We start from the raw sequence: 70,661 nt of genomic DNA on the forward strand, positions 1-70,661 counted from the left end.
ATATATACCAATATAAAATCATTATATTGCATACCTGAAATTAATATGTCAATTATGTCTCAAATTTTGAAATGCCTACAGGCTGCATATTTAAAAATTGAAAAAGGTGTACAATGCAAACTCTATCAAACCAAATGCAATCTAGTGTGGCTATACTAATATTAGACAAAGTATGTTTCAGAACAAGGAATATTGACACAGATAATGAAGAGCAAGTCATAATGATAAGGGAGTTGATTCTTCAAAAGGACTTAATCTTTAAGAGTGTGCATCTAACAAGAGAACTTCAAAATACATGAAGCAAAACCTAGAGAACAAGAAGAGAGAACAAAAAGGAGAAATAGACAAATCCTTACGCATGGTTGGATGTGGCTCTTAAACATTTGTCTCTTAAAACTTGACGGCCCAAATCAGTAAGGACATGGACCAGCTTGACTTAACTGATGCTTATCGAATACCCAGCCAACAACAGTATCACACACTGTGTTCCAGCGCATATGCAACATTCATCAAATATCACAAGGTACACAGCTAACCCATAACTTGTTCCCAGGAAGGAGCCTGGATCCCTAAGTCATTGTATGGAGAGAGAAATACCATCCATAGACCAGGAACATCCACATCAGACAAACATGTGAATGAAAAAGAAATTTTAAGTGGGTTAAGCCACAGAGCTCTTGAGGTTTACTTTTCAAAGCAAATAGTGATATTGTAACTACTAGAAATAGAATGTATATTCAGAACTACAGCTAAAACATGGGGTATAGGATCAGAACTAGGAGGGAAAAGACGCTGGCCAAGAAATATGAGAACGGACTGAGGAAAGGAGGGTGTGGTGGACCGGTTTAAGATCTTTGCCAGAGAACATCAGTGCCTGGATGATGAAATATCCCAGCCAAAAAAAGACTGAGGGACCCTCTGCTAGGCACTTTCCAAGGCTCAGAATTTACTGGGCACGTGGCTGGTGCTCCTGGAAATTGCCACCCCAGGCTGTGGTGCTGTTGAAAAGTTCAGAGTGGAATCATTGGCGCTGGGATCTCTAGATTGGAGGGATACCCAAGGCACTTTAGAGTCCTGATTGTTGTGTACATGGCGCAGATAAGATTCAAGGTGGACCTACCCCTCTGTGGACCCAAGGACTGTGACTCCATTCATTCCTCTTCCTGCTCAGGAAAGCATATTAAAAGGCAAGAGATTGAGGATGGTGTTGTTACAAGTGTAACCTTGAATTTTAATTTTTTCCTATTAAAAGATGCATTATAAGTTTATATAATGTAAATTACTCACAAATCAATAAGAACAAACTATTTGGGACACCTCTCAAAACTGGAAACATTTTATTAATATGATGCTGCCACTGAAGCATGCAGGTCTTACCCAATCCTCTACTGACCTTCTACACCTTTCCTGACCAATCAACCTGCCTCTGCTTGAACACCTCCAGTAATTCACTCCACACCAGGCATTCACTTTTACCAGTGAGCAGTTGGCCCAGGGGCTCCCTCCTGCCTCCAGCGGAGTGGCCTAGTGATTAGAGGGCTTTGAGAGTGTGCTCAGATTCCAGTTTCAGCCCTGCCACTTATTATAGGGTAAACCAGGCAAGTTACCACCCTTGCTGAACCTCAGTTCCCTCATCCATAAAGACAGATAATTGTGTCAAAACCCTAGGATTGTTGTGGCTAAGTGGCTCATGGCTTGAGTAAACACGTGAAGAAATAGATCCTAAACAAAGAGAGCCAGGACAAAGATGATGTCAGAAGTGGTAGGAGCCTTGAGAACGATCCAATCCATCCTTCCTCTCATGGACGGGGAGATGGAGGTCCAAAAATGAAATGGATCATGTCTGCAAGGCCAGTGCCCCAAAGTTGTGTAGAAGGCAGCAGAAAGAAGAAATGTGTGTGGTGAGGATGCAGGGGTGCAGGTATGCCTGTGCACGAGGTGCCAGCTGTTTACAGCAGCACAGGGGCAGGTGTCCATGGATCCCTTTACACATGAGGGCCTTGAAGTGAACATCACATGTCAGGCACTAGCCAGCTAGGTCCAGGGCTGCTCCTGAGACCCCATTCACCAGCCTGGCCCAGGAAGACCCAGGCCAGGAGGTGTTTCTGGACCTACGGCAGCTTCTCCCCAGATCTCCACATGCTTGTGGTCCCAGGTGACCAAGTTACCACACAGACGTGCTTGCCATAATACCTCAGTTGTGCGATTTTGGGGATATTCCCCAGCCAGGGATTGAACCAATGTCCCCTGCATTGGCAGGCAGATTCTTAACCACTGGACTGCCAGGAAAGTCCCTCAGCAAAATTTTAATTTAACTTCATTCCAAAAAAATTATTACGGTATAAAATAGGAAGACAAATTAACATGGATTAAAACTTTTACACTAACATATTTTAGGGGATCACATTCAACAAAAACATTGATCTGCTATGGTTTAATAACAAATTAAAAATACATAGCATAATTTTAAAAGGATAATAAATTTAAGTTAAATATTTCATGTGCAAAATAAATCTGCATTCACAAAACTAGTACACTTTGCATTTTGCACTATTTCATTGTTCTGTTTAGCTTTTGAGATTACTCTTGCCCACAGTTACCTTTTTAACTTTTAACTTTAAATTATATTTTAGATTCAAAGTAAGTTGCACAGGTAATAGAGAAAGGTCTGGTGTACCCTCCATCTTGTTCTCCTCAGTGACATCTTAGGTTAACTAACCATAGTTCATCAGAATTAAAAGCAGGAAGTTGATGTTGGTACACGTGTGTTGTTCTTTGTCATTTTACCACCTGTCTAGTAATCATCAGCCCATTCAGGATACATAACTGTCACACGTTACACTTGGCTCTCTGTTTCATTGTCGTAAGTTTTAAAAAAATTATTATTATTATTTATTTATTAGGCTGGGCCAGGTCTTAATCACAGCAAGCAAACTCTTAGCTGTGGCATGTGGGATCTAAGTTCCCTGAGCAGGGATTGAAGCCAGACCCCCTGCGTTGGGAGCTCAGAGTCTTAGCCACTGAACAACCAGGGAAGTCCCTGTTGTAAGGTTTAAACACTAGTAAAAAATAAAACTGCCAGTGCTCTGGCAGAAAGCAGATTTGGAGCCTGAGGTCTGTCTTTGTCTTCGCAGTTACCCTGCTTTCAGGATGGACACGGACTTTACCATTGATCTCAGGAGTGTGTGATCCTATTGGGACTCACCAATGGTCCCCAAACCTCACAAAGTCAAGATGTATGTCAGGCTCTACTGCCTAACTTCTAGTTATCTAAGTAACTTCCACGCAGACCACAGTTTTCATGAAAAGGTAAATAATAGTGTGTGCTAGCCTAAAGCTTCCACATGTTATAAAAACAATGATAACAGCAGCAGTTGTTTAGAACTTAAACCAGCATAAGATGTGGGTAAGGGAGGAGAGTTTCATGACTGGCATTGTTTAAAATAGCAGATACATGGTGATAATAAAAAAAAAAAAGGAGACCAACTTTTAGACAGCTTTGTTATTGCTCTTAAATTCTCTGTAGATAATGTATCACTTATGGTCTTGTCTGCTGCAGACCCTGCTTTGGCCTCACCCTTGGGATGCAGCTGCTCAGGCTCTTCCTTTGGGTTTTGTAGCACCATTGACCCAGGCTGAAGTTGATATTTCAGTCTGGACCTTTTACTTGGGATGGATGTTAAGCATTTAAATGGGAGGTTCCAGAATAGGGCTGTTGCTTACAGCTGTGCAGTATGTTCTCTGCACACAGGTACCCAACTCAAGGGTAAGCAAGAGGCTCAAACCCAGCCTGCGCTTGACTGCTGCAGCCATGCCTACCTTAAGGAAGGGGTGTCTTTATGTAATTTGTACAAAGGTGCTATATGGGCAGTGTTGTGGGGTGAACTCTGCTCCCCAAAGAGATATGCTGTAGTCCTAACTCCCAGGACCTGTGAATGTCACTTTATTTGGAAATAGGGTCTCTGTAGATGTGGTCAGTTATGATGAATGAAGGTAACTCTAAAGCAATGACAGGAAGGCTTCTAAGGAGGGAGATGAAGACACAGACGTACAGAGGAAAAGGCTGTTCAACTACAGAGGCTGAGACTGGAGTGATGCAGCCAGAAGCCAGGGGTCATCGGCAGCCACAAGAAGTTGGAAGAGAAGAGGAAGGGTCCTCCCTGGAGCCTGCAGAGGAAGTACGGCCCTACCGACATTTTGATTTCAGATTTCCAACCTCCAGCACTCAAAAAACAGATTTCTGCTGTTTAAGTCAGCAAGTTTGTGATGCTTTCTTATGACAGCCAAAGGAAACTCATACAGGCAGTGATGGCTTTGTTCTAGAATCCTCTTTTAACTATTTTAAAGTATCAGAACTTATCCCCTTCTCCCTAGAAAACATAAAGTTCTCCCCACCGTGGTGAAGGTGGGGTTGGTGAATGTTGTTGTCAAGGACATTAAAGGCCTTTGGCAGAGATTTAAAAAATACACACATGATACATAAATAAACAAATACTTGTTTCTTTGGGGGCGGGGTTGGGGGGGACCTGTTTTCTCCTGCCACCAGGGCAGGCCCGAGAAAAGAGACAGATGGGAGCTAAGTTGTTGCTCCGGGAGAAGCCAGCAGAGGGCGTGAGGCCTTCTAGAAGGAGAGCGCAGCCCTGGAGCATCTTCTGCAGCTCTCTCTTCTTTTCCTCGGAACCTCCACGTGCCAACTTCGCTCTCCTGGGGCCATCCCTGGTCTCTCACACCCTCTGGGAATCCACTCACCCTCATTGTCTCAGGGATGGGGAACCGTCCAAAGTCCCCAACAGAAAAGCTGAGGCTGGAGGGAAGGAGCAAGGACTCAACTGAGTCATCAGTCCTGTTGGGGTATCTGCATCTTCTCTCTCCTCACCCATCCTGAGAAGGTGCCCGGCTTCATACCAAGTTCTGAAACCTAAGGCTGGACCTGTGCAAGGGAGTCGGGGGCTGGGGGACACTTGACAGAACCCTTGACAAGCACTTGACAGTCCCTTGGCAGCCAGGGACTCCAGGAAGCAAAAGAGGAGTCCCACAGCCTGGGCTTCCGTCCCCTGCTCTCAGCTCTGGACCGCGACTTGAGCTTCTGCAAGAAGATGCCTAGGTGGACTGGATTGTTGGGGATGGGAGAAAATCATGCCAGCATATTTTTTTTCAAGAACTTAAAGTTTATTTTTATTTTATTCCTTATTAATCTGGGAAATTCTCATTTTTTCTTTTTTAAAATTTATTTATTTTTAATTGAGGGACAATTGCTTTATAGTATTGCATTGGTTTCTACCAAACATTAACATGAATTAGTCATAGGTTTACCCATGTCCCCTCCCACTTGAACATCCCTGCCACCTCCCTCCCTATCCTGCCCCTCTAGGTTGTTATTGAGCCCCGGTTTGAGTTCCCTGAGTCATACAGCAAATTCCCATTGCATGCCAGCATCTTTACCTAGAACCACCCAGCTGCGTCTTTGCACTCAGGCCTCCAAGACTGCCCTGAAATGTACACATGCGGTGCCAGCATCTTCTGCCGGGACCTCTGCACTGTTCCTGTTCCTCTCCATCTCTTATTCTGGGTATTGATACATTTGAGTTTCATCCCTACCACCTGGCCACTAGTTTTCTGCACCCAGGACTGGGCAACAATAGACTCCCTAGCATAGGATTCACATTTGACTGTGCTTTTACTAGCTCCCTTGGGCATATTCTGTAATGCCTCTAGACTTAGATTTCTGGTCAGAAAGATGGGGACAACACTGCCTTATGCCAAAGGGCTTAGGTGTATGGTAGAAGATACTCATTCAAACGGTAATCACTAGTAAGGATTTTCTAAGCACTTAAAAGTATCTTATTGTTCCAATTTTGTGAGCATTTATTCTATTCCTGGCCTTCTGCTAAGCACCTTGAAAGTATTATCTCATTTCACTCTCACACTAATCCCAGAACATGGGGTTACTACTGTCCCCCATGGAGAGATGAGAAAGATAAAGCTCAGAGAGGTTTCAATGTTTGTCTTCCAAACTGGTGAAGGGTGGAGCCAGAACTGTCAGGGAGACATGACTGGTCAAGACACACATGAATTGGTTGTCACAGTGTTGGGCAGGAGGGTGCTTGGAGACCTCTTTCACCCCTGTGACCCTACCTCACTAAGGGAGAGACAGACTGGGGATGCCACAGAGCAGGGGGGCAGCCTGGAGGCAGGACCCCCACTCTGAGCTTTAGCTGCCTGGAGTGCTCGTCTCAGCCCTGCTGTGTGTGTGGTAGGATTGTCCTAGCTCTGGTAGGGTTGTCAAGGAAAGCGACCAGCATCACCTCCAAACTGGACGACTTAATCACCAATTTGAAACTCTCCAGAATTCCCTCTTCCCCTCTGTTCCTCACAAGCAGTCCCCACATGGAGCCACTCTGTGGACCAATGAGTGATGGACTCACAGCAGGAGCGGACACAGACCTTGGCCTTGCCAGCCTCCCAGGAGAGGAGGCTTTCATTACAGCCTGTTGCGACCATACGTGTCCTTCCAATCCCACCACCAGCCATGTGGCTTGGAGTGAGCCCCTCCCCTCCTCAGCTTTGCATGAAGCAAGTGGGAGCTTCTGTTCATTAAGCACCTGCTATGGACCAGGTGCTGAGAAAGCCTGTGATGAGGAAGTTGGTCTGATTTTTATTTTATGATGGGAAGCTGAATCTCTCAGGGATGAAGTGATGTATTGACATAGCCTTCTCACTGGGCTTCCCAGGTGACGCTAGTGGTAAAGAACATGCCTGCCAGTGCAGGGGACAGAAGACACGTGGATTCAATCCCTGGATCAGGCAGATCCCCTGGAGGAGGGCATGCAACCCACTCCAGTATTCTTGCCTGGAGAAGCCCATGGACAGAGGACCCTGGCGAGCTACAGTCCATCGAGCTGCAGAGTCGGACACGACTGAAACAACTTAGCATGCAAGCCTCCTCACCGGTGACACAGGGCACAGTTCACTGAACTGCACAACATTTATGAGGGATTCTGGCCTGCGAGATGGAAGGGGCCCCAGAGGAAACGGAGTGGCCGGGCTGGGGGCAAGCAGCAGCCTGGAGAGGTCCTGGCCCTGTCGCCTTATCCTTCCTCAGGTGGGCTGAGTGAATAGACTCCATGAGCAGACCCAGGGCTGGGCGAGGACTTCAAGGAGGGCAATGGACACTGGGATGGGGGTGAGCAGTCCTTGGGGTTGGAGGCCCTCCCAGCTCTTCCACCCTACCAGATGTTGGAGGTCTACCCCAATGACAAAGGCCTTAGGAAGGACAGTCCAGCATGACTCTGATTTGATGGAATGTCTAACTGGAACAAAGCCTCTGCCCAACTCAAGGGGGTTCTGGCATCAGGAGCTCCAGGGCCTCGCTGAGAGGGCAGCAGGGCCTGGAAATCAGGTTTGGCTTCTTGTCTCCAAGCCCTGGAGAGGGCCCGCTTGGCTACCAGCACAGTAAACTTCCAAGAACAACCACTCTTCACCGCAGCCCTGCCTCACCCACTCTTCACCCCAGCCCAGCCGCACGTCCCTCACCACCACACCCCCACCATGACCAGCACCAACCTCGGGGCTCCTGTGGCCACTGCCCATCTGGCTGCAGTTCACTTTGTTGCCTGTAGGGGAACCATGCAGATGTTGAGTTGAGCCCTGACTGTAAGACTGTCTGTTTGACACATAGCTCAGGAGTCACTGTCTCCACTTGCTGTGCACATGCCAAGGGATCGTGTTCAGTCACGATAGATGTGGGTGAAACTCTGCGGGAGGCTGGTGCTTCCTGCTCGAAGGCTCAGGGCTCTTTCTGCGGCAAGCTCATCCGGCATCCAGACAACTGCATGGCCGTGGAGCAGTCAGAACCTTCCTGATACTTTGTTCATTCATTCACATTCACTGACTGGGCGAGGCCTCCTGCTGGGTACTGCAGTTGACAGTCACTTCCTCCTGCCAGGAAAGCTAAGGGTCCTGTCTAGGGGACAAGAGAAGCAAGTGACCGAGAAAATCTGGAGCTACAGGTGTCAGTGCAGGGGCAGCACCTCTCAGACTGGGGTCAGAAAGTCCCTACAGGAATGGCCATCAGCAGCATCTAAAAGGGCTCACTATGCAGGCTTCCTTAACCCCATTTGTCAGTTCTATTTAACAAACACTCACCTAGCATGTGCTGCATGGTTCAGAGCTTTGTGAATGTGCACATAGTGGGTCCTCACAATGTTATTGTCCTTTCTTGGTGAAAGAAATTGAAGCACAAAGAAGGCTGGTGCCCCAGGTTACTGAGTGAAATTCGAATCCGAATCTATGCTGCCCTGCTCATACCGCCTCCACGATCATGTCATTTCCTCATGAATCACCCGTGCTACTGTTTATCTGATTTTTTTCCCCCTTTAAATGGCATTGCTCTAACTAACTCAATGTATTTAGAATTTACCTAGATGTGGCTCAGATGGTAAAATATATGCCTGCAATGCAGGAGACACCAGTTCGACCCCAGGGTTGGGAAGATAGCCTGGAGTAGGAAATGGCAACCTACTCCAGTATTCTTGCTTGGAAAATCCTATGGACAGAGGAGTCTGGTGGGCTATGGTCCATAGGGTTGCAAAGAGTCAGATACGACTAAGCGACACTTTCACTTCCACAGATCCTAAAAATAAAAACAACCACTCAGCATCACTTAGGAAAAATAAAAGTAGTTAACTATAATGATAAATTCAATTACAACACCCCTCTGTCCCTGCATGCCCCAGCGCTGCTACCTGCCCGGTGCTGTACAGCTGAGTCTGGACTCGTCTGCTGAAGGAAGAGCGGCCAGTCTGCGAGCACAGTGCACCCATACCAGCAGCGAGGGGAGATGTGGGACTTAACAAAACCAGGAAGATGAAGAAATAACTGAAAAGGGAGAAACTTCCCCAGTATGTGATACAGTGTAATCAGCACACAGTCTGTGTAAGTTCCCTGCTAGAAATTAGCCAGCTCTGCCACTCTCTCACTGGAGAAGGCAATGGCACCCTACTCCAGTACTCTTGCCTGGAAAATCCCATGGATGGAGGAGCCTGGTGGCCTTCCGTCTATGGGGTCGCACAGAGTCGGACACGACTGAAGCGGCTTAGCAGCAGCAGCAGCAGCCACTCTCTCACATACAGCCCTGATTTCCTCTAACTTAATAAACTGTGGAAAATTCTGAAAGAGATGGGAATACTAGATCACCTGACCTGCCTCTTGAGAAACCTATATGCAGGTGAGGAAGCAACAGTTAGAACTGGACATGGAACAACAGACTGGTTCCAAATAGGAAAAGGAGTACATCAAGGCTGTATATTGTCACCCTGCTTAGTTAACTTCTATGCAGAGTACATCATGAGAAAAGCTGGGCTGGAGGAAGCACAAGCTGGAATCAAGATGGCCAGGAGAAATATCAATAACCTCAGATATGCAGATGACACCACCCTTATGGCAGAAAGTGAAGAACTAAAGAGCCTCTTGATGAAAGTGAAAGAGGAAAGTGAATAAGTTCTTTTAAAGCACAACATTCAGAAAACTAAGATCGTGGCATCCAGTCCCATCACTTCATGGCAAATAGATGGGGAAACAGTGGAAACAGTGTCAGACTTTATTTTTCTGGGCTCCAAAATCACTGCAGATGGTGATGGCAGCCATGAAATTAAAAGACGCTTACTCCTTGGAAGGAAAGTTATGACCAACCTAGACAGCATATTGAAAAGCAGACATTACTTTGTCAAAAAGGTCCATCTAGTCAAGGCTATGGTTTTTCCGGTAGTCATGTATGGATGTGAGAGTTGGACTATAAAGAAAACTGAGCGCTGAAGAATCGACGCTTTTGAACTGTGGTGTTGGAGAAGACTCTGAGAGTTCCTTGGACTGCAAGGAGATCCAACCAGTCTATCCTAAAGGAGATCAGTCCTGGGTGTTCATTAGTAGGACTGATGTTGAAGCTGAAACTCCAATACTTTGGCCACCTGATGTAAAGAGCTGACTCATTGGAAAAGACCCTGATGCTGGGAAAGATTGAGGGGAGGAGGAGAAGGGGACGACAGAGGATGAGATGGTTGGATGGTATCACCAACTCAATGGACATGGGTTTGGGTGGACCCCAGAAGTTGGTGATGGACAGGGAAGCCTGGCGTGCTGCGGTTCATGTGGTTGCAAAGAGTCGGACACGACTGAGCGACTGAACTGAACTGAACTGAGGGGGCTTGAGAAGAGGACACAGAGAACTAGAGCAGGATTCAGCAGTGCATCAAAACCACGTTGACCAGGGCCTGGCCAACAAAATGGTCTGGTCTCATGGGGCACAACTGGCTCCTACTAGGAGCTCAAGTCCAGGTGTAGCAGGCAGAGGGTAGGACCTGGTGACTGAAGTCTGTCACCAGGAGGGAGGGGAGGCATCCTGTGGTCAATACATTTGCTGTGAGAGTAGGGCTGGATGGGGAGGGGGGGGAGGGACTGAGACATAGCCACAGAACAAACTTCAAATAGGGGGGTGAGGACTGAGCAGATTGGCCCCGGTTGCACCAGGCCAGATATCTGAGAATGGAGTCAAAGACCATGTGCTACTTCATCCTGCCTCCCAGATCCCAGAGGATGGGAGAAAGAGGAACTGGACACACATCTTCCCCCACCTCACTCCTGGTTTTCCCTGGGTCTGCATGCAACACTGGCCAGCTCTGCAGCCTCAGAGAGGCTTAGAGTAGCTTTCCCTCTCTGGGTGGAGTCTTCCTTGGATTCACTCTTAATCATAGTGAGTGGGCGGTTGCAGGATACCAGGATATTGGTGATCAGAATCACCTTTCTTGTTCTCCACCCTAGGTGAGGAAGCACCATGTAGGTCTTGCCCACACTGTGGCCAGCTGCCTGCCAAAGGGGCTTCCTTGGGAGTCAATGTGCATGTGGGGACTAGAGGCACATGATAGTCCCTTGGCAGGTGTGCCTTGGAGTAGTGGAATCCCAACTTGGTCTCTGCAAAGGTCTCCAAAGGGGTATCCTCTCCTCTTGTAGTCTCTCTCCTGAGGCAGAAGTCAGGTTTGGCCCATGCACAAGTAACTTACTGAATTGGTTTCTATTCGTGAATAACAAATTATTGCAAATGCAGTTGCTTGACACAATGTACACATGTTATCTCAGGGTGTCTGTGGGTAGGGAGTCCAGGCAGGGCTTAGCTGGGTCTTCTGCTGAGTCTTCCCACAGAGTAGCAATCATGGATGTGGTCTCATCTGGAGGCCCAGCTGAGGATGGATCCACTGTGAAGCTCACTCAGGCTGTGAGCAGAATCTGTTCCCTTGCTCTTAGTTCCTTGAGGCCACTGTGGGGTCCTGGTCCCAGGTCCCCTGTGTGCCCCTTCACAATGTGGCAACTGACTTCAAGGCCTGCAGAACTGCTCAGACCCCAGGGAGGTCTAAAAGGGGTCATCTACTTAAGTCAAGTCCGGAATAATCTTCCTTTGGATCATTTCAACACCAACCAGTTAGGGACCTTAATCATATTAGCAAAATCCCTTTTGCCATATGGTGTTAGTTGTTCAGTTGTGTCCAACTCTTTATGACCCAGGGACTGTAACTTGCCAGGTTCCTCTGTCTTTGGGAATTCTCCAGGCAAGAATACTGGAGTGGGTAGCCATTCCTTTCTCCAGGGGATCTTCCCAACCCAGGGATTGAACCCAGGTCTCCTACATTGCAGACAGATTCTTTACCATCTGAGCCACCAGGGAAGCCCTTTTTGCCATATAAGGTAACACAATCAGGGCAGTGACAGTCTATCACACATTCAAGGGGAAGGCTTGCATAGGGTGTGTACACACATCAAGGGGCAGTCTTAGAATTTAGTCTGCCATATGACCCTTACTCAAAACTTCAAGAGAAAGTTTGCTCTAATCTGTAACAGAAATATAACATGGCTAGGCTGTAGATTTCTAAATTAAGTTAGATTTTTAACATGAGTATGAAGATAGGATATGTTTTCCTTTGTGATCTCAAATTGTAGCTTATCATTTGGGAAAGGGGCATATATAATGTCATAAAATTTAATGACAACAGTCTCTTCAACCCCATTTGGTTCCATGGAAACAGAAGGAAACAAGTAATTCGCAGGACTGCTGAACATGGCTGGGGGGAGACAGGGGCTGCGCATTGCACAACCAGCAGGTGCCGTTTCCAGCTCAGTCGATGACACTCCTAGCAGTTATGTGGCCTGTAAATGGGGCCACAACAGAGGTCCTCAGACCCGCCCCAGGGTCTACAGGCTGTCTTTGGGCACTAGGAGCATCTACAGTTGTAGCTCCCTGACTGAGGACAAGCTGCTGTGGGCAACATCAAATGCAAAGCCATTTGGAACAAGCTTGTTTCTGGAACAAGCCCTTCAGCCTCAAAATGGGTGACTTCCCAGACATCACAGAAAGGCTCAAACCCCTGCTCCGAGCTCAGCACGTGGGTGGGCTTTCCAGCCCTGCTACACCCAGATACCTACTCAGCTGTCCCCTCCACAGCCTTCTCTATTGTCTCCTCAGGTTCCCAAAGCAGCCTGTCCTTCCCAAAACACCACCTTTTGTTACCCTCTGTCCTCTCTACCCATATGCCCTCCTAGACAGCTGGGGTGGGCCTGGGTTGGGGCCAGTACAGGGCTTGCCCATGGAAGGGGCCCAGTACACTGGCTACTCTGCCGGCTGAATGGGGATGCCCTGCCTGCTGTGAGTGCTCTGGTAAGAGTGAGGCCTGCCTCTTGGGCCCTCCTGGTTGGTGGGCATTAAAGCATGTATACACTGATGGCTGCTCCAGCGGATGCTCCCCCCCAGCCTCAGCACAGGGAAAAGGAGAGGCAGCCTGGGGGGAGGTGAGAGACAATGAGTCCAGATGCAGGCTCAGCGTGTCTGTGGACACCTGAGTGGAAGTGACCTTTGGCAGATGGAGCTACTGGTATAAACCTCAGTAGAAATCAGGCCTTGGAGAGAAAACAGAGGTTAAGTCAGAAAGTGGAGGACACCCCTCCCCAACCAAAGAGGTCACTGTGGTGCTGTGGACAGAATGCTGGTTCAAATACCAGCTCACCACTTGGACAAATGAAGTTGCTCTGCTACCTCCACTGACTTACCTGTAAAAATGCCCTCTTCCCAGAATGAGATTAAAGGAGATAATGTAAGGGGGACGGTGACAAAGCCCCCACAGAAGACATGCTCTTCAGATGGTTCTGAGGGCTACTTCATGTCAGGGAGTACACAGTGGAACCTGTGCCTGAATGGAGAGACACCCCAAGCATGGAGCATAGAGGGCTGTTATGTCTCTGAAGGCCAGCTGTGGCTGGCAATAAAGTATCTAAACATTTAAAAACATTCTGACACATGTTGCCAGCCACCGATTGGAACACTAACACCCTCCAGAGCATGAGCTCACTGTGTCTGCGTCTGGAAGCTCCGCACCCCTCAAGGGGTTTAGATCATGTCACCTGCTCTAGGAAGCCATCCACCTCTCCCTCACCTTGTTGTCACTTATAAGCATATTTGTCCATCTCTCCATAAACTTCACTCCTTGAGGATATCTCCTCACTCCTGCTCAGCATCCAGCAAGCGTCTGCCACATAAAAGGGAGATAAAGTTGTGAGTTGCTTTTCCTTTTGAAGGGGAAAGATGAATCCAAGTGAGCCTGGTTAGGATTTAATCTGATCAGCAGAGGGCGCAAAAGCCATTGAAGATGCTGAAGAAGAGGGTGAGGCCTCCGCTTTTGCAAGATTTCCTGGAAACACTTTTAGCAAGTAACACATTTATAATAGCTTTTTTTCTGTCATATTCTTTCCTTTTGCCTATTCCTTGCAGGATTTGTCACTTGGCAGCTGCAAAGGCCTGCAAAAGCTCAGGGCTTGGGAAACTCCCAGAAAGTCAAGGCTGCGGCCCCCTGTCCAATCCACATTTCAACAGCTGGAGGGGATTTAGTTGGAATTGAGAGGAGATGGGAAAGGATGGTCCTGGAGGGAGCACTCACACCCTTGCTGGCCTTTGACCTTCCAGGGCTGCCAGCCAGGTCACTGAGCTCTCAGCAGCTGGGGTTCTCCAGAGGAATCAGCCTTTAGCGTCTGTTAGGGCTGCCACTGAAGGGAGTGAGTGTACTGTCACAAGGAGTATGCAAGAAGCTGGAAATTAAGGGTGAATACTTCTTACTCTAAAGACTATTGTGGGATTAAATGAGGTGATGGTTGTAAAGCATCCAACCCTGTGCCCAGGTGTATCAGTATCAGGAAGGCTTTAAATTGTTGAGGATTCAGACATGGGAGTAGGAAATGAACTTAATGATTTGTGTTTCTAAGGCCACAATACTGCAAAAATAATGAGTGCTTTCATGGAAAAAAAATTAAAAATGTTTTTTAAACAAGGTAGCCCTTCCGATACGGAGGTGCACATATGCGGGCAATCAGAAGAATTTGCATCTAGACTAGTAGACCAGGAATTGGCAACTATGGTCCGTTGCCTGTTTTTGCATGGCCTATGAACTGAGAATGTTCTTTAAATGTTTAAATAGTTGAAACAAACAAAGATAGGACAAATATTTGTGACATAATATTTTATGAAAATTAGATGAAACTCAAGTTTTGATGTGCATATAGAGTGAGACTGGCACAGCGGCACATTCATCCCTTCACGTGTTCCCTATGGCGGTATTCGTGCTCAAGGGCAGAATGGAGGCACTACACCAGATCCATACAGCCCACAAAGCTTAAAATATCTGCTTATCTGGCCTTTTACAGAAAGTTTTTCAGCCCTTGATCTAGACTGTTAAAATCGGTAAGAAAGAAGTATTCATCTAGTTCATCCCTTCTTGTGTTTTTATTTGGGGAAACAGGGAATGAGCTTGCATCGCGGGTTCCTTGTGTGCCCTGCATGGCATTTGGACATTTGCAGGCAGGGCCTCTGTGCCCATGCTTGGCACTGAGGAACATGTACAAAAGAGTGCAGGAAGCACAGGTGTAGGTGGACTGGGCACCAAGCTCCTAGACTCTTCATCTCACTCAGACAAGCAGGAAAAGGACTGGACTGGAGCCTAGGAATCAGAGGCTGGGTCTGGCCTGGCATCTAAGGAACACGGTGATGGTGGCTTCTCTCTTTCCTCTTTACTTCCCGCCCGCCCCACACCCCTCCCAATACTGCAGAGGAGAAGGGACTTCCGTGTTAGGGAGGACAGATACAGGCGTGAGTTCCCTCTTGCAAGGGGCAATATGTTCTGGCCTCCCATCTGTTGGAAGACACCCTGGAGGAGATGTGCCCGCCTCGCCTGGCTGGGTCACAGATGCAGTCTTTTGCCTCATTCATCTTTGCCACCTCGAATGCCCAGCTAGCTGGGAGGAGACCCTGCCTCCCATAAGCCTCCCAGGGCTCTTCGTGGGGGTACCGGGAGGTCCCCTGGTGAGTACAAGGCCTCTCCCTTTATTACCAGAGAGACAGACTGGGATGTGGACCCCTCCTGACCAAAGGGGACAGGGAAAAGGAGAGAGCAGAGAAGCAGGGAAGGAGCCAGAGCGCAAGAAAAGAGGAAGAAGAAGCATGCAGAGGAAGCAGGCTAAAGAAGAAAAAGGGTAAACAGATGAAGGGAGGGAAAAGAGAACGAACAGCCAAGAAGGAAGGGAGGAAAAAAAGGAAGAAAAACAAAGCTTGAGCCATTTGCATGAATCTTGCCTGCGGGTCTGTTTGGAGGGACCGGCCTCTGTCGTGGGACCTCTCTTTTTCTGTCCTGTCGCCGAGGCCGGTCCCGTGGCTTCAGGAGGACAGTGGCCCAGGAGAGCGGGCACCTCGTTCTCTCAAAGGCCAGACCGGCTGGGAACCTGGACTGGGGTCCCTGACTGGCGCCCGGGAGGGAGTCGGACCCAGCCTCCTGCTCCTTGGCACCGTGTCCCTGGAGCACAGCGCCCTTGTTTCAGAGCACATTCTCGAAGGACATGTGCATACCTGCGGGAGAAGCCAGTGGGAGACCCCCGGGCTGCCTACACACGGCGTGGATATCTGTGGATATCTGCGTGCAGGAGCTGCTGAGCGAGTCTTGGGGCCCCAGAGAGCGGAGGCACTCGCGGCCACTACTTCCCGGCCCTGCGTGTGGCCTCCAATGCAGATACTGTTCAGGACTCCACTCAGAACCAAGGTAGTTGTTCAAACCTTCCCGGCTAGGGTGAAATGCCTAGGGGCGAGTGCAGAACAGCCCGAGGTCTGCGCTGTGCCCAGCAGGAATGCTTTGGGTTTCTGGGGGCATCAAGAACGGAATCCTGGCTGGGTCAAGGCAATTATTGCCTACCTATGGATCTGGTCTTTAAAACACATTTCTAAAGAAAAGTCACACGTTAAAAAAAAAAATAGCTACAAAACAAAAATAAAGTAATTATTTCCAAAGGAACAAAATTGTCAATTACTTGAAGAGGGAGAATTTGAAGGGGAGAGGGAGGGATGTGTCTCAAGGCGCTGTCCCCAAAGGCTCTTTGAGCCCTGAGCTCACAGGTGTTTGAAACGATTCAAAACGAAAAGTCCTCACATGACTTGAAATGTTCATCAAGGAAGGCATCAATAGAGATCCGCTTCTCCAAAGAGAAAGTGATCATGCGGTCATCAGGAGGTGTGACTTAGGAGCGTGGAGACGGAGTAATTTTATAACATCGAGAGTTTCTGTTCTGAAGACAAGGTAGATGTCGCCAGTCTTGAATCCAGACACTATGAGCAAGAATGGGGCACGGGGCCTCAGGACGAACGATGCGTTCCCGGCAGTGCCGGTATGCTCCTCCTGGCATGGTGCACGGAGACAGAGCCGGTGCGGCCACCTGAGAGCCTCAGCCACCAGCGTTAGCCTGCCCTGGGCCGGGGACAATCACAAGTGACCGCTTTCAAAAGAAGCTCGTAGAGGATGACTTTCGTTCTGGACGCCGACGCGACCGCGGGCTTCCTTGAGGAGACCGGGCTCAAGGGCGAGGGACGCCGGGTTGCCAAAGGTGACAGAGACCGGGAAGTCCTTCGCGGCTCCGTTCCCGGCTGACTTGGGCTTGGGGGGAGGTGTGGCGCCCACCACCCCCACCCCACCCCCGCCCGCCTCCAGCAGCTGCCTACCGGAGGCTGCGCCCAGGGGTGAGCAGATAGGTCCGCAATGGGTTCCCATCCCCGACTCTGTTCTGCGGAGTAGGACACAGACCCTCGACAACTTGGAGAGGAGACAACGAAAAAGGGCCGGGGTTCGGTGGGTGCTGGAGGGGGAACTGGGCCCAGAACACTCCAGGTAATGCAGAAGAACCCAGACCTGGTCACAGACCTTGCCCGGGCCTGCGCACAGCCGGACTCAGCTTCCTCATCTGTACAGTGGTTTGGGCCCCCTTTGCCCCATCGGCTCCAGAAACCCACCCGGGAGGCGCCAGGGGAGAAGGAGCCCTTAGGTGGAGGAGGGGAAGGTCTGGGACCTGCGCTCCTGGGCTGAGGGGGTTCGGTTAGGGAGGGAGGTAATCCTCTCTCGCGCTGTTGCCCTGACGGCGCGGCTGTGGGGTCTGAGGAGGAGAGCAGCAGTGGGGAGGGGGCCCCACCCGGCGTCCGGGCGGCGCCGAGACCCCCCTGCTGCCCGGAGCCCCTCATCGCCCGGCCCGCGGTGAGGGCGGCTGGCTGCGGGCGCTGAGGTCACCTTTTCCACTGCGCCCGCCGAGAGCGGACGGTTTCCGGGATTTTCGAGGCGGCAGCGGCGGCGGGAGGCCGGGGCTGGAGGAGCTGGGCCCGGCGGTTGCACCCCTGAGGCGGGGGCTACAAGGCTGGGACAGCGCGAGAGGCCCTCAGGCCCCTTCGCCCAAGGGGGTTTTCCCTTCTCTGGGCCTCTGTTCCCCACAGGGAGGAGGGACCCTTCTCTCTGGGAAGGAAGGAGGAAGGACCCCACTCCCTGGGAGTCATTTGCCAGCCAATAATGCTGCAATTCCCAAGCAAACGAGGCCCTGCTGCTCTTTGTGAGTATTTTTTCGCCTAAAAGGGGGTTTATCTGTAGATCTTCTTTGGGATCACAGCCGAGCACAGGCGTGCCCAGAGAGGGGAGATCAGAGGCCTACCCACCCAGGGAAGGGCCTTGAGGGGTGACAGGGAGCCCTTTGGGCCAGCGAGGGTCTCCAATGCCCCCCTAAAGAGCCATGGGCCGTATTCCTGGTGCCTGCCATGGCTCAGACCTCAGCCTCCAGAAGCTAAGCCTAAGTAGCTGAGGGGAAGTGCTCCCCTTCAGCATTTGCGAAATAGGGTGGGGGCTGGACTGCACTAGTTTTCTGACTCCCAAAAATCTAGAGGTGAAGCCTCAATCCTGAAAATAAGCTCCTACCCCTAAACCTGACCCAGGACTGGAGGCAAAATGGATTTGGTGAGAGTTGATCAATGTGATTCCCAAGTCCTCCGATCTGGGTCCTGGGCTCCGCTGGTCTGGAGGACCTAAGACCCTCAGGGAGGCAACTGCCTAGAGCAGAGATAGTTCAAAGCCAGGTGGCTTCAGTTAAGGGCACAAACAGAAGGTAAAGGGATGGAGCAGGGGTTCACAGTAGGCTACCCATAGGCTATGCCCTTGGGAAGGTATGGAAAGAAGGAGGTGGCTTCAGTTAAGGGCACAAATAGAAGGTAAAGGGATGGAGCAGGGGTTCACAGTAGGCTCCCCATAGGCTATGCCCTTGGGAAGGTATGGAAAGAAGGAGGTGGCTGATGGGCCCTACTAGGTGGAAGGAGGTGAGAGGAAAATGGGCCCCATGCCATATGCACCAGGACCAAATAGAAAACAAACCTTGCTCACTGTGGTCCCTGGGCCAGTACTTTCCTCTTGCTGGGCCTTAGTTTCACCATCTGAGAAAGTAGGTGGTTGGACTGGATGACACACAAGCACCTATCTAGGGAGGGGTTCTCTTTGCCTGTGAGCTAGAAGAGACTCCCAGCTGGACTGCCTAGAGCTCTGGGAGACACTGGCTTTTCTCTGTTTGCCTGGTGGTTGCTGGGCCAACTGAGGTGGCACAGACCCACTCCCTGTCTCTCTACCTCTCACCAGGAGAGAGGCCTGCCTTGTGTGGGATATCCTCACTCTTAATGGGTCCCACACTATCCCCTTCTGAGCAGCCATGTGACTCATAAGATCACCCACATAGGGAGCAGCTGGAGGTCTTTTCAGTCCTGAGGAGGGCTGGGAGGTTCAGAAAGGTGCAGCCCTGGCTGAAGTCACTCAACAACTAGGGGGACAGGCAGCTAGGCTCTTAGAGCCTCTGGTAAGACATTCTCTTTGTCCCTGTGGACAAAGAGTCTTGGGCATCTCATTCACAGATGCCAGGGCCTCACCACTGGCAGCTAGAGCTTGACAAGCTGCATCATCTTGAGGTGAGGCAGGGCCACGGGTGTAGTAAGTAGGTCCTGTTTCCCAGAGGTGATCACTGAGGTCCCAGGCAGAGCTCACATGGAAAAGAGAAGAGGCCCAGGACCCCAGCTGAGGGACCCCCAAGGGACAGGAGGAGAAGGGTACGCACCCTCCCCAGTCTCCTGGGGACACCCACCCATCTCCGCTGACACCCCACCCTCCTTGTCTAGACAAACTATTTACTCCTCCCTAGTCAATCCTATGGATCCATGGGAACAGAACCCCCCAACTAAATCCTCACAGCCTCCCTGAAATCAAATGTCAGCATCTTCTCTGGACAGGTCAGGAGACTGAGGTCCAGAATGGGGCAGTGGCTTGTCTAGAGTGACAATGCCAAAGAGATAGACTAAGTGGAGAGTTGAGCTTTGGGACTGACTCCCTAACTTGGACTAATATTCCCCTAAAGAGAGAGACCTGCAAAGCCTCTAGCCTTCCTCAATCATATTAGGGTCCTTAAGGCTCAGAGAAGAGGCAGGAGCCAGAGTTCATCTCCAGATTCCCAGGGCCCTCTGTGGCTTCTCATCCAGCTCCACTCAATACCCGTTTCCTCTGTTGCTCCAAAACTGCGAAAAGGCAAATCTGCAGTCTTTCCTTTTCCTGGCATCCACCTCTTGCTGTAACTAGGGGAACCCAACCCACTCCACAGCGTCTAGGGTTGTGTGGAAGGGTCCACATATCACTTGACAATATAAGCAAATTCTGGCTGGAGAAATCTGACTCTCAGGGCGGTCCCGCAGAAATGAGGCGGTGCCTGGTAAACTGAGGCACAGGTAGGATCTCTGCCCTGAGAATTGCACTCGGCCCACTGCTGCACTCCAGCCCCGAGGGCGGCCCTGCGTCCTGGCATGGAGGCTGAGCACCGCCACCCACTTCCCAGCCGAGCTTTCTACTCCTCCCCCGGATCTCTCCGGGGCTCCCTAACCCCTGCCCAGGCCGCCCGCCTTGCTAGCTGTCCCATCTTTCTTTACTGCCCCCTCTTTCTGTCCTGCTTGCCTCTGTGCTCTCTGGCACGTCACGGCCCGCTGCCTCCCGCGCCTCTGTCGGTCGCTGTCTGCGCACGTCTCGGCGTCCCTGGCATCCTCACGTCACCGTCTCGCATCTTGTGTGGCCCTCGGTGTCTCGCTCTAGACCCTCTCTCACCTCTCTCTCTCTCTCTTTCTCGATCTCCCATCCCTGGGGTTCTTGTGTCCCGAGCTCTGCGGCTCGATCCTTCTTGGGCGTGCGCTCCGCTGGGTCTCCCTCTGTCTGGGTCGGTCTGCCTTTCGCGCGGCCCCCTCCCTCCTGCCACCCTCCCGTCTCTGGCCCTCCCTCGGGCTCGGCCTGGGGGGTGAGGGGCGGTGTCGCGGGGCGGGGCGGGGCGGCCGGGCGGGGCGGGGCGGGGCGGTGACGCGGGGCCGACCAGGCTAGAGGCGCGGCAGAGCGGGGCGGGGGCGCAGTCTCGGGTCCGACCAGCCGAGCCCCGCGCGCCCCGCCCGCGCCCTGTGCCTCCGCCCGGCTGGCCGGCGGGGGAGGGGGCATGAGCCGGCGCCCGCGCGCCGCCGGGAGCTGCGGGCCGGCCTAGACCCCGCGCGGGCCCCGCGCCCCAGCCGCTGACGCCGCCGAGCTCCGGGAGCCGCGATGCAGCGGCCGGGGGAGCCGGGCGCAGCGCGCTTCGGGCCGCCCGAGGGCTGCGCCGACCACCGGCCGCACCGCTACCGCAGCTTCATGATCGAGGAAATCCTCACTGAGCCTCCGGGGCCCAAGGGCGCCGCTCCCGCCGCCGCCGCCGCCGCCGCGGGCGAGCTGCTCAAGTTCGGTGTGCAGGCGCTACTGGCGGCGCGGCCCTTCCACAGCCACCTGGGTACGTGCGGGGCCGGGGGCCGCGGGGCGCTGGCCGGGCTCGGCGGGAGGAAGCGAGCCGCGGCCTCTGCGGGCCGCAGCTCCGGGCACGCAGGCCCCGGGTCGTTCCTTCGGCGCGTTCCAGGCAGGGAAGCAAAAGGGGCAGGCGCCGGGCCGCGCAGAAACCAGGCCTCGTGCCCGTGGGCCAGGCCAGCCGGGAGAGCATTCGCTCTCTTCTTCACGGCGACCCTGTGGTTTCCAGCCCCAAGGAGTCCAGCCCGGGGACCCGAGCCCGCATCCCCATCGCGGGCGCTGGACCAGACTGCGAATGTCAGACTTCGGGTCAAAGCGACCTCAGGCCGCGGGCGCCTGGGCCTTCGCCACAGGACTTGGGAGTGGCCGTGGCTGCCCAAGCTGGGAAAGCTGGACCTTGACGGAAGAGGCCCGTGTGTCTGAGTGCTGTGCTGGGGGTTGACGCTGGCCGGAGCCAGCCCAGAGCCTCCCGGAGCCCAGGGTCTCAGGCTGGCGACAAACCCGCCTGTGCTGTAGCGTAGACCCCCTTGGGCCTTGCCTGAGGACAAGAGACTTGTCTGTGAGCTGCTGCAGGACTGGCCCTTATGCTCCAGATCCGCGGCACCTTGGCCGAGCTTGTATCAGCAACTCAGACTTTTTCTGCTCCTTTCAGTTCTCTTCTCTTCTCTTGTCCAGGCCCTGCCTTGACCTGCCTGCCCTCTCCACTTCATTCCCTCTTCTGACCTTTCCCTCTCTCTCTCCAACCTTCCTCTCAGTGGGGTAGGTCTGCCCTTCCTCTCACCGTTCTCCAAGGATCCCTTCTCCCCTCCCGCTGCCTCCTCACTTTCACCCGCTCATCTTGCCCGGGCCCTTCTTGATTCCAGCGGGCCCAACATCGCTGGTAGTGATATGTATCCGGGCAGGGAGCCCTCCTTCCTTCTAGCAGGACCCCAGCCCAGGACACTGACATCCTCTATACCCAGTGACCGTTCAGCCTGTGATCCGCCTGCCTGAGGGCCAGCGGGACCAGTTGGTTCGTTTTGAGTTCAATCTCTGCTGCTTTTTGCCGCCAGCTGCACTGTTAATAATTCGTTTGAAGCGGGCAAAAACCAAAAAATCATTTAGGACTAATGAAAATTGAAACGTCTTCGTGGGGAAGGGTCTAAAGAGAGAAACCGGGAAGAACAAATTTCCTATTTCTTGGGGGTGCTTTGGAATTTCCGGGAAGCTCCCAACTTCACCTTCACTGACTGTTCTGCCTGTTCACTGCCTGTCTCTCGGGGTGGCTGTTTTGCTCTGCATAAACCAGCAGATTGCTTACTCCGTTGAAACTCTCTTTTTTTCCCCCCCTGAATGCAGCAAAGCCGATTTTGGTGGGGCAAATGCTCATGTTCCTAACTGTGCCGTTTTTTCTTGGTTTCCCTTTTCTGTGACACACATACTCCGTTGGTTTGGGAGCTTCGACCTTGTTCATTGGGAATCCTGAAATGTCAGGGCAGCTGGGGCCTGGGGAACGCCAGGCAGAGCCCGGGTTGGGGAGGTCCCCCTCCCAGACTCTGGGAAACCCGGCGTCGAGAAGGGTCTGCCTTGCACAGATTTCTCACATCCCGGCCAGCACGAAAGTTTTGTGCCGGGGACACTGGCTGAGGGCGAGCTGTCGGCAGGGGCGCACGGTGCGAGGATCTCCAGGAGGAGGAGCACGGCTCGAGCTCACCCGGCTCCCCACTCTCTCCCCGCAGCCGTGCTGAAGGCCGAGCAGGCGGCGGTGTTTAAGTTCCCGCTGGCGCCGCTCGGCTGCTCCGGACTGGGCTCAGCGCTGCTGGCCGCGGGGCCTGGACTCCCCGGCGCGGCGGGCGCTCCGCACCTGCCGCTGGAGCTGCAGCTCCGCGGGAAGCTGGAGGCGCCAGGCGCTGGGGAGCCGGGCACCAAGGCCAAGAAGGGGCGTCGGAGCCGCACCGTGTTCACCGAGCTGCAGCTGATGGGCCTAGAGAAACGCTTTGAGAAGCAGAAGTACCTCTCCACGCCGGACAGGTAGCGCGGGGCCAGGCTGGGCCCAGCGGGTAGTGGGAGGGAGGCTGCATGCCCTGCTGAGGGTGCACCCCGCTCTTTCCAGAATAGATCTCGCCGAGTCCCTGGGTCTGAGCCAGTTGCAGGTTAAGACGTGGTACCAGAATCGAAGGATGAAGTGGAAGAAAATAGTAAGTGTCTTCTCGGTTTTCTGTGTTCTCCGTTTGCCGCCACGCCCCTGCAGCCTTCGAGAGCTTCTCTCCTCTCCACCGTGGAGATCTGCGCCCAGTACTCCCGATTCCCTCTGTCCTGGTGCCCAGAAGGACCCTCCCTGCTCTCTGTCCCTCTGGGTGCCCTAGCTCAGCTTCCTTCCGGTGCCCTGGCCCAGCTCCTTTCTTGCTCCCTGAGCTCTCAGTGTTCCTGGAAGACTTGAACCCTCCGCCCGAAAAGTTCTGGTCGTTTTGCCCCAGCAGCGCTCGGACAAATGGCCACCATTTCCTAGGGGCTAGGCGCGGCCTGCCAGTGACCTCGTTGGGCTCTCCAGGTCCTGCCTGCCTCTCCAGGGCGCTGGGATCCCCGGCCAGTTCACCGCAGCGCCGCTGGTCTCCCTCGCAGGTGCTACAGGGAGGCGGCCTGGAGTCTCCCACCAAGCCCAAGGGGAGGCCAAAGAAGAATTCCATCCCCACGAGCGAACAGCTGACGGAGCAGGAGCGCGCCAAGGAGGCGGAGAAGACGGCGGAGGCGCCAGGCGAGGCCAGCGACCGGAGCCACGAGGACTGAGCACGGCAGAGGGTGCGGGTCCAGGGAACCCCAGCGCAGTCGGCGGCTCCCAGAATCTGCCGAAAGCCGCGAGTCGGCCCTTCTGTGTCCACGCCGTTTGCTTTCTAAACTTTTTATTATTACCTTGAATGCGGACAGTTAGGGGCCAAACAAGGACAGACCCTGAAGCCAAACCGAGGCCCCAGTGCGCTCGCGGGCCCTAGCCTGGAAACTCACATCAGACGCGGCAGAAGGTCGCCTCCGCTCGGAGCTCAACGGCGCCAGGCGATCCACGCGCGTTCACGCCCCGCTCCTCTCCTGCACCCCCCACTCGCCTCTGGCCGGACCCCGGGCCCAGACGCCTCCAGGCACACACGCGCTTCCACGCGTCGGGGACCCCGCGGCCCGGCGCAGGCCACCACGGCCGGAGATGGCGCCCAGACAAACCGACGTCGCTGGGGCCCCTACCCCTCTCTTACGAAGACGGTGATTTTTTTTTCCAATAAAATATTTTATGACACAGCGGGACTTGATGAGGGAGTTTCTGAATCCGCGAGGTTGGAGGGGGACACGGCGAGGTAAGAGGGACACACGCAGTGGCTTCTGAAACATCCTTGCCCCGGGGTTCCATGGATGCGAGCCTTAACCAGCTCCACGGGCCGGGCCGGCAGGCAGAAGGCTCAGTTGCTGCAGGATCCTAGGAATCGCTTCCACTTTGGGCATGAGAGGCCAGTCTGAACCTGCTCCCTTTCTTCTCGGCCCAGGGCGCTGCGGATGGCAGCAATCAGGCTACACAGCGGTCGCCAACTGGAGCAGGAGCCCCAGGCCACCGTGCTCTCACTCGGCAAGTGGCCCCAGGCTGAAAACGGCCCGATTGTTTGTTTGGTCTCAGGGACTATGAGGTCCTTGAGATTTTCTGGCCAGCCCTTCCCAAGGCTGACAGGAAACCTAGGACTCACCTCGAGGCCGGCCACCATCAGCAGCCCTTGCTTGCAGAGGCACCCGGCTCCCGGAGTTTTGACAGTTTCTACAGTATACACCCGGGCCAAGGCACCTGGGAACCGAGTGGGGGTACCTGAGGCAGAGGGCAGAGGACCCCAAACTGCTCACAGTCTTTCAGGATGCCCCTTTCCAAGGGCATGGCCTGGTGGCAAGTGCTTGCTGCCCCCCCCCACCACCACCCAGCCCCTTTTGCTGGGGAAGGTTTCCAGTTGCCTCCTCCCTGACCTAAACTGGGCTGCGAGCTCCCCAGTTGGTTTCTGTTTTTGTGCTTTCTAGGACTACCACCAGGCTATGGAGATGGGGAAATGGGCACACCACTGGTTAAAGCTAGGAGACAGATGGAAACTTGGCTCTGCAGAGTTCCAAACAGGAACAAGATTTGAAACCAGGTCCTTGCAGGTGCAAACAGAGACGGAAAGAGTCAGGAACATTATACTGAGATGCAGGCTTTGAATTTCAGAATGTGAAAACCGTTATGGCTTTCACCTGCAGTGGCTGATAGCTTCCTTTTGAAATCCGCTGCTTGACTGCCCTTTCCTGAAACTTGCAGTTGGACTTCTGGTACCCAAGCATCACTGGCCTTGGTTTGAGGCTGGGAGGACTGAAAAAGAGGATGTTTTCTGAGGTTGGCAGGCAATTCTCTGCAAGCCCCAGCCCTGCCAAGTCTTTGGGAAATCAACTCCCTTTCTAGGCTCTTAACCTCAAAAACAGCTCCCAGACTACTCACTTGCCACTGTCCCCTGAGGGGCCTGAGAAAAACCTGTAGGCAGGAGGGAAGAAATAGACCATCAGTGTGTGACTGCAACTCCTAATTCCTTCCATCCCTTAGGGTTACCTCCAGGTCTGCTCAATGTAGTGGTCCTGCCAAAACCTTCCTACAGCAGGCCCAGGCTAGCCAAATCAGGTACACTACTGAGATTTTTAATCCTCTCCACCTCAAAGTGGGACAGGAGTGGGAGTGAAAATTCAAGAAGTTCTGTCCCTCCTTGGCCTGGGAGAGATTTCAGCACAGCTTTTGTCAACTATGCAGAGTTGGAGAAGACAAGACGAGTGAAAGAGGAGAGAGGAGGCATACCGACCTGCACTCCTCCAGTCCATTCTGGGACCTCGTTCTGGGTCCTCTGGGTCCTCAGGTTTCATTAAATCTGTGGAATGCAACCTCGGGCGGATTGCCTTGTGGTTCTTTGGTGCTTCCCCAAGGCAGCCCCCTCACTGGACTGGAGGAAAGAGCCTTAAAGGACCAGAGCTCTAAGAGGGAGGGAGGGCGTCGGAGGAAACCGGCTCCGGAGCACAAGGGCTCCAATATTACAGTAAGTACAGCTCCTGCAGGCACAGATGGGGAACCTGACGCGGGCACCGCTGTCACGAGGTCACCAGCCGGTCAGTGGGGGAGCTGGGCCTCTGTAGAAGGGGTCCAAATTCCAGTGCGGGCGGGGGTGGGAGGGGTTTCTGTCACTGCCCGCGCCTTTGTGCTCCTTGGCGGACAGGGAGCGGGGCGACCGCAGTAGATCGAGATCTGGAGGCCCGGGAGAGGACCGAGCTGCTAACCGACCGCGTTCGGCACCTCGGCATTCCTGACTTGGGCAATTCCTATGAGACCCGATGGAAGCGCAGGCTCCCTCCAGTAAAAAGCGAAGAAGCGGAGGCAGATTTGCCGCCCATCCTCAGACTTACAGTCAAGGACCGCCGCCCGCAGAACTAGGACTCTAGATAAAGAGCCCCACCGCATCTCTGACGGCGATGCGGTCGCCCAGCCTCAGAGCCACCCCGCCCCGGCCACCTGGGCCACCCAGCGCGGAAACCCTCTCCCTGCCTGGCAGCAACCGCTCGCTCCCAGACCCGAGCCTTGGGGAAGGAACGATCTTCTCGCTCCCCACCACCGCACAAATCTCATCTCCGTCCCAAGGTTCTGGGAAACAAAACTCGGAGACCCCACCAAAGCGCAAAAGAGGTCGCGCGGCCGTGCCTCCGGAGCCCCAGACCCTCAGCCAGGGGCAGGAGCGGGCTCAGGCATCTCGAGATCGACGAGGGCCCAGAATGGGGGTGGAGGTGGAACGCCCTTGGTGTCCAGGACTCCGGCCTGATTGGAAGGGCGCGCGGCTTGGCGCGAGGACTAGCGGCACACGGGATTAGCTCGGCGGCAGCGCTCGGAGGCGAGCACGAAGTTTGCGCGTCTGGGCTTTGTGAGGTGGGGGTAGGTAGGGGCCTAGACCGGAAGGGAGACTGTGGGCGCAGTTTGGCTGAAGGCCTGGCGGGGATGAGGGTTACGACCCCGATCCTGAGCAAGTCATTCTAGTCGGCGGAAGCGGGAGCCTAGCTCTGAGTCGCGCTCCACTCAGGCCAGGATCGCAGGGAGCGTTCGAGGAGAGGTGGGCCTGTCGCGGCCGGCTTGGGGTTCGCCGCAACTTTCTCGAAGCTTCCGACCAGCCGCGGGTTTTCCGCGAAGTCGGAACCACTAGGATATGACAGGCGCAGCCGAGCAGGGGCTCCCCATTGTTCCTCCTGTCGCCTTTTTGTAAAAAATAGAGTTTATTTGGGTTTACTCCGTTTCCCTGTTCTGGATTCTCTTGTAGGGTCAGTAGTGAGAACCCATAAGGTGGCAGAAAAGAAACACGGACCCCAGGAGCACATTAACCAGGCCAGGCGCGAGGTTTGCCTCTCCTGGAGCCGGAAGGTTCTCTCTTACTGCACCTAAGAGGGAACCAGGATCCAGAGTGGTGCCGGCTCAACCTGGAGTGAGCAATACTGCCTGGGGACATTTCCCGAGGCCCAGAATTGGAGTAGAAACCAGGCCTCTCCGTTTTTAGTTGCCCAGTGCCTGATTTCATTCCTACACTCAAGGGAAACCCCTGTCCCAGAAGTTACATCTCTGATCCCATGTTGAGTTCCCATGTCCACAGAGGGGACCAGCTGATCCCTTGAATCTCTGCCCCTCAAGGCCTCTTCAGGCCCGGGGGGGCTGCAGTCAGGCTAAGAATGATTACAGAGACCCAGTGGGCTCCCTCCAGCTCAACCTGGCCCCGGACTTTCTGAGCTGAGAAGAAATTGTCTCCAAAACCACCTTCCCAGCCCCACTTTAAGGGGAAGGAAGGAAGCCAGGACTCACTCCTCATTTGTGGGCAGGGCAGAAAGGTGGCAACAGCAACAGCAACATGCATCTGAGTCAGCCTGGCTCAAGGCCAAGTTTTTCACTGGCCCTGGTCCCTGGACCACGCCACATCCATGGTGCAGCAGAAGGCAGGTCCTCCCTGACTTTGCAGGGGCCTCTCCATTTTGTGACTTCAGATGTTTCCTTTGTGTTAGTCCTCACACTGTATTATGCTCATCTTATTTACTTTAAGACAGTGTCTTCCCGTTTCTGGAATCTGGTTTCATGTGACAGTTAGGGTGGAAAGCCCTGTGGACCCTGTGTCTGCAAAGATGTGACTGTCTCTAAGGAGGTGTCCTTGGCTGGACAGTGGAGGCCCCTCATCTCTCAGGCACCAACTCTTGATGGAGAAAGCCACAAAGCCTGGAAGGAGGAAGGAATCTTCCTTAAGGTGCAGGAAGACACAGGGCAGTAGCATGGCAGGAACTCTGAGACACTCACACACCAGGCAGAGGCCAAGTGGGACAGGACTGTAGGTTGCTGGAGGGGGATCAATTCAAGGATGCCTCTGACCTTGGAGAAGTTTTAGGAATGCTCAATCCATTGATTTCCGTAGTTGTTTCTTTTTCATGTAAACTCAGTAGTGATCTGTGATAGAAATTTTTGTCTTAATAAGCCCAAAATAGATCCTTGGGTAAGTACAAGATAAAAATTCTGGGCGCTAAAAAACCACTGGGTTATGTCTTCATTGGCAGTGTTTTAACATTTTTCTTTCTTAGTGTTTCAGGAAATAATGGTGTGAGACATCAGTGCTATCGAGGACTCTCTGATATTAATTAAGCTTTCTTGGGTTGCAGGATGTGGTGGGGTTCTCAGCACTGGGACACAGGCCATTCCCCCTTTACTGATCCAGTTACAGTCCAGTAAAATAGGGGCCCTACTCTCATTTTGCAGATGAAGATACTGCTCAGAGATGTTAGGCAAGTCGCTCAGGGACACACAGCTATCAACAGCAGAATTTGGATCTGATTTCAACTCTGTGGATCTCCACTGCCTTGAGGTTCAAATTGATGTATCCTAGATCCCTTAGGGTCCTCAATGGCCCCTGCCTGCCCAGAATGAGTCTCATCCATTTGTCTGCCAAGTATCTATTAAATGCCTGCTGTGTGCCAAGCACCGTGCTAGGCATGGGGCACACAGCCTGTGACCCAAGGAGCTCAAATTGGAGGCAAAAAAGTCACAATTAAATCTACAAGATGATATCAGGAAGTAACAAATGCCTTGTAGAAAATAAAAACAGGTGATAGACAATGAGTGGGATGGAAGCTTTAGTCAGAGAGAGTCAATCTCAGGAGTTGACTCTTCAACTGAGACATGAATGTGAGAAATGCTTACCAGGCAGTGAGCATAGCAAGTGCAAAGGTCCTGTGGCAGAGTGAAGCTTGGCCTTAAAGACACAGGCGAGAGATCAGAGTGATGGGAATACATATGGAGAAGTGGGCAAAGGTAGTGGATAAGGAGGTGAGAAGGTGGGTCTTGCTGCCTGGAAGGTGGTGGGGAGGAGGTGGCATTCTGGTTCCCTCCAGGGGCAGCTTTCCGTGCCAGCTCAGCCTCCCTGAACTCCAAGCGCAGCCACTAGAGCCCTGAGGCAGCTCCGCCTACACCAAGCAATTTGCTTTTTTTTTTTTCTTTTTCATAAGGATGCAATTTTCTGCGTGCTTTAAGGACATTAGAAGGGCGTTTGACTGACGCGCCATGCGAAACGCATTAGCAAGGCTCTAGGCGCGGCGCTGCGCACAGGAGGCAGCATCGCCATGCATGCGCGTGAAGGGGCAGGTGGAGGCGGGAGCTGGCCCTGGGGACCCGCTTGGGGCGGGAGGTAGAAAGGCAGAAACCAGCAGAGAGGAGAGACAAAAGAGAAAGAGTTGGAAAGATAGGAGATGCAATAGTGAACTATCAATTTAGAAGCGTTTAAAGGGGCGGGGAGGGGGTGAGGGTTTCCGAGGAGGAGGAGGCAGCTCGAGGAGGGGGAGGGCGGCTTTGGGAAGAGGAAGAAGGGAGCGGGGCGTGGACGCTGGGAAGAGGGAGGGAGGAGAGAGAAAGGGAGAGAGAGAAGATGGAAGGGGTAAATAAACAGCGAAAAGGGGAGTGAGGAGACAGTGGAGATGGAGAAACAGAGGAGAAAGATGGGAAAAGGAGGCAGAAATGAGAGTTACTGGCAGGAGATAATAAAAGGGAGGGGCAAGGAAGGCAAAAGCAGGAATGGGGTTCTTCCTGGGGCATGCTGTGTTCCAGACCAACCTGTGACCTGATGCAGAGGGGTCTTGTTTGGTATTCACTGGGGAAGATGGAAAGCAGTCTAAAGTGCCTTTGCCTGCTGTTGACCTGCTGTGTTCAGCCTTTCAAACATGCCAGGCTTCTTCTTTTCTCAGGGCCCTTGCACATTCTATTCCCCAGTCCATGGTGTTCTTCCCTGCACTCCCTTGATGTGAGGTCCTTTCTCTCCCTCCAGGTGGAGGCTCCCTCATTATTCCCAACATGGCCTACTCTGAGTGCTAGCTGGCACTCACCCCTGTTGTGATTCTCTGTGTATTTGCCTGGGGTCTGTCAAATTGCTTGGGGTCTGTGCATTTGCCTGGAAGGCAAAATCACATCTGCCTGTGATTCTCTGTGTATTTGTCTGGGGGCATAGCTGTCTCGATCCTGGTATAGCCTCACAGCCTCCAGCAGCAGCTCCTTTCCACCTGACATTCTCCTGAGCAACAAGGGACACTGTATTTGCAGCCAGACAGACCTGGATTCAGACCTCCTGGTTCTTGCTGGGTTGGGTGCCCATTGCAGATGCTCAGAAAACTCCCAGAGCTAGGAGGACACAGGGCTGAGCTCTTTCCCCTTCAGGGACCCTTCAGGATACTTCTTTCCTGTGTGAACAGCAGGTGGGCTGGGCATAAGCAGTATGGGCTCTGTAGGGGTCTGACCTGTCTTGGAGCTGTGCACCTTCCAGGGTGTCTCCTGGGGATGTGATGTGAAAGCTTGTAGTGGCACTGTCTCCCAGCCTTGGATCTTGGCTGGAACCCAGGGCCCTCCCTGAGCTTGTAAGCATGCCACCACTGCCTCCACCATTGATGGAGCACTGATGATGGGCACTGCTTTGGCTAATTGTCATCAAGGTTAATCTTGATGGTTAATCTTGAGGTCATCAAGGTGAAAACGAAACCAAGCCCATTTCACAGATGAGGAAACTGAAGTGCAGAAGAGGAGTAGCTTGCATTACTTACATAAGCGGGACTGGAGTATAAATTTAAGTCAGAGCAACTTACTGTCTCAGCTCTGCATCCTCAACCTCGAGTAGATTCTTGTGAAAGTTTCGCTGAGAGCAGTGGAGGCAATCTGGCTTGGTGACTGAGGTCCAGGCTAGCTTAGGTTGAAATCCTGACACACCACTCACTAACTGTGTGACCTTGGGCAAGTTACTTGTCCTCTTAGTGCCTCAATTTCCCTCTTGAAAATGGGGACTAATAATAAAACTTCAAAACTATGGTTTTTCCAGTAGTCATGTATAGATGTGAGAGTTGGACCAGAAAGAAGGCTAAGTGCCAAAGAATTGATGTTTTTGAATTGTGGTGCTGGAGAAGCCTCTTAAGAGTCCCTTGGCCAGCAAGGAGATCAAGCCAATCAATCCTAAAAGAAATCAACCCTGAATATTCATTGGAAGGACTGATACTGAAAGTGAAGCTCCAGTACTTTGGCCACCTAATGCCAAGAGCCAACTCATTGGAAAAGACCCTGATGTTGGGAAAGATTGAGGGCAAGACGACAGAGGATGAGATGGTTGGATGGCATCACCAACTCAATGGACATGAGTCTGAGCAAACTCTGGAAGATAACGAAGGAGAGGGAAGGCTGGCATGCTGCAGTCCATAGGGTTGCAAAGAGTCTGACACGACTCAGCGACTGAACAATAGCAATAAACCTTGTATTCTCCTTAAGGTGCTCGATCATTTGGTGAGCAGGATTTCCTCACAAAGGAGTTTTAGAATTATTTTGAAGATATGACATGATGTGTGTGTGTCTCAGGGGCTGATGGGAGTGACTCAGGTGTTGGCAAGGAGCAAGGTATTCAGGCTGTCAGGTGATGGATTTCTGGCCAGCTTTCCCACTGGGAGGGAGAGACCCTACGTGTTCTGCTCATCCTAGAGCCCTTATTTCTGGGACAGTGGCTGGGATGTGGTAGGTGCACAAGAAACATCTGTGGGCCAGAGAGTGAATGCCACGAATAGGCTGGGAGATCCTGGGCCAAGCACTTGTGCCCCTCCTGCCTCAGTGTGTGCTGAGAACGTGTGCAAAGATCTCGCATGAAAGGGAGCCTAGCCTTTGCTCCAGCAGGCTCTGGAATGCAAAATCTCTCCTCCCAGGGCCTTGTGGTGGTACCCTGAGGCAGCGGCAGGTTGCTTGGCAGGCTCCTGGGTGTGGCCTTGGCAGAGCTGTGCACGTTCAGGTGACTGCTTGGAGCTCAGGGCTGCTTCACTGTCATGCTTACTCTTCAACAGCTTCCATCAGGCCCAGAGCCCTCAGCTCACCCCCCCCCCCCACCCTGCCCACCCACTCCTTTTACCACCCTCTGCCTGGTCTGTGGGTTCCGGAACCACTCACTTTCCAAAGCTCCCTTCCCTGCCTGAAACACCATTTCTGCCTTCCTCTGATGGCCAACCACAAATACTTCTCAGGCATGGCTTCTCCAGAGTCCTCCCTGTCTCCATCCCTGTCTGTGTTGGGCACCAGACTGAGCTCCCACATCCCCAGGGCTTGCCCTGAACCTGGGCACTCATGCACATCCCCTCCAGGGTTGCAGTGAATGAGTAAGTGAGTAAACAGATGAATGATATCCTGGGCCTGACTTCCACCTGTAAGTGCTGGCTTTAGGCTGCCTGAGTATTACTGCTGCCACTACAGCCTGCTCTCCCAGGAATTCACACCATACACCCGCAACCAGTGGCTGCCAGAAGTTGGCTGGTAGGCACAACCTCTTACCCTCCAGTTGCCCCCAGTTGGGATTTGCTGGCAATCACACCCTTTGTCAGCCATGTGCTCTTTGTGATTGGGGTGTATGGTATAAGCTGCATGGAGGGCTGTCAGGGAAAGTAATCATAGAAATAGCTGTACTGAGCTCTGAGTTAATAGGTTCTAGTAAGATTTTATTTGAACAAAGAGTTGACTGCTAAATAAGTTTAAGACAGTCAGATGTAATCGATGCTTTCTGAGGACCCAGCTCAGAGCTTCTGGAATCCTCTGATGCTGTTCATCCACTTTCAAGAACTTCTACAATCTTCTGATGATGTCCCACCTTCAAGCAGCCACTGGCTTTGCTTCAGCCATGCAGCAGCCACCAAGATGTTTGAGGCGGAGGAGGTAGGGGAGACAGGCAAGGGGTGGGTGACTTGGGGAGGAGGAGGAATGTGTGGAGTGACATGAGGAAGGAGGACGAACAAGGAGGAAACAGAGAAGTACATCAGTGCTGCCCTGATGTCCAGTCTGTGTGATGCTAACAGCTGCTGTCCAGAAACTTCTGGATTCCTGCCTACACTTCCCACTTGTGAAGGAGACCTTAGGCACTGTGTGAAACAAACTGGCAGAAACCCTTCCAAAGAAGGGACATCAAGGGTCTTTGTAGCCATGGCCTTGCCTGATGGCCCAGCTGATGTTAGGATGTACAGACTGAGAGAGGAGAAGAGAGAGAGGGAGCACGCAGAAACCAGGCCTCAGGGGTCTGTGCAAGAAAGCCCAGGCCTGGATGCTCTGAGCATGTACCTTTCATTCATTTATGCATTCATGTCTCCATTCCCTCCTTTAGCAACAAAAAGTTACTCATGCCAATTTGTACACCTATGTTCATCTCAGCATTCATGTGAACCACAGGTGGAAACAACCCAAATATCCACTGATGGTTGAATGGATAAGCAAAATATGGTCTATCCATATAACGGATACTGGTGTTGTTCAGTCGCTAACTCATGTCAGACTCTCTGTGACCCCATGGACTGCAACACACCAGGCTTCCCTGTCCTCCAATATATCTTGGAGTTTGCTCAAACTCATGCCCACTGAGTTGGTGATGCTATCTAACCATCTTGCCATCTGCCGCCCTTTTCTTTTGCCTGCAATCTTCCCCAGCATCAGAGTCTTTCCCAGTGAGTCAGCTCTTCAAATCAGGTGGTCAAAGTACTGGAGTTTCAGCTTCAGCACCATTCTTTCCAATGAATATTCAGGCTTGATTTCCTCAAGGATTGACTTGTTTGGTTGCCTGGCTGTCCAAGGGGCTGTCAAGAGTCTTCTCCACCACCATAATTCGAAAGCATCAATTCTTTGGTGCTCAGCCTTCTTTCTGGTCCAACTCTCACATCTATACATGATTACTAGAAAAACCATAGCTTTGACTTTTGTCGGACCTTTGTCAGCAAAATGATGTCTATGCTTTTTAATACACTGTCTAAATTTGTCATACAATGGAATAGCATTCAGCCTTTAAATAAGGAAACTGTGACACATGTTACAACATGGATGGACCTTGAGGACATTATTCTCAGTGAAATAAGCCAGTTACAAAAAGACAAATTTTATATGATTCCAGTCATATGATGCGCTTAGCGTTGTCAAAATCATACAGACAGAAAGTAAAATGGTGGGTGCCAAGGGCCAGAGGAAGGGAGAATGCGAAATTATTGTTTGGTATGTATACATATATATAGATATATATGTCAAGGTTCAGTCTTACAAGATAAAAAGAGTTGTGGGGATGGATGATGGTGATGGCTACACAATAATGTGAAAGTGTTTAATACCACTGAACTCTACACTTAAAAAAGGTTAATGGTAAGTTTTACATTATGTATATTTTAGCACAATAAAAGAAAATCTTTAAAGAGTTTGTGTATTCTAGCTCTAGCCACTGAATATTCCTTGAAACGATGAATCCAGTAGCAGCAAGCCCATCTGGTACCTTCACTGTGGACTCTGTATCATTTCCCATTAAAAGGAACGAGGCCTCCATAGAGAAATAGCTGGTCCATGTCTGGGGCAGGAAACAGGCAAGATGAGCTTGAAGTTTTTTGTTATAACAGACAGCAAGGAGGTGACTAGGGCTACTGGGCACCAGTGAGAAGAAACCAGGGCCAAGGAGAAGAGCCCCCAACTGGGGCAATTTGAGCAATGATAGTAACTGCAGTGGTTTGAAACATCACTTACTTGAAACAAACTTAAGAGGAAGGAAAACTCTTTCCTCTTTCCAAACTGTTTTTGAAGGGTGCTAGGTGTTAGGGTGGAGAAGGCAATGGCACCCCACTCCAGTACTCTTGCTTGGCAAATCCCATGGATGGAGGAGCCTGGAAGCCTGCAGTCCATGGGGTCGCGAAGAGTCGGACACGACTGAGCGACTTCACTTTCACTTTTCACTTTCATGCATTGGAGAAGGGAATGGCAACCCACTCCAGTGTTCTTGCCTGGAGAATCCCAGGAACGGAGGAGCCTGGTGGGCTGCCGTCTGTGGGGTTGCACAGAGTTAGACATGACTGAAGCGACTTAGCAGCAGCAGCAGCAGCAGCAGCAGCAGCATGTGTTAGGGACTCAATGTTTGTGTTCCTCTGAAATTTATATGTTGAAATCCTAAATGCCCGAAGTGATGGGTTGGGCCCAGGGCAAGGAGCAGGGACAGGCTAGGGCTCCGTTTTGCATGGGGCCCTGGGAAGCAGTCCTTGGAGCATTCCCGTGCCCCCTCGCCTTGTGGTCTCCATTCTCCTTGGGAAACTAGACCTCGCAAAAAAGAACGTTCTTCCAAAGTCAGCTGCCAGGGATGTCTCTGAGGGGGTGAATGTCCCCTCAGGAGGGGCTGTAGGAGGACACTGTGGCAAGTGGGGCTGCCTCTGAAGGCAGATCCAGCCCTTAGAGGCAGGGTTCTTCTCTCCAGTTGGTAAATGAGGAAACAAGCCCAGAATGAGCCAGTGAAATAGGAAGTGTCATTTCTGGGCCCCCAAACTACAGTACCATTGGCTCTGCCTGTGGCGTCTATGCTGGTATGGGAAGCGTGGAAAGCGGGGAGGACACAGTCTCCAATGCATCTGGGTGCAAGTCTGGACTCAGTGCTCCCTTGGCACAAGGTAGTGTCCCCCATGTGTCTGTGCTCCTTCTTTGCTGGGGTCCTGAGTCCGTAGGACAAGCCCCTGTTCACTGCCGTCTTCACCACAAAGTACTGTTTGTGATTTTTTTTTAAAAAAACACACTCTCTGTGAGTGACTCATGCATTTAAAATTATTTTAATATATTTTACACACTTGTGTATAAATGGGGCCGTGTGTTTCTTCTTATTAAAGGAGTCTTATTTAGACTGGTCATAATATGGTCAGGAGGCTCTCTGCTGAGCCTCGGGTATTTATAGGGGCTCAAAGTGGTGAACGTGTGGAGGGCAGCTCTGCCGTGTGGGAGTCCAGGGTTACCTGTGCCCAGTGGTCCCCTTTGGGATGCTGCAGACCCCAGGGCCAGAGCATGCAGGCTGCAGGCCTCCTGCACACAGCAGCATGAGATGCCCACCTGGAGCTCCCCAGGACCTGGCCCAACGCTCCAGAGAAGGCTTGCTCAGGTAAGAAACGTTGTCAGGCTCTAACCAACACAATGGGTGGGTGTGGGTGGGTGGGAGGGGCAATGGACCCCAGGTCCTGTTCTTGTGGGTCTGACTTAACTTACTACCCTTTTGAGAACCTGCAAAATGTCACATTTGCACTCTGGGGATGCACGTGTGGGTGAGAGCTGGCCCTGCCCCCATCAGTGAGGAGGTGGACATGTGAATGGACTCCACTTTCCTTCCTACTCTCCTCAAGGTCCCTGGCTCCCGGGACTGCTCCCACCCTCCCTCTGCTCCAACCAACTCTCCAGCCTTGCTGGCCTCCGGGCTCTCTCTCCATCACCTGCCCCAGGGTCTTTGCCCGTGCTGTTCCTACCGGATTGCCCCTCCCCCAGACACTTACACAGCCAACGCCATTCATCTCTCACACACACTCTCTTCTCTGCTGTTTTTTAGGGAAGCCCCTCATGGCCCTGCCTAGGTTCATATTGTAGCTTTCAACCCAGGCCCCCAACCCACTGCTCTAGGGCTCTTGGCACATATCCCTAGAAATCACATTATGCATTTTTTGGCTTCTTATTTATGTCTGTTTCCCCCTCCAGAATGAGATTTCCAAGCACTTTTCTGCTTTTCATGACTCAGGATGCTGCCTGTGCACAGTAGGTGTCTGATAAATATTTGCAGACTGACTGGACGGGTGTGTTGATTGATTGAGCTTGGTCTCCCAGAGATACACAGCCCACATTTTGTTGGGTATGTATTAGGGTGGAACCACTGGGCCCCAACTACAGGCAGGTTCAGCTTGGTGGAAACTGCCAACAGCTCTCCAATGGCTGCACGGCCTCGGCCTCCTTCTGTGGGACTCAGGCTGTTCCCTGTCCTCCCCACTCTTGGCACTGTCAGTCTCTTTCATTTTATCTCATCTGCGCTGGGTGGTGGCAACATACTGGGAATTAAATTTGTATTATTGCCTTTCCCTATGTTTGTTGTCACATAGATATGGCATGAATACTGGAGTGGGTAGCATATCCCGTCACCAGGGGATCTTCCTGACCCAGGAATTGAACCAAGGTCTCCTGCACTGTAGGTGGATTCTTTACCAGCTGAGCTGGGATTTTAATTATTTGTATTATTACCTTTGTTTGTATTTGTTGCCACATAGATGTGCTCTTTTGTGAAACGCTTATTCAAGACTTCTGTTCTATTTCCTGTGGGGCCACGTGTTTTTTATTTATCATTATTAACTTTAGGACACTGTACCTATTCTGGATAAAACTCTTGGTCACTGCATGGGCTGCAGGGAGAACATAGTTCTCTCAGTGTGCCCAGTACCCACCAGGATCCCTCCCTTCCTGTCATCTGGGGGCTGGGTTTGCGCTGTAATGCTATTCCTTATATTGCCCCAGAAGAGGGGACCATGGGGTTACCAGGGGAACTAATATAAGTGTGCCTTATTGGGCTTACTTTCCCAAGGCCTCTTTTTTTGGTTTGTTTTTTGGTCTATTCAGAGTCATTTTAGAGGCCACTTCCTCCAAGAAGCCCTCCACACTTTCCCGAGGCTGAGCTGGGAGCCTCCTCAGGGCTCTTACAAGGTACTCTGTTGAATCTTCATTGTTCAGTTATCTGCTTCCACAGCTGACTGGGTGGCTTGGGTGCTCAGGGCCAGTGCTCCCCTGGGTGCTCAGGGCCTAATGCCTATGTGCAGTAGGCACTCTTTGTGTGATGCTGAATGCTGAACAAAGCCACGAGTCTGAGTCTCAAAGCTGTGTCTTCCCCCTGGCTGCAAAGTCTCAAGTGGGGACTCTTATGTCAGGGCTTTCTCATCACAGCCTTAGCTTTAGTTGATTGAGTTCTTACCATGCACTTTTCTTACCAGCAACACAATGATTCACCTCATGAATCTCTTTAAATCTATTTGCTGGGTTTTTTTTTTTTTTTTGGTTGGTTGGTTGCAAGATCTTCTCATTTATTTAAGAAATCAGTTTCTCCATAATTGCAAAAGACAAATGTACCCCAGTGTTCACTACAGCACTGTTTATAATAGCTAGGACATAGAAGCAACCTGGATGTCCATCAATAGCTGAATGGATAAGGAAGCTGTGGTACATATACACAGTGGAATTAATATTACACAGCTATAAAAAGGAACCCATTCGAGTCAGTTCTAATGAGGTGGCTGAACCTAGAGCCTATTATACAGAGTGAAATAAGTCAGAAGGGGAAAGACAAATATTGCATATTAAGGCATATATATGAAACCTAGAAAGATAGTATGGATGATCCTATGTGCAGGGCAGCAAAGGAGACACAAACATAAAGACCAGACTTTTGGACACAGTAGGGGGAAGGAGAGGGTGGGATGATTTAAGAGAGTAACACTGAAACATACACATTACCATATGTAAAATAGATAGCCAGTGGGAGTTTGCTGTACGACTCAGGGCACCCAAAGTTGGTGCTCTGTGACAACCTAGAAGGATGGGCTGGGGAGGGAGGTGGGAGAGGTATTCTGTACTGTGTCCTCAAGCCATCTGTCTGCCGAACAGAAGGTGGGAATGATGATTCTGAGATGGCCAACGGTGCACAGACGACCTCATGCAAGGTGAGGAAATGATGCCAAACTGGGTTTCCACAAACTTTCAGAAACAGCTCTCAGATTTCTGGTTCTTCTAGTTTTTAGAATTGGGGACTTCCCCCCTCGCCATGTTATCCATTTCACAGATGAGGAAATAGAGATGCAGAGAAGTGAGCAGCCTGCCTGGCAAGGGGGTGGGGGAACCGAGTCTCCAATGGGGTGGAGTGGCTCTGATGGATTTCTGCCTACGTGCCAGGTCCTGGGCTTGTCCTTAATAAGGGATGAGAAGTGTAGGACAGACCAAGGTGTCCTGTGCACCCTTCTTCCTGAAGCCAGAGGAGCTGACTCAAGTGTGCAAGTGTTTAGATGAAAGTCAGGGCAAACTCAGTCCCCCGCCTCAGTGGGGTGATAGGCACTGCTTGGAAATTCTCCTGGGGGTCCCTGTCAGTACTGTCCCACATCCTCTGTGGGAATGATTTTGTCTTCCCCACCTGTGATAGTGTGATTTTACCCCTTCCTCTATCCCCATAATCATGTCCTTCCAGAATCTATCTTCCTTCACCTTGGGGCCAATAGAATGTGACGGCTTTAAAGGAGTGCCAGCTCTGAACTTGGCCTGGGGTCCATGCAAACTCAGCTCTCCCCTGCCTTGGCCGTGAGGACACGCAGAGGCAATGAGGTCCAGTTATCCCGCATTCAAGTGCTGTGGTGCTGGTGGTCACCAGCATTTGTGAGTTACCACTGTGAAGGAGCCCAGATTCTGCATAGACTTGTGAGCCATAAGTGGTGGCTGTGGTTTTAAGCCATTAAACTTAGGGGAGGTTTTTATACAGCAATAGCAGTTTGATGCACTGCTATTCAGGGGCCAGTCTGTCTCCACCCTCATCTTTTCAGTGAAAACTCTGGCTTTCTATTGAAGTAGGTGTCAAGCTCATCACCCTCCCTGGTGCCCCTAATATATGCCTGAATGCTTTTTGCTGCTCCTTAGAGAGGGGAGTGGAGTCTCCTCCTGTGAGGCCCAGGGTCCCCCATGAGCTCTGGGCCCCCCTCCTGTCAGCTTCCCTTACCTCATCCCCCAGGGTATCAGCTTCCTGGGGCAGCCAAAACAAAGCCCATCACTGGGTGGCCCAAACAACAGAGAAGTGTATTGTCTCTCAGTTCTGGAGACTAAAAGTCCAAGATCAAGGTGTCAGCAGGGCTGGCTCTTCCTGAGGGCAGGAGGCGGAATCTGTTTCAGGCCTCTCTCCTGACCTTCCAGTGATTTTCCAGTGCTGCTTGGCATGTGTTGATCTCCACCTCCATCTGCATGTGCGGTTCTCCCTGTGTGGACCTGTGTCCAAATTTACCCTTTTCATAAGGACGTCAATCATGTTGGCCAGGGGCTATCCTGCTCTAGTATCATCTCAGTGAAGGGCGTTTGTTGTAATGACCCTGTTTCCAAATAAGGTCTCATTCTGATGTCAGGATGTCCACATGGCAGGACATGAACATATGAATCTGGGGGGACATCTGCCATTAGGACGCAGTGAATGCCGACTTGGACTTTGAAGTCAGCAAAGCCAGAGGCCTCTTGGCTCTGTCAGGCACCCGGCCCAGGTGTGAAGCACTGAGGCATGTGAGGTGGGCATGCAAACACAGAGTATACTGCGGGACCATCACCAGCCCTCAGACAAGAGCGTGCTGTGCACAGAATGCTCAATAAAGCATAACCCTCATGTCTGAAATTATCACTCTGCTCCTCCTGCCTTCAGCCTCTGCCTTCTTTAGTGATGTGCGAGTCACTACCACCTGTAAACACCTCCTAATGCCACTTTGGAGCTCCCCGTCCCCCTCTGCTGCCTTTTGCATCCAGACCGTGTGGCACACTGATTTCAGAGCCCCAGTCAGCCACGCCTCCCAGATTTCTCACCCTCCTCCCTACTCTGGGCTTGACCATATGGGTAACTGTGGGCCATGGGACATTAGCAAGCGTGATGCAAGCAGAGGCTTGATATACACTTGCCCCATGGAACCCATCTTCTTGAAGTGCTGGTTCTTCACACCTAGTGCCATGCTATGAGGAAGCCCAAGAACAGTGTGGACCAGACACCTGGATGAGAACCAAATTATCCTGACTGGAAACCCCAGGAAGCTCCTAGGTGATGGCTAAAACAAATGGCCTGCTCTGTGAAAGAAAACATTGTAGATCTCCAGGCTGTCCCAGGCTGTGCTCTGTTGTGCTCCATTGCTTCAGTGGTGGGAGAAGTATCTAATGAACCCGTATAGAAAAATAAACTGTTATTTTAAGCTACTTAGTGTCAGCATGACTCTTTCCCCAGCAATAGGTAGGCAGAACACCCCTCAGTTCAGTTCAGTTCAGTCAGTCGCTCAGTCGTGTCCGACTCTTTGCGACCCCATGGATTGCAGCACGCCAGGCCTCCCTATCCATCACCCACTCCCGGAGTTCACCCAAACTCAAGGCTATTGAGTTGGTGATGCCATCCAGCCATCTCATCTTCTGTCATCCCCTTTTCCTCCTGCCCCCAATCCCTCCCAGCATCAGGGTCTTTTCCAATGAGTCAACTTTTTGCACGTGGTGGCCAAAGTACTGGAGTTTCAGCTTTAGCATCAGTCCTTCCAAAGAAGTCCCAGGGCTGATCTCCTTCAGAATGGACTGGTTGGATCTCCTTGCAGTCCAAGGGACTCTCAAGAGTCTTCTCCAACACCACAGTTCAAAAGCATCAATTCTTCGGTGCTCAGCCTTCTTCACAGTCCAACTCTCACATCCATACATGACTACTGGAAAAACCATAGCCTTGACTAGACGGACCTTTCTTGGCAAAGTAATGTCTCTGCTTTTGAATATGCTATCTAGGTTGGTCATAACTTTCCTTCCAAGGAGTAAGCATCTTTTAATTTCATGGCTGCAATCACCATCTTCAGTGATTTTGGAGCCCCCCCCGCAAAAAAGTCTGATACTGTTTCTACTGTTTCCCCATCTATTTCCCATGAAGTGATGGGACCAGATGCCATGATCTTTGTTTTCTGAATGTTGAGCTTTAAGCCAACTTTTTCACTCTCCTCTTTCGCTTTTATCAAGAGGCTTTTTAGTTCCTCTTCACTTTCTGCCATAAGGGTGGTGTCATCTGCATATCTGAGGTGATTGATATTTCTCCCGGCAATCTTGATTCCAGCTTGTGTTTCTTCCAGCCCAGCGTTTCTCGTGATGTACTCTGCATAGAAGTTAACTAAGCAGGGTGACGTATATACAGCCCTGACGTACTCCTTTTCCTATTTGGAACCAGTTGGTTGTTCCATGTCCAGTTCTAACTGTTGCTTCCTGACCTGCATATAGGTTTCTCAAGAGGCAGGTCAGGTGATCTGGTATTCCCATCTCTTTCAGAAGTTTCCACAGTTTATTGGGATCCACACAGTCAAAGGCTTTGGCATAGTCAATAAAGCAGAAATAGATGTTTTTCTGGAACTCTCTTGCTTTTTCCATGATCCAGTGGATGTTGGCAATTTGATCTCTGGTTCCTCTGCCTTTTCTAAAACCAACTTGAACATCTGGAAGTTCATGGTTCACATATTGCTGAAGCCTGGCTTGCAGAATTTTGAGCATTACTTTACTAGTGTGTGAGATGAGTGCAATTGTGTGGTAGTTTGAGCATTCTTTGGCATTGCCTTTCTCTGGGATTGGAATGAAAACTGACTTTTTCCAGTCCTGTGGCCACTGCTGAGTTTTCCAAAGTTGCTGGCATATTGAGTGCAGCACTTTCACAGAATCATCTTTCAGGATTTGAAACAGCTCAACTGGAATTCCATCACCTCCACTAGCTTTGTTTGTAGTGATGCTTTCTAAGGCCCCCTTGTCTTCACATTCCAGGATGTTTGGCTCTAGGTGAGTGATCACACCATCATGATTATCTTGGTCATGAAGATCTTTTTTGTACAGTTCTTTTGTGTATTCTTGCCACCTCTTCTTAATATCTTCTGCTTCTGTTAGGTCCTTACCATTTCTGTCCTTTATTGAGCCCATCTTTGCATGAAATGTTCCCTTGGTATCTCTAATTTTCTTGAAGAGATCTCTAGTTTTTCCCATTTATTATTTTCCTCTATTTCTTTGCATTGATGGCTGAAGAAGGCTTTCTTATCTCTCCTTGCTATTCTTTGGATCTGCATTCAGATGCTTATATCATTCCTTTTCTCCTTTGCTTTTTGCTTCTCTTCTTTTCACGGCTATTTGTAAGGCCTCCTCAGACAGCCAGTTTGCTTTTTTGCATTTCTTTTCCATGGGGATGGTCTTGATCCCTGTCTCCTATACAATGTCATGAACCTCCATCCATAGTTCATCAGGCATTCTATCTATCAGATCTAGTCCCTTAAATCTATTTCTCACTTCCACTGTATCATCATAAGGGATTTGATTTAGGTCATACTTGAATGGTCTAGTGGTTTTCCCTACTTTCTTCAATTTAAATGAATTTGGCAGTAAGGAGTTCATGATCTGAGCCACAATCAGCTCCCAGTCTTGTTTTTGCTGACTGTATAGAGCTTCTCCAGAACACCCCTATTCACAGCTAAATTTCTCAAAAGGGCTGTCCTCACCAGCTATCTCCAGTTCTCCACAGTCTATACTTCCCTGCCTTATGTCTCCCTTCTCCTCATCACTCTGCCAACATTGCTCTCAATAAGGTCACTTAATACCACCTGAACTGTGTCCCCCACAAAATCATATGTTGAAGCCCTGACCCATGACACCTCAGAATGTGACTGTATTTGGAAACAAGGCTTTCCCAGAGTTGGTTGAGGTAAATTGAGTCCCTGAGTGTCCTCAAAGCCCAGCACAGTGTCTGATGCGCAGTAGGTGCACAGGAAGGACCTGTGGGGGCTGGTATGGAGATGTGGCTCTGACAATGAGGACTGAGTGGGAAGAGCAGGCTGAGAGCCCTGGGTCTGGTAAGGATGTGTGATGGCCAAGGTATGTGAGGTGTCTCAGGGGGCAGAGTGGACAGAGACCTGCTGCCTTATCCTGGATCTCTCCTTCCTCTTACCCTGCCCTGTCTCTGCTTCACACCTTTCAGAATCCTGGGAGGAAGCCCAGAGCTTTCCACCACGGACTTGCAGCCTCCAACCCTCCCCCAGCGCCAATGGTTTGGTCATTGTTCTCACAACCATGTCAGTATCGAACAAACAGATGTTTATAGTTAATCCCTAATTTTGCCATCAAAAAATATACAATCTTGGGTAGAAACCGAAGAGGAAAGAATTTTTTAATTTACAGTGTCTCCCCACCGCCCTACTCCTGAAATTTGAAATTGCTGAACAGCCTCCAAATTCAATATTCAAAGTCAAACAAATCTATGTGTTCTCCAAAAGGAAGTATTGAATGTCGACCAAGATGGAGAAAGTCAGGAGACGGAGAAGCGCCCTGCTCCCCGCAGTGCTTCCCAGAACGCCTCTTTTCCGGTGTTTGTTCGTTCTTCCTTTCTCGTGTTTTAATGAAAGAAATACCGCTGTATTTCCTCGGAGGAGCTGGCTGCGGGTCTCAGATGGCAATCAGATTAATTAGAAATCCTGGCTTGTCAGTGCCACACTCTGCTGTCAGGGGGCTGGGCCTGGGTCCGGGTGCAGCCTGGGCCACCCTGGGGGACACAGAGCCAGGAGGAGATTCATGGCTGTGCTGCCATGAATTAGGTCTGTAGTGGGGGAGCCCGACTTCTGGGGGTGGCAGGAAGGTTTGATGCCAGAGGAGACCCTGGATCTGGGTCTGTAGGAGAAGCAGGTGGTCACCCAGAAGAGCTAGGGCCAGCAGTATGCCAGCCTGGGGCTCCAGGTAGAGCTGAGGTTGGGGCTTGCTTTCAGGAGGGTAGGAAGGAGCTCTGGGACCTCTTACTAACATGGTATGTCTGGGAGGGAGCTGACATTCTAGATCTTGCTCTGGAGCCCTCCCCACTCCTCAGCTGGAATTTGCCTTGTCCTCCCCCTCTACTCCCAAAGTCCACTCTTTTGAGTTCTTGGCCATGCCGCTGCGTGGCGCTGCCCTCTTGTCAAACCTTGTAGGTGGCAGTGTTCCCTTCATAGTGAGCATTGTAGAAGATAGGGCAGCCTCCATGTTATGGGTGGGGAAGGTGAAATGACCTGACCTGTCCATTAGCCCAGACTCTACTGGTCGTGAGCGACAGAGACCATCTGCCAATGCTTGAACACAGAAGGGAATTTGCTAGCTCACATCACTAAGGAGCCCAGGGCCTAAGGGGATCCAGAACAGGGAACAGATGCCTTCAGTTGGGTGTCCCCCAAAACCCCTTTGCTCTGGCCCCCTGTTATGGTGGGGCAAGTTGGTGGTGGCTCCAGAGTGACTTCCCAGCCTGTCCACCACCTTACAGAAATGATCGTCTTTTTCTAATAGTCCAAGTAAGGATGGAATCTCCTGTCCTAGAGTCCTGTGCTTGTTCAGGTAACAATCACCATGGTGGGTGGAACCCAAACTATGTCCTCATCCTGCATCCCAGGGTTGTGTTGGTCCCTCAAACCACAGACGGTTAGTTCCTCAAACCTCATTAGTCCTCCCATAGATGGAGGGCAGGTTTCCTAAGGAAAATCAGAGGATGTGCTTAAAGAAGGAAAGTGGAGGGAAGGGATTGCTAACGCGTTCTGCTGTAGCTGCCAAACCTCGCTGCTCAAAATGGGAGCACCAGGATTCAAACTCGACTTCCAGGGGGAGTGTCATGGCCAGGAAGGCATTACAGGATCCATGTTCTATCCGTCCACGCCACCTCTGCTGAGTGACAAGCCAGCCTGCCCCATGGGGGTCACCAGGTTGGAATGGAGGAGTGGCCAGAAGGATCCCCTGAGGAATTAATTCATGCTGCTTATGCTGTGGATGCTGTGAAAAGCTGTGAATGCCACAGAGCGAGGATGAGTTGATTGACTTGTAGACTGTCTAAAAGAAGTATCAGCAAACTGTTCTGTAAGAACAACATTTTAGGCTTTGCAGGCCACATGTGGCCCCTGTTATACCTCCCCTCCCCTCGTTCCCTGTCCTCCTCCTCACCTGTCTCCCTTCAGGAGCTGTGTGCTGGCTGAGGGCTTGAACCTATTCAGTGTTACCCAAGCCTATGGCTTGGTGTCCATCCCTCATATGCATTTGGCTAAAGGTCACATGTCAGGTATAGGCTCTTAATTAGGGGGATCCCTGAGGCTCCAGAGTTTGGGAAATGTGGTTGGTGATGGGCCTGAGACTGGCTTGGGGAGGGTCTCTGTGTGGCCCTGCAGGGGGAATGTGAGCAGTCTTTCTCTCCAGAAAGACAGCATCAGTGCAGAGTGACTGAACGTGGTGACCACAGCGAAGGCTTGCTTCACTCACCCAGGAGAGGCTTCCACTTGGGGTGTGGGCATGAGCTCCAGTGTCCCCATGATGAAGGAATGCCCTGTCCTGGTTCTCCTCCCTGAGAGCTGCTATGGGCTGGATGGGGGTTAGAAGTTCCTGTAGTTCTCTGTTGGTACCCACCACGTGCAGTGGATGCCCACCTCAAGGCATGCGGACATCAAGGGCACCTTGCATGTCAGGGCACAGCAGCATCCATCCATCTCCACCCAGCATGACAGCATCCATGTATCCCACATAGGGCCCAGGGGCCCAGCATGGGCCAGGATGTTCATGTGGTTCTACTCTGCTGTGTCTCTCATGGACAATGAGAAAACTTGGGCAGTTCCTAAGGCCCCATGTCCATCTCATCATCCCATGCCACCACCCAGCCCCATAGCAATCCCTCTTACACTCCTCACCCCATTCCTGGACCCCTGTCCCCTGTCATGGCCGGGCAGTGGCTGGGCCTCGCCACCACATGCACCAGATAAGCCTAATTACCACAAAGCCTAATTCTTCCAGGTTGCATGCTCTGGTCAGTGGGGACTCCTGCACGTTTTCCTTGACTGTCTTCTGACAATAGGATTGGGGGAAAGAAAAGCAATGTGCAGAGAGATGCGGACTGGGAGGGCCCCAGGCTGCTGCTCTACTTGGCAAAGCCCACTAGCGCTCTGGTTTCTGGGGTTGGTTCATCCTCTGTTTTGGGGTTCCACAAGGTTGCCTTCACCCACCAGATGCCAGTAGCACCCCCTACCCCTGTCGCGATGTTGTCTAGTGTCAAGCTGATCCAGAATCTGTGAGGCTGAGGGAGATAGACCTGTATACACCCAAAGGATGTGTCTCATGTGCCAAAGGACCAGGTGGCTTAGAGCAGGGAAGGTGACCTCCCACCTGGTGGGAGAGAAACTGGCCAGATAGGAGATATGGGCAAAGAGCTGGGGGCATCTGGTAGGTTTGGGGAGCAGACGGAGGAAGTGTGAGGTGGCAAGAAGCCTGAGCCCAGCTCCTCTGTAGGCCAGGGTCTCCACAATGGGTCTGTACAGCTCAGAGCCAGTGGGGACTGGGTGCAAACTACCGCACTTTCTAATCTAACAATGGGAACATCTAATCTAAAGGAAGGAAGCATGGCTCCCAAGGGAGGCTGGGGTCCCATCTCTGAGCCGCTGTCACACAGGTCCAGCGTATGAGGGCTTCATGTCTTGAATGAGGGGCTCTGTTCCTCTGCTATGGGGATGTCACAACCCAGTGCCATGGTGCAGGCTTCCAAGGGGGTCTGTGGTGAAGCTGTGTGGTCCAGTGCCCCAAGGCAAGGTAACTCTGGGCGGCACCTCTCTCCTGGGTCGTGGTTCTCAGAGCAGCCCTGGAGGCTGGTGTGCTCTTTATCCTCCTCCATACAGATGAGAAACTGAGGCACAGAGTGGAGCAACTCAACCAGGGACTCGCAGCTTAGAAGCCCAACCTGCGCTGGACACCTGCTCTGGCTTCTGCCTCTGCCCTCGGGAGTTTCTGTCAAGGTTTCCTCTGTCTGGGCATCTGGTCAGTTGCAGTGCATGACCACACTGACACGTGCTGCTCATATACAAATGCGCACACCCTCACGCACGCCCTAGCACACAGTTCTTACACACACTCACACTTGCACCCATGCACACACATGTATGCGCTCATGCTTACATACTCACTCACTCTCATGCTCACACCCCTTTGCCCTCACAAGTGCACACCCTCCAGAGCCTGTAGGAGGAAGGCTATCAGCTGGAGGAGGACAGCACTTGGTGTCTGCACTCTGAGGTTAAAGTTTGCTCACACTGGCCCAGCAGAGGTCCCAGGCTCCCAGGGACTTAGTTTTCTCATTTCTTTGCCACAGCATCAGCATCAGAGGGCAGAGTGTGTGGGTGATCATCCCAGGAAGTCTCCCTGCTGGCACATCTGGGTCCAGCAACTCCAGCTTCTCCTTCTCTGCTGGCTTCCATCTCAGGGTGCCCTGCTTTGTGGAACCAGAGCTGGGGTAGACACCCAGGGAAACTTTGAGTCCCACAGCTGTCAGGACAGCAGCACTTTTCCTACTGGCTCCCAGACAGCTCTGACTTTTGGTGGGCAGCTGTGCATTTGCAGCAGCTCAGCATTTTGGTGGGCAGGAGTGCATTTGCACCCTTGCATCAGGATGGGACCTGCCTTCTAGAACCAGGTGGACTGAGGACAGGGCCGGCCCCCAAGGGATAGTGGTGGGAAGACAAGCCCCAGAAAAGGAAAACACAACATCAGAAAGCCATTCTGTAGGGAAACTGCTCTGGTGCCTGTGCGCCATACAGAGTGACCAGTGAAACTCATTCTGCAGAAGAGGTAACTGAGGCTTTAGAGGGGCAGAGTACCTTGTCCAACGGCACTGAGATGGGCAGTGAGAGCAATGGTGAGCCATGGGGGGCTTTGAGCAGGAAAACGCCACAGGCCAGGGTGGAGGATGAAGGAGGAGACCGTGGAAGCAGGGGAGACAGGGCGAGCGGTGTGGAGACCCTGGATGTGCAAAGCGCAGGAGCAAGGCCTGTGGTGGCTAGGGCGGGCCCTGTGGCCGGCTCTCAGAGCCTCCAAGCTATCGGAGCACAGATCAGGACTGCAGGCCTGAGGTGTTGATGAGGATCTGCAGCTCATCTAAGGTAGGTGACCCCAGCCCTGTCCTCCAGTCCCGTGGTGATTTAGTTTTCTCATGAATCCAGTCCAGTCTCCCTGGCACAGGAGCTGACACCTGTTTACTGAATGACCCCAGTGCCCTACACTGGTTTGCTAATGTCCTTTGTACAATATAGAGCAAGAAATGGATATAATTTCTTCAGCTGAAGGGAGGGTCTTCTCTAGCTGTAGTATAGGTGACGCCCCTCTGAGCTTTGAGATAGCACAATTCTTTTTGTGACATTGGAGACCACATCTTTGTTTTGCTATCAAATTTGTTCCATCATTTCAGCTTGTGGTCACCTAAGACCTTCAGATCATTTTCATAGGAGCTTTTGATATGCCATGAAATGAATTCCATTGTTGCTGAGAGCTGGGCTCTGGTTCTTCACACTTACGTGGTTCTGCCCCTAATCCCGCCACTAGCTACCGCTTATCCCTAATTGGTGCTGTCCAAGGCTCCCTGGAGATTTGAGGTGTTTCTGTGCCTCAGTCTACCTGTGACGGGGCCTGAAATGTCACCATGCTTTTTCTTTCTTCTTTGGAAATCCCGATTAAAAAAGTGAATGTTCTCTAGGCAGGAGATGGCCTGAATTAGGTCAGTTTTTCCCAAATTCCAGTCGTGTGGGCGTCGCAGGCTGCATGCCTCAGGATCTTATGGATTTAACATCACTCTCGCAGTGGGCCCGCCCTTGGGTTTGTACTGTGCAGTGCCCAAAGAAGCCATGACCGCACAGTGATGTTTGTGTGCTTGTTTCATACCTATGATCCTAGGGTGCTGCCTTCCCCACCTCTGCCCGCAGGCTGTGGAGCTCTGCACTCCCCATGGAGGGAGGGCGGTGGCCAACTCCCCTCCCAGGCTCAATGTTTCACACTCCTTTACAGTTCCTCCTAGAAGGAGGTGGCCGTCCCATGCCTGGTAGTACTTAGGCCAGTGGAATTGGGCTGAGGCGCTGGGGGCCCCCTTTGAGGAATAGGCCCTGAAAGCACAGGTCTCCTCTGTAAGCAGCCCATCCTCACCACATGGCCTCCTGGCCGCAGGCGTGTGGGGTAAGCTCATGCTTCTGTTGCATGAGCTCCTGTGGTGGTTGTGCTGTGTCACTGCAGCCACGGCTGACCCATATAGGTCCTGAGGGGCTCTGATAGGGATGGTCCAGGGAAGGACATGCAGGGCCACTCCTACAGGAGACAACTCCAGGGCTGCACGCTGCCTTGTGAACTGTGATGCTGGAGGTGGAACCCCGGACTCCAGCTCCACCTTGGCCATAGGTATGCTGGTGGTTTTGAGCCAGATCTCACCCTCTCTGATCCTGTTTTCCCACCTGCAGAACAAGAAGGCTGGACTTGGTCTCTGACATCTGGTTATCCTGATCTGCTCTCGCTCCATCTAGCAACCTCTGGTCAACTTGACTATATGTGACACCTCTGGGTGATGCCCCTCCACACACAGCAGAGAGTACTTCCTGGTGATGGTTTTAATTATGGCCCCACACTGTCTCATATAATAGCATTTAGACAGCTATAATAGCTGTCTCCAAATAATAGCATATATCAACTTCCATTGAGGCTATAGTACTCCATAATGATTATATCCTCAAGGCAAGTTTGTTGTGGTCCCACTGTGTGGATGGAAAGATTGAGCCAAGAGGGGCTAAATGATTTAACAGAGCTTGAACCAAGGAGGTGATGCCTGTCTAGTTCCAATGTCTTTTTCCTAATCACCTCTCCCTGGGATGTTTGAGGCCTGGTAGTGGTGCTCTGCATCCCTGGTGGCTGAGACGGTAAAACGTCTGCAGAGGCTCTGTTTTAGCCTCCTGTGGCTGTCACAACAAAGCAACATAGAACAACAGAAAGTTATTCTCCCACTATTCTGGAGTTCAGAAGTCTGAGATTAAGGTGTCAGCTGGGTTCAGACAGCAAAGAATCCACTTGCAATGCAGGAGAACTGGGTTAGAACTCTGGGTTGGGAAGATTCCCTGGAGGAGGGCATGGCAACCCACTCCAGTATTCTTGCCTGAAGGATCCCATGGACAGGGGAGCCTGGCAGGCTACAGACCATAGAGTCGCAAAGAGTCAGACACGACTGAAGCAGCTGAGCACGCAAGCACACAACTGAACACTTAACAGACCTCAGCATGGATATTGGTGCTGCAGGCACAGCCCTGGTGGTTTTTTGGCCACTAGGGGAGTGGGGCGGTGGGGGGCACCTTCTCAGTGGGATATCCACATGTTCTCCTTAGGAATCCATGTCTGCAGAGGGCTGAGCTTTGGGTGGCCTTTAGGGAGAAAGGAAAGGACAGGGCTGTGTTGGGGTGTCACCACTTTGCCAGAGAAGAGGAAGGGGCTGTTTACACACAGGCTCTCCTGGAACAGCCCCCTGGAACTGCAGAAAATGCTGTCTCTGGGGTGGGGGCTGAATGAGAGGGTACAGAGGTGAGGACATGTCCTCGATGGCCTGCCAGCGTGTACAGTTTGATTGTGGACCATGAAAAAGAATTGCAAAAACGATTTCAAGAAATTTTTTTTTGTTAAAAATAGCTCCAAACTTTAAAAAACAGGACCTACCAGGTAGGCAGGGTGAGGAGCCAGTGAACTAATGGATGGAAACACCACTGGCCTGGCCCCTGCTTGCAGTGCTATTATTAGCTACCGGCCCGTGCTGGCCTCTGAGGTGGCTCCAGGCTCGGCAGCCTTGGCTGAGCAGAGATGGACCAGGCCCCTCCATCCTTGTCCAAGGAAGCCCTTGGAGCCAGCATGGCCTGGCTTGGCCTGATGTCGATGAATTCAGGGGATAGGTCTTTGGAGGGGGGCCTCCTGATGGGCAGGCCCACTCCTCCCAGAGGCTCCTGTGGCCTCTGGACAGGTGTGAGAGCCCCTAGGCCTCCCGCCTTCACACAGCCTTTTCCGGCCCTGCCAGCTCTGCTGCCAGGCCAGGCAGCCCTCGGGCCTTGGCAGCCCTGCGAAACCTCCAGCTGGGCGGATGATGGATGGGGCCGCGTCAGCACTGGCCTGAGAGTGGATTTTGTGTGTGTGTGACATTTATTTACTGTCCGTATAAACACTAACACCTATGAAGCATGCTCCCCGTGTGATAGCTTGGCTGAAGGCAGCTCTTAAATACATAAATTATGCACACCTCGCTAATGAAGGACCTGACAGCCGGGAAGTTCTATTTACCACGGGCCGAGTTTCCATATAAAACCCGGCACCAGCGAGCCAGGATTTGTGCACGATCACAGTCCTGCCTGTTCAGACTCCGACTCATTTCTTTCTTCTTTTAAAAAAATCTCTCTTATGTCTTCTTTTTTATTTCCCCCTTTTAAAGGTTTGACATAAAACCGAAGTCGATGTGTAACTTTGCTGCCTGGAGCACACGTAGGAAGCCAGCCCATCTGGCGCGGGCTTCTCTGACGGGCGTGTGCGAGAACAATATGTGGTTTGACAAATTTCAAGGCAGGCTTATGAAAAAATAACAGTGGCGCAGCCGTCGCGGTGAATGCCCGTCCACCTGCGGGCGCGGGCAGGGGTGCCAGGCCCATGAGTCAGGGTGCCCGGTGGGGGATTAGGAGGCCCCGTGTAAATCACCGTCGTCCTGCACGTGTTGACACAGCAGCGTTGTTGTTCCTGAGACCTGTCTCCACCAGCAGGGTGCAGCTGTCCTCAGCAGGGGTGGGAGGCGGGGTGTGTCCTTCCTCAGGGAGCCTTGAGACACTCCAGGTAGGGTGAACCTCCGGCCCAGCCTCTCTTGAGACTCAGTCTTCTCATCCCAGAAACGGGTGCATGTGGTGGACCATGGCTTCAGCTGAGCCCGTCTCGAGGGCCCAGGCTTGTGAGGCTGCTGGAAGAGGCATGGGGTTCTGGCCTCCAGGCAGTCGTGTCCTGAAGACTCCAGCCAGCCATTGTGGACACTCTCCAGGGCTGCCATATACTGCGTGGCCTCAAGGGCCTCTTATCCTTTCTGTGCCTTGGTTTTTCCGCTTGAAAAGTGGAGGTGGTAACAACACCTGCCTCTGAGGGGCGCTGTCAGCAAGCACTCCCCTCGCTGGGCCAGACCCAGAGTGGCTAGGCTATCTGCTAGGGGATTCTGGGTGCTTCCTGTGGGGCTGCAGCCTGCTCTATGACCAGCCACTGAGGGGTGTGTGTATGAGGAGGGGTGGAGTTGCTCCAGGTGCCTGGCACCAGCTGACCCTATCTTTATGGACGGCATCAGCCATCCTGAGAATCCTAGGATGGGGTGTGGATGGTTCCTGCAACACTGGGATCCCCAGCCACGGTAGATTGTTCCAGTCTCCTTGTCTGGGCCACAGCTTGTGGGACATATCTTCTCTGGCATGTTCCACCAGCCATGTCTGGGGCCCCCAACCACGGTGGGGTGGAGTCTGACTCTGTCTGGATCTCTGGCCTTATACAGAAAGGGTTCGGTAAATGTCACAGGACAGGTCGGGGGCAGGAGGTCTGACATGAGCAGATGTGCAGCATGGGAGTTATGGGCACCCTCCCTTGCCTCTAGTGGGATGGAGCTTCCTGGCCACAGGAGGATCCCCTCCCTAAGGGGCATTGTCCCCCCACACCCTGCTGCTGGGCCCACAAGGATTTTGCAGAGCTGGATAGTGGTTCCTCCCCAACCCTAGACCCTATTACTGAACCGGCACACCTAGCGGGCCCCAGCTCCTCTCAATTCTACGACTTACTTCTGGGAAAGTCGCTTCGTTTTCTGGAGTCCCTGTCTCCCCTCTACCAAGCGGGGTTAGTGAAGCCCACAGGGAGGCCTACTGCACCCAGGGCAGGTCTGAGAGGCTGTGGGTGTGGTCATAGCACTCAGGATGCCGGCATCATCAGCAAAGTCATGGAGGGCTTCCTGGAGGAGGGGACGGCCGTAGTGGGCCAACAGCTCTACACTGGCCTGCAAGAGAGATTGTAGACCGCTCCAAGGCTCAGGCTGGGGAGGGGTTGTAAATTGCCAAGGTCACAGGAGTGAAACAGGAAGCGAAGCCCTGTTCTGAGCAGCCCAGGCTGCTGGGACACTGGCTTAGGGGGCCAAGGAGCAGGGCCACGTGCCACCAGCTTTATTAAATTCATATTTCCACCTCTGTCCCACACAAATATCTGTATTTACCATCAACTTCGGCAGTATTTATTTTCTAAAGTAGTTCTGTTTAAACAAGGAGTTTCTCTCTTAAATTCATCGACTCCAATTTCCTGTGGACCCCGGCCCTCCACGGAGCTGACATTAATCATTTGCATGACTGCAGGTTCTGTGGCCATGAGGCCTCCGGCAGGCGGCATCCATGGCGCTGGGCTTTGCCGTGGCTTTCCCTGACTTTTCCTATTACAGTAGCGGGGCATGAGTTGGAAATTGAATGCCCCACCCTGTCCAGCTCCTCGCTGTGCCTGCCTCACCCCCAGGTAATAGGTGGAATGTGGCTGGGTAGGGTGGGGGCAGAGTGGAGGGGCCAGCACAGCAACTCCTGGCTTCCACTCTGGCCACGTGATTCCTTGGAGCATCCTGGCTTAGACCTTGGGCATCAGAACTTAGACCCCAGACGGCTATCTGCATCCAATGCTGGTCCCATCATGGACAGTCTTTATACCTCAGTTTGCTCATCGGTGAGATGAAACACTACACAACCTTCCTGTCTTGCTGGGACTGGATTAATACATGTGAGGATGGCCAGGGGCTGTGACTTCTGTCGTTATGATGTTTGGTGCCATCTGGAGACTGGCGGATCCTCAGGCACAGTGCTACCCTACAGGAGGTGCGGGTCATCCCTGTCCTCTTCCCAGTGGTGTTCCCTGGACAAGTCTTCCTGCCAAGTAAGAAGCTCTTGTCTCATCTCCCTAGGGGAAGGGCAAGTGCACGCATCCTAGGAGTGCTGCACTGCCTGCTGGCGCCTGAGCCCTAAAGCCCTTTGAAGTCTCCGAGTATGAGAGGCAGCCCTGAGCCACGCTGCCGCCTTACCCTGCTCCAGCTGGATTGCCATGCTGGCCTGATTGTTCCCATGGGGCATCTCTGTGCAGTGATTTGGAGTTGTGTTGTGGGCCATGATAGCCCAGGGAGCTTGACTGCCTGCAGCAGCAGGCACGGGCTGACCTGGAAGGTTACCAGATGAGGGGAGGCCCAAGTGTTGGGTTTGGAAGAAGACAGTAACTGGGTCAGCCCCAGGAGACTGATGGTAAGGATGACAGAAACAGCTCCCTGAGCTGAGGCTTTGTGAGCCCTCATGGTATGCCAGGCACTGTGCCATCAAGTCACACATCAGCCCTTATTAGCCTATTGTGCAGATGGGGAAACTGAGGCCAGAGCCAGTGAGTAGCTTATGGGTGGGGGAGCTGGGAGTCAGAAGCCTGACTTTGGAACCAGGTGGCTGGCTCTGCTCCTGTCAGCTGCACAGGGTCCTCGAGTGCAGATGCCTCAGGAAGAAGATCTCAGAGTTCTGCTCCCTGGTGAGATTTCAGGGAAGATGAGCCTCTGGCTACACGGCTACTTCTTCATAGCGGGAAAGCAGGCCCCGGAGCATCCACGACAATTATCTCCAAGGGCACTGGGGATTTGGAAAGGAACCCAAGTGTCATCTTCAGAACAAGGTGCCATGGGTGCTGGCTGACCCAATCTCCTGTCCACCAAAAGGGCTAAATAATATCTAAAAGTCATTGGTCCCATCCAAGCCATTTACTTTGCAGATGAGAGAAACTGAAGTCCAAAGCAGGGGTGGAAGTTGAACCAAACTTCCAGAGTGCATGCCCTCACTGCCACTCACCTGTAACCCTTCCCAGAGCTTCCGTTTAAGGCACTAAGGACAGTGGCTTTTTCTCAGTTTGCATTCCTCTTCCACATCTCTCTGGTCAAAGCTCCAGAGATGAATGGAGACCTGTATCAGTCAGACGTAAGAAACTACCCCAAGACACCAACAATAATTTAATTGCTCCAGATTCTGCAATTTGAGTGAAAGAAAAGTGAAAGTGAAAGTCACTTAGTCATATCTGACTCTATGATCCTATGGACTGTACCCTGCCACGTTCCTCTGTCCATGGAATTCTCCAGGCCAGAATATTGGAGTGAGTAGCCATTGCCTTCTCCAGGGGCACTTCCCAACCCAGGGATCTAACCCAGGTCTCCTGCATTACAGGCGGATTCTTAACTGTCTGAGCCATCAGAGAAGAGTGGAGCAATTTATGTCTGCTTGATATGGCAACCTAATCTTTCCAAGATGATCCCATTCACACAGCCTGGTGCCTCGTTGCAGGGCTGGGGCTGTCTGCCAATCTCTCCATGCTCTCTCCTCTCCAGAGCCCTTCTCACCACACAGCTTTGTGTCTTGCTAGGGTCCAGGAAAGCTTCTGGTCCTGGTTATCTGGGAGGCTGAAAGGGAACATTCTAGGAAGTGGACATGGGAACAACAAAGCCCCAGAAGGCCCAGTCTGCAGGGATGAGGTCCTTCCCTCCACCTTCCATTGGACAAAGCAAGTCGTGAGGCGAGTCTAGACATGAGGGGAGAGGAAACGGCATTGCACTCCAGGCAGGAGCGGTTGTGGGGACAGAGAGGAGAAATGCCTGGCTTGTCTCTGTAGAGAGAGTCTATGTGGCCAGCCGTTTCAGCAACTGTTCTGTTGGTGTCAGAATTAAGGAAAGTCTTTTAAGGAAGGCAAGGACAAGGTCAGGTCTGGATTTGACACAGGGTCTTTGGGGCCGGCATGGGAGTGGGCTGGGGTGGGCTAGAGTGGGGAGAAGCAGAGGGACTTCAATGGATTGAGTCCTGTCCCCAACTCCCCCTGTTGAAGCCCACCCTCCAGTGTGACTGTGTTAGAGATGGAGCCTGTAAGGGGATGATTCAGGCTCAGTGAAGTCATAAGGGGAGTCCCTGATCCCACAGGACTGGTGTCCTAATAGGAAGAGCCTCTCTCTTTCTGCCACGTGAGGATGCAGCAAGAAGGTGGCTGTCCACAAGCCAGGAAGACAGTTCTCACTAGATGCTTGATCCTGGACTTCCAGCTTCCAGAACTGTGAGGAAGAACAGTTTGTAGTTAAAGCCCAAGCCTGTGGTGCTCTGTTACAGTGGCCCAAGCTGCCTGAGATAAGTGCGTTCTTGGGTGGGGCTCCTTCCTCAGCTGGCATCATCTCTGACGCCATGAAGTGGGACACGTTTGTTGGTTTGTGGCCACCACAGCAGGTGCGGATCCCACCTTAGTCCTCTTGGGCCCCTGTGTTCCTGCCCCAGGGCTGGAGAAAGCGACCTCAGCCTGTGCTGCTCAGTGGCTTCATACTGGTCACAGTGGCTGGCTGGGTGGTCAGCATGCCATTCCAGGCCATAGCGAAGGGAAACTGAGTCTTGACACCATCTCTTGAACCCTGGGTCCAACCAGGCCTCTAGCTACTTCCTCGGTCCCTTTGTATCTGAGCGAGTTTGTATCCTCATCAGCAGCCTCTGTTCCAGTTGCCCCCACCAGAGTGCCTGTTTTTCAGTGAATATTATCTAAGCTCACCCTTAGAATAATCAAATCTGCAGCGCAGACACTGCTGTGGTCCCCATTTACACCTGGGGACTGTTGTGACAATTATCCCCTCCCAGTTCTGGAGGCTAGAAGTCTGAGATCGAGATGTCACAGGCCTGTGCTCCCTCTGATAGCTCCAGGGGAGGGTTGTTCCGCCTCTTCCAGCTTCTGGGGGCTCCAGGTATCCCTGGGCTTGCGGCTGCATCACTCCAATTTCCGCCCCCATTGTCCCATTACCTCTCCCTTCAGATACCTGTGTGTCCTCATCTCCTCTAAGGACATCATTCATTGGATTCGGGCCCCGCCTTCCTCCAGGACAACCGTGTCTCACTAACTACATATGCAAAGACATTGCTTTCTAATGAGATCATGTTCTTGGATTCTAGGTGGACATAACTTTAGGGGGACACTATTCCACACACTATGGAGTCTGAACCCAGAAATGGCCCTCTCCAGCCACGCAGACCAGGTAGTAGATCTGGGATTTACACAGGACCAGCGGACACACTACCTGCTCTGCCCTCACAGGAAACTTCCCACTCCCCTTCTTGGGGTTACTGAAAATCAAATGGTGGCTCCTGGTGCATCTGGCCCCCAGCTACTCTTTTTGCCCTAAGCTGTCAGTCCTGTGGCGTAATATAAGTAGAGTGACATCCGAGTGGTGCTGTGGGAGTGGAGAGTGGCTGCCTTGGCTCCACATCTGGTGAGGACTCTGTTCCTTCCACCAGTTCCTGGGCAATTGTAGACACGAGCTCAGGCAGGGATGTGCAGGCATGGAGTGGGCACCGCTTCTCTGAAACTTGCAGACAATGTGTAGGGTTGTGGGAATACCTGGCTTTTAAGTCACCACTGAAGCCCACAGCACCAGATTTTTCTTTTTGTTAATTGAAAAATAAAAATTGTATATATTTACGGTATATGATGTGTTTTGGTATATGTGTACATTGTGAATTGACTACTACAATCAAACTAATTAGCATACTCCTCACCTCATATAGTTACCTTTGTGTGTGCGTGTGTGTGTGTGTGTGTGTGTGGTGAGAACACTTGTGATCTAACCTCTGGGCACATTTCAGGTGTACAATACAGTATTGTCCACTGTAGTCACCATGCCATGCATTAGATCCTCCGGACTAGTCCATCTTATAACTGAACCTTTGTACCACTCAGCCTTTTCTCTTCTATTTTTGGTTGAGGGCAGCATTCACTTACATGACTAAAACTTCTAGGCATTCTCTCTCTAAAAACCTAAACCCTGCAAATTAAGATTCATGGCTCCACAAATGGCCCCACCCCTCTAATCAGGGTCCCACCTCTGCAGGCGTCCACCTTTGCCTGTCTGGAGTACATCCTTTTGGTCATTAAAACATGCCTTTATTTATAGTCATGTATATATGTAGAAAACATTGCTTTATGGTGCTTAACTTTCGTTGTTGAAATTTTCCAATACCCACTGTGCAGCTCCACCAAGCTCCTCTCATGACCGCTCTTGGCGCCTCCATATCCCTGCCCCCAGTGACTTGTTCCAAGCAAATCTCAGGCACCACTGCCTCACTTGCAGTCATCTCAGTATGTTGCTGTCTCCCCGAGGTAGGTCTCCTTTCCCCTTTAACACCATTCCATCAGCACATTTGACAAAATCAGCAGTCATTCCTTAAAATTGTCTAATGCCCCATCAGTCTTCAAATTTCCCCGATTGTTCAAAAAATGTCTTCCTGCGATTAGTTTGTTTGACTCGGGATTTGCTGGGCTGTCAAAGGCCTCCATGGGATCATGTTTCCACACTTCACTGTGCAGGTTGCTTCCTCCACTCCCCATTGCGTCTCAGAGATCCATCCTGTCCAAACCTGCAGAAAACCTCGGAGGGTTTCCTAATTTATTTAGTCACACCTCTATTGATGAAGGCACATTTAGGCTGGTCTGGGGGTTTTGCTACAAAAACAAGGCTGCAATTAACATTCTTGTCCTGTTCTTTCTGTGTCCTCTGAGTGTTTTTCTAGGGACAATGCCTGTCTGTTGGGCAAACTGTTTCCCTTCTCTGAGCCTTGGTTTCCTTTGGTGAAAGGCGGAAATGCCTACATTCTGTCAGCATGGATATTCAGGATGTCTCCCTGAAATCACCCACTATGACCTCTTATTTTTCCCTGTGACAAGAGAGGAGGTACTTTGCCACAACTTGGAGGCTCTGTTACCGCGTGTCCCAGACACAGGGGCTCAGTGGCAAGGACCTAAGTGTCTGATGAAGCTCCTTTCCGTCATCTGGGCTGCTTGTTCTTCCAGCCTCTCCTGGATGACTCCGTCAGGATGTGCACTGGTTTCCCATAGCTGCTTTAGAAAAACAACACAACTAGGGTGGCAGGGGGCTTACAACTGAAGCATATCTTTTCCCGATTTTGGAGGAGGGAAATCTGAAATCAAGCTATCAGCAGAGCCATGCTCCCTCTAGAGGCTCTTGTGAGGACCCTTCTTGTCTCTTCCAGTTTCTGGTGGCCCCAGTTACCCCCTGGATTACGGCCTCGTCACGACAACCTCTGCCTCTGTGTCATGCGACCTTTCCCTGTCTGTGTGTGTCTGTGTCCTCGCCTCTTAGAAGGACACCAGTCGGTGGAGTTAGGGCCCACCAGGACAATCCAGGATGATCTCATCACAAGATCCTTAATTCATTAACCCGCCAAGACTCTGTTTGCAAGTAAGTTCAAACTCAGCAACACCGGGCAGGTGTGACGTTTGGAAGGACACCATTCCACCTCTTCATGGTGTGTCACAGAGAATTTTGGCCTCAGCCACTGGGGAATCTGGGAGGCTTGGGAGGTTTGCACAGCCTCAGGGAAGGATGCGTGCTTCTCTCAGGCAGGAACCCTTCAAGTCCTGCCTGTGTCCATTTTCTAAGCTGCACGAGGAGCTACCACACGCTGAGTGATCGCAATAGCAGACTGACGATCTCTTGGTCTCCATGGTTGGAAGCCCAGGAGCAGCTTAGGTGGAGCTCTGCTTAGGGTCTCCAGACTTAGCATCTTTATGTCTCCCGGGACTGCAGTCTCATCTGGGACTCTGGTCCTCTCTGAGTTCCCTGTGGTTGGCAGACTTCAAGTCCATGTAGCTGTGGGATGAGGTTGTCTGCCAGGAACGGCTCTTCTTCCCAGAGGCCACTCAAGTAGCCATGTGGCCCCCAGAAACAGTTAGTTTCTTCCCAGGCCAGCAGAAGGGCATCCATCTCTCTGACGCTTCATATTCTTTAAAAGCCCTTCCCTCCAGTTAGTTTAGGCCACCCTCAAGACAGTCTGTTCAGTAACCCGTTCATGGTTCTGTCACAGTCACAGGAGGGGACTCTGGGGTAGGCTCTGGGCCATCTCAGGATCCTGCTCACCATAGTGCCTGAGAGGAAGGGGTGGGGGAGCTTCAGCAGTGAGGGCTGAGTGGGTGCAGGAGCTAGGAGGGAGTGGCCAAAGAGGTGATATGGTTCCACAGAAGTCACAGAAAGGGACCAGCAAAGGTGTCTCCTCAAATGCCCACAGATGTGCCCTGAGAGAACATTTCACCCACCTCCAGGCTTGGGAGAGTGACGCCACTGGAAAAAGAACTCACCACTTCCTCCACGCCCCCCGCCACACCCACTGTTATACCCTGGCTGGGCAGCCGGTGAGCAGGAGGCAAATCCACCTGGTGCCTACAAGGAGATGGTGCCTTACAGGTCAAATTCAGAGCTTTCACTGTCCTACAGGATGAACATTCTAATGTGTGCCTTTCCTGGCTTGGCCCCCAAATCTCTGCACCCTCTATCTCTTATCATCTCTTGACCCTTGCACAGGACCCAGTCAAGGATGCTGAGGCCTTGAGATGCTAGAGTCACCAGGTGGAAGGAGGCTGGCTCCCCATTTACCACATAAATAAGGGAAGGAAATCGCAGCAGAGTCATGAGGAGGGTCCCAGAAGCCACAGGAGGTGAGGCTCCAAAGGTCGAAGGGCAGGTAGGAAGGATGTCATCAGGCTAGGGCACAAAGCCCCCAGGGCAGCCCCTGCCTCCTCTACCTCCCTGTGTGAGGGCCCAGTCCTGCCCCCGCAGGAGGTAGAGAATTGCAGGAATGAGTTGACTGAGAGTGACCACAGGAAGTTAAGAAATCTGCCTGGGATTTCCTGGCCTGGTAGGAAGGCAGTGGGGGGCAGCAAAATTGTTTCACAGATGGAGAAATGGAGGCTCAGAGAAGTCTCTGGCAGCCCCTACTCTGAGCTCACAGGATGGCAGGCCCCCCACACTGCTGAGTCTTGCCGGAGCCCTGGTAACTCAGTGCAGCCAGGGCTGCTCTCCCAGAGAACATGTCCATGCCCAGCTCTGCAGTTGTTTCGAGGAGTCGATGGAGCCTTGGACACAAAAGCCCCCGTTGTTTTGTTCTCATGCACTGCTTTGTGACCATGAGCTCAGTAGCACCCTTCATTTAAACAAGGCCCTGGAAGCTTCCAGTACTTTCAAACTTTTGACCTCATGGAACACATGTCATCTGCAGGACAGGATGATATCCAAGGCCCACAGAGGAGGGGAGACCTGAGTTTCCACACTGCAGGGCTGCGTCTCCCACAGCACCCCGGCCCACCTGGAGAGGGGAGACAGACACTCTCCAGGATGGCCCCTCTCCGGCCCCCACCCATCACATTCTTTTCCCATGACATCACCTGGCGTAGGCAGGTGGCAACCCAAAGCCCTGGTGGCAGGCGGACAAAGGGCAGGGATTAGGCCTGAATGACAGGCCCGCCAGCGCCTTGGGTGAATCCCTTTTGGGGCTGCCTCTGCCCCGAGTGAGTGGGAAGGGCCTGGTCCCAAGACGCAGTAATAGCTGGGTGTCTGTCATCATCCCTCCCAGGGTGGCCCCAGGCCTCGGGAACACACGTCATCCTCTCCTGGCTGCTCTCCTGCTCTGAGAACCCTAGTACCTGTGCCAAAGTTACCAGCTGGAGACCTGCAACACAAAGACCTGAACCCAGCGCTGTAACCCCACGTGCACACCTCCCTTGCACCAGCATACTGTCCCGAGTTCTTCTGGAGTTCGTCTAGGCAAGCAGTGTCTGTCTCCATTTTGCAGATGAGCAAAACTGAGTCAGCCTGCCACTAGGTCCTCATGATGCCTGCTGGATGGAGGCTGGAGTTTGGGCCATCACTGTAAGGTCCTGGCTGGTGGGGGGGGGGGGCGGGTCGTGGTGGTGGGGCGGGGTGGGATGTGCCCTCAGGTATTAAAGAGCAGAGACATTATTTTGCCAACAAAGGTCCATATAGTAAAAGCTATGGTTTTTCCAGTAGTTTGTATAGATCGGAGAAGGCAATGGCACCCCACTCCAGTACTCTTGCCTGGAAAATCCCATGGATGGAGGAGCCTGGTAGGCTGCAGTCCATGGGGTCACTAAGAGTCGGACATGATTGAAGAGACTTAGTAGCAGCAGCATGTATAGATGTGAGAGTTGGACCATAAAGAAGGCTGAGTGCCAAAGAATTGATGCTTTTGAATTGATGTTGGAGAAGACTCTTGAGAGTCCCTTAGACTGAAAGGAGATCCAACCAGTCAATCCTAAAGGCAATCAGTCCTGAATATGCATGGAAGGACTGATGCTGAAGCTGAAGCTCCAATACTCTGGCCACCTGATGCACTCATTAGAGAGAGACCACTCATTAGAAAAGACCCTGATGCTGGGGAAAATTGAAGGCAGGAGGAGAAGGGGATGACAGAGGATTGTTGGATGGCATCATTGATTCAATGCACATGAGTTTGAGCAAGCTCTGGGAGATGGTGAAGGACAGGGAAGCCTGGCATGCTGCAGTCCCTGGGGTCTCACAGAGTTGGACACGACTGAGCAACTGGACAACAACAGATCAGATAGTGGTCCTGAGTGTCCATCCAGCTCTAGGGAATATGTCTTCCCTAGGAGGCTGGGGTGAAGGCCAGAAGCCCAGATGGTTCTTTTGGCATGAATCTTGCCTATAATGGGGAGAGAAGGTTCCCGGCTCCAGTGGGTTGGAGAGGAGGTCAGCCCCTGAGACCAGCTGCCACATTTGGTGCCTCAAAGTCCACTCGCGACAACAGGGATGCTCCTGCCTATCCTGCCCGGGTCCCAGAGTTCCCTGGATCTATGTCCCTTTGTAAAAGGTGGTGACTATTCCTGTCTCACTGGACTAAGGTAGAGAGACAACTAGCAACTTTGGACACAGGCACTGAAGCAAAGGGATGCTTGGCAAGGTGATAATTGCCCACCTCACTCTGGCTCCTCCTTTCCTTCTCTCCACTGGTCCTTCATCCTGCACCTCTTTTGTCCCCTCCTTTTCCTTCTCTTCCCTATCGCCCCATTTCCCCACAGCCACTCCCCTGATACGACTCCAGTCTTGGACGCAAAATCCCTCAAAGATGAACAGCCTCCCAGGGCTGCTTAGTGGCTGGGCACCACTGCCTATGGTAAACTTTCTTCATGGGTCTCCAGGAATCCCAAGCTGGGCTCAGCCATGAAGGAGTGGCTCAGCTGGAGCCCAGGAGCAGGCATAGGAGGCATCAGCACATCCTCCTGGGGGCGACACCACAACCCAGGCCAGCCCTGTCCCACACGGTCATCAGGACCCCGACTCCTTTCCCACTGAGTCTCTGCCCACCTCTGGTCCCTCAGTCTCTCTTCTCAGCCACTGATGAGACAGATGAGGGTGAGTGGTGGAGCCAAGGAAGGCCTGCGATGGTGTCCTTCAGCCACACTGCCAGCTTCTCTCTTAATGGGAGAGGAATGATTCTTTATGTAGTAGAGAGAGTAAATACAGAGGTCATCCTAAACAAGCCTGCTCCTGACCAAACTATCACAGATGCCACAGCAGGTCCAGCCAAGATCAGTTAAGACTGGGAGAACCGACTGACCAGTAGATTCACGAGCAGACATAACCACCCGCTGGTTCTGGGTACTGTGTTACGCAGTGGGAGCTGACCAATAGTGATCGCCAGCACCTGCTAGCCAAGAAGGAAGGCCTGAAAAACACCGCACAGGTTGCTCTGGGGGCTTCAAGGGTTGAGGACTTGGGGTCAGGAGGTTTCAGAAGGCAGGTCTAAGCTGAGCAGGTAGGGAAGGAAGGAAGGACGTTTCTGGCAGAGGAATGAGCACGGGGGGAGCGCAGGAGAGCATGGCCTTCCGGATCAGAAGTGGAGGGTGAAGCGGCTGGGTAGGCAGGAGCAGGACCCCGAGGGTCTTGGGTGACTTGTCCAGGGGGCAGCTGTTTGAGCAGCACAGGAACAAAGCTGTGGGGTCTGGCAGATGGCATGGAAGATGGAATTGAAGGGGACACCGTGGAGCGGATGGATCAGTCAAAGGAATTAGGCTGCTCATCCTAAGAGCCTCCTCTCCAGGGGTCCTGGGGAACATCAGTGGTAAACTGAGGCAGAGTTCTAGAGGCAGATGTGGTGGAAGAGAGAGAGGAGGCCATAACTGGGGGCCCGGTGGGAAGAGGGCTTGGGCAGCAAGGGACCCACCCAGGGTCACCAGCCTGGGCCCAGTGGGTCCCCTGCCCAAGTGGGCTGAGCTTCCTGGGAAAGAAGGGGTTGCCTCAGGGGTCCTGACTGAGAGATTCCCCACCTCCAGCTTGAACATGCCAAGTCAGAGACCTCTCAGGAGAGCTGTAAAATAGAACCATGACTCGTTACTCCCTGGGCTCCAGAGAAATGCATGGTCCCAAATAGGCTCACATGCATAAGCTCTATGACCATTTCACAGTCAGAGAGACTGAGGTTCAGAGAAGTGGGGTAACCTGCCTAATATCAAACAGATGGTCCAGAAGGGAAGGGCTCTGATTGGAGGATGTGTGTCCCTGAGGGTTGGGGTTGAGACTGTTGTGGCTGTGCCCCAAGGTGGCTTTGTGTAGGGAGGGAGAGCTGGAGCCCACAGCTCACCCCTCTTCTTCCCATCTTGGCTCCACCCTGAATGGCAGGAGCTGGGGAGTGATGTTACAACTTGGAAAGTGTTAGACCACACGAGAAACCAATTTTTGCCTCCACTTATGTAAAATAAAATAAAATAAAATAACCCCGAAGCATTTGAAGTTCTGCCCGCCTTGGCCGCCTTCCCTGAGGGCTGGCTTGGAACCACCTCAGACTTGGGTCCTCAGAATGCCCTTTCCTTGTGTGCCCCAGGCCCCAGCCTGGCTCTGACGGGCCCCCTCAGTCCTGCCAGGCTACTGACAAGCCCAGCCCCAGCCCCGGAAACAGGGTAAGCCTGAGAACACAGTTTCTTACTCTCAGGATACTTGAACAACGGACCCTTACAGCCTCGGGAAGTTCAGAGTCCTTTAGGATTTCGGTCCCTCCCATCTAAGAGGGGGTCTCCCATGCATGCCCAGTGAACATGTCCTGTCCTACCAAGAGACTGGGGTGTCAGGGCCCCGGGTCAGATGGGGAGTGGACGCCTTGACTAGGTCCTGCTTCTGCTCTCTTGTCTGCTGTGCGCTCACAGGGTCCCGACCCTGTGCCCAAGGAGACCCTCCTCTCCATTCAGCTGCACTGATTTTCTCTGGGTGCTGAGTAGCCCCCCAAATAGGCCCACTTCTGGCCTGGGAAATGAGTGGCAAATAACCCTGCCTACAGGCCTGTTGTCTAGATAGCCCAGTCCGTGGTGCTTTTTTATGCAGCCTCAAGAAACAAATTCTCTCTCAGCCTTCCGCAGGGATAAAGCTGCTCTGGATCTGATCCACCCTTATTCTGATCTTGCCTGAGGCCATCTGATGGATTAGGAGAGTTTACTAGGCATTTTCTCTCCAAGGCATCAAATTCACCTTCAATGTCTGAGTTGAGAAGCAGTTAGTCTTTTTAGTCATCTAGGCTCAGTTCTCTGGGCACTACCAACTTCTTTTCTATTCTGCTAGCAATCTGGCCAGTTCTATCCTGAGCTCCGTTCTTTTCTGTAGCCACTGCACAAGCACAGCCAGTTGCAACCCCAGATGCCGCTAGCATCTGCTTTCCTACCTCTTCTCCCAAAGCCACTCATTCAAAGTTTTCCTTGCAGCTGTAATCATGGGGGTCACCATCCTTCCAGCCTCTGATATGGATTTCAGTCCACCTCCTACCCAAACCTCCTGCACCAATGCCACCATACCAGTGTCAGTCACCTACCCCTTAGCACCCCCAAGGTCTATTTCTCATGCCTGCCCCATCTCACACACAGGTTAGCTGGGGCTCTGCACCCCACAAGTCACTCATGGTTCCAGGCTTGACAACAGCTTCACTATCTTGCAGCAACACCTGTGATCACTTGGGTACCACAAACTGAAGAAAAAGAGTGAGGAGATGGAAGACTGACTCTTCTCTGTTGTAGACTGGAAGTGACCCTCATCACTATGTCCACAGGCCACAGGCCAAAACCAGTCCTGGGGAACCACTGCTGCTGCTAGTCTCTCAGTGGTGTTTGACTCTTTTGTGACCCCTTGGACTATAGCCCACCAAGCTCCTTTGTCCGTGGGATTTCCCAGGCAAGAATACTGGAGTGGGTTGCCATTTCCTCCTCCAGGGGATATTCTCAACCCAGGGACTGAACTTGCACTGGCAGCCAGATTCTTTACCACTTGGGAAGCACACCTCCCCCCCTCACCCCCCCAAAAAGGGCTGAGAGTGCAGAGTGTTTGATGAACTCAGGCCATATTGTGTGCAACGTCTGAAAAACACTCACAAAGGCAGGAGGCCTTGGGGACAGAGATGTGGCCTGCTTTTCCTCTGTACTTGCCCAGTACGTATCAAGCCTAGGGCTGCACTTTACCCCTTTGTAGCTCACTTCAGCCTCCTGAGAACAGTCCCTGGCTGTTGGGAGTCTCAGCTCTGGATCTAGTCCCACCTACCACCCGGATCACCAGGCTCCGGCCTTAGTACAAGAGGCAAGGCCTCTGTTGGGGAGGTAAGGTGGGTCTGCAGGGCTCTTCATCCTCTGCTCCCAGCCACATGGTTTTGACCAGCCTTGCATTTCTCAAGGGACTGCCATGGAGTCAGGGTCCACATGTCTCTCCTGCCAGAAACTAAGAAGAGTCTGTGAGCTCGTTCTGCAGAAGGAAATCTTCACGGTATGTGCTTGGGCGGCCCAGTTAAGTGCCCTGTGAGTGTTCTCACCAGGCCCAGCCTTCAAGGCTGGCTACAAGGACCCTCCTGCTAGACGAGGACTAGGAAAAGGCCAAGGGGATGGCCCAGGGCACGGCTCCATAGGCCAGTTCCCATGTGGGGACAGGACCTACTCTCTGTCCACACCAGCCTGGATACCCTCTGCTAGGAGGAGCCATCTAGTCCCCTTGCCCCTTCTCCAAAACTTGGCCCACTTCCTGGTCTCTCCCTCCAGGACCTTGTATTGTTTCAGACCCTGAACAGGCTCGTTTCAGACCGTGAAAGACGAAGGCAGTTAGTACCATGAGGTAGAAAGGGGGGCTGTGGGGTGGGCCCCTGGAAGACTTCCTGGAGGAGATGATAGTGGGTCCAATCAGAAGATGAGCAAGAGGGACCCTGCATAGGAATAGGGTGGGTGGGAGAGAGTTCCTCATGGAGGAAGGAGGATGGGCAATGAAGTGTCTAGGGAGGGGGACCTTTACATCTTGGCAGATGGCTCCTCCCACATATGGCCCTGACATTCCCTCCTGCCAAGTCTGTGGGACCCCACCTCTAAGCCCCAGATTCACCTGCTATTGTTTTGCCTCCTGCCCCTTTTGCATCTGATTCCCCCTTGCTACCCTGCCTGGCCTCAAATTAATTGTCGCCTCCTATTCCACCCCTCTGGGCACCTGCCAGGGAAGGGGCTTCATACCAGCCCCACCATTAACCCCTACCCCAGCCCCCACCTGCAGAGGAGAGAAGCACCCCCACCTCGCCTGCACAGGCCTCCTCCAGGCTGCGGAAACAGCCCATTACACCCGGTACCGATAATGGTCCCTCAATTGAATTAAGAGAGTTCATGGGAAGCCCAGGCATGAAATCCGTTTCCGTAAAAGTCCAAATTTGGGACAGTGGTAGGAATAGGGGGGTGGGGAGGGGACCGTGGATCCACCAAAGAAAACACCCCCGTGCATTTGTTTCCAATTCGCCTTCCAGCACGCTTGCTCCCTCCCTGCTCTCCCAAGGACCTTGGGCGCTGGGCCAGACGCTGCGTTTGTAATTCTCTTTCATTAATGGGTAATTTCCCCTTCAGAGGAGGAGGGAGGAGAGAGCCTTGTCAGGGAGGCAGGCAGCACTCGGCCCTCCAGCCTGGAGCCTCTCTGATGGGGTGGGAAGAGCTGGGTCACTTCTTGGCTTCCTCCCACCAGGATCCCCATGAACAGATGTGAAAGCTGAGGTCTGAGTGGGTGCTGGTTTGTCCAAGCACCCTCAGTGGGTAGCCAGGGCCCAGAGTCCTCTGAGTTCTGTGTGGTCAACAATACCACAAAATAAGAGAGCGTGGGAGAGCGGGACCAAGAGCCCAGGTACAAAACAATCAGATTCCCAAACTACCAGCCCGAAGGCTGACAACCATTCTGTTGGTGTAAACTAGAGAACCCTGGGAAGGATTCCTGGCCCACCTCAAGAGGCCTGGGGAAGCTGACATGCCCATGCTGAGCCACTGTTTCTCTACCTGAACATGGGGGTGTTTCGCAGAGGGGATCTGTGCCTTGCTTGAGTGGATCAGACCTCCATGAGGCTCCTGTCACTCTGGGATGCCAGGATTTTATCTTCTGGGGCATGTATCCCTGCACACGCTCTCGCTGCCCCTGAATCCCACTTGCAGCTTTGTAAACATTGTCTCCAAAGACTCCCAGGAAATGGTCATTTCCACGTAGCCCTGTGTGCAGGTAAGTATTGTGTGATGTAAAGACTAGTGTCTGGGACTGAAGAGACAGCTTCTGAGATGGGAGTAGGTGGAGGGAGGCCCCATGGGAAAGGCAGGAAGGACCACAGATTTGGAGCTCATAACCTCTCATTCCTGGCAGTGACTCTTTGGTGGGGGTGGGTCTGGAGTGGAAGGGTGAGGGATGGTAGAGGGGTAAGGAGGTGAGGGGTGGTAGAGGGGTGGGGGTCAGGAGGATTAGGCTGAGCCCAGACCTCTCCATTTCCTTCCCAGTGTGGAGGCTGGTCTCACATCCTGGGTAGGTCTATTTTAGAAAACAAATGGGGACCGTGGACCTTCCGCCCACAGACAGGTGCCCTGCCTGCCCATCACCAGTTTGGCCTGCTGTTTCTTCATCTCCTGAGCCCCAGGCAGAACTCTGGTCGGAGGCACATGGGACATATTCGGGAAGCTATTAAACCCGGGCTCTGGCCCAACATAGCTCAACTCAGCTCCCAGGGTGGCCCGGGTGTGGCTCCAGACAGAGGAACCAGGCTCAGAGCCCCAAGCTCTCCCCTGGCAGAGCTGCCCTTGCAGTAGTTGGATGAACAGGGATCACCAGGGAACACTTGGGACCTCAGGGGCTGCTCCTGAAGTGAGCCAGGGCGTACGGGAGCAGGCTCCTCCTCGGCCAGCCTTGATAGACGGAGTGTGACTAAAGGGCAAAATGTGAGGCTAATGGAAAGCAAACACCAAGGGACGCACAGCCCACACGGTGTTTTCTCAGCAGCTTGCTGCATGGCCCGCGCTGCTTGGCCAAGGGCTGCGGCTGTGTCAATCACTCACCGCTGTTTGTCTAACCTCGCCAAGTGTGTTTCTCTTTATTAGCAGAACACAGATAGGGAAGGAGATCTCCCCGCAGATGCTGAGCTGCAGGAATGCACACTCCCAGCAGAGTGGAGGGCAGCAGGAGGGGCCTACAGCCCAAAGGACCCTGTCACAGCCTAGGGCTGCTCTGGAGACCCCACTCCGCTGAGCACTCACCTGACCAGGCTCTGGGAAGGGCGCTGTACAGGCACTGTCTCGGAAGCATGCAGACCCCCAGGGCACTGTCATTCTGACCATTTTACAAGCACAAT

The 70,661-nt window shown here is 52.3% G+C and overlaps 1 protein-coding gene across 1 annotated transcript; it reads left to right on the forward strand.

Annotated features, from left to right (window-relative positions):
* The first annotated feature begins 20,723 nt into the window (after positions 1-20,723).
* Positions 20,724-24,485, forward strand: BARX1 (BARX homeobox 1). The gene is made up of 4 exons (XM_069579355.1): positions 20,724-21,207; positions 22,937-23,228; positions 23,311-23,395; positions 23,820-24,485. The coding sequence occupies exons 1-4, from the start codon at positions 20,985-20,987 to the stop codon at positions 23,982-23,984; spliced, it is 765 nt and encodes a 254-aa protein (XP_069435456.1). The 5' UTR covers positions 20,724-20,984; the 3' UTR covers positions 23,985-24,485.
* Positions 24,486-70,661: the final 46,176 nt, after the last annotated feature.

The sequence above is a fragment of the Ovis canadensis genome, chromosome 2 (assembly GCF_042477335.2).
Source record: "Ovis canadensis isolate MfBH-ARS-UI-01 breed Bighorn chromosome 2, ARS-UI_OviCan_v2, whole genome shotgun sequence".
Taxonomy (NCBI): Eukaryota; Metazoa; Chordata; class Mammalia; order Artiodactyla; family Bovidae; genus Ovis; species Ovis canadensis.

Excerpts from the sequence above, each read along its gene's own strand:
- BARX1 (XM_069579355.1), top strand. The coding sequence starts at position 20,985 with ATGCAGCGGCCGGGGGAGCCGGGCGCAGCGCGCTTCGGGCCGCCCGAG. Across the intron at positions 23,229-23,310 it reads TACCTCTCCACGCCGGACAG|AATAGATCTCGCCGAGTCCC; the intron begins GTAGCGCGGGGC and ends CGCTCTTTCCAG. Across the intron at positions 23,396-23,819 it reads GGATGAAGTGGAAGAAAATA|GTGCTACAGGGAGGCGGCCT; the intron begins GTAAGTGTCTTC and ends TCTCCCTCGCAG.